The sequence below is a fragment of the Homalodisca vitripennis genome, chromosome 6 (genome assembly GCF_021130785.1).
Source record: "Homalodisca vitripennis isolate AUS2020 chromosome 6, UT_GWSS_2.1, whole genome shotgun sequence".
Lineage (NCBI taxonomy): Eukaryota > Metazoa > Arthropoda > Insecta > Hemiptera > Cicadellidae > Homalodisca > Homalodisca vitripennis.
In genome coordinates this window covers 35,673,826-35,745,914 of record NC_060212.1, presented here as the reverse complement: position 1 = coordinate 35,745,914, position 72,089 = coordinate 35,673,826, and the positions used below count along the sequence as shown (strand labels likewise).

At 32.7% G+C, this 72,089-nt stretch overlaps 2 protein-coding genes across 2 annotated transcripts; one reads left to right on the top strand and one right to left on the bottom strand.

The window, feature by feature from the left end:
• Positions 1-5,692: 5,692 nt before the first annotated feature.
• On the bottom strand, positions 5,693-31,523 carry LOC124364279 (carboxypeptidase Q-like). Its single transcript, XM_046819625.1, is given in 8 exon segments — positions 5,693-6,074; positions 9,847-10,029; positions 12,817-12,953; positions 13,731-13,834; positions 22,619-22,768; positions 22,771-22,870; positions 30,717-30,867; positions 31,045-31,523. Coding segments are annotated over 8 exon segments (1,488 nt in total). The 5' UTR covers positions 31,443-31,523; the 3' UTR covers positions 5,693-5,809.
• Positions 31,524-42,253: 10,730 nt separating this feature from the next.
• Positions 42,254-66,748, top strand: LOC124364278 (protein Mo25). Its single transcript, XM_046819624.1, has 9 exons — positions 42,254-42,513; positions 46,575-46,686; positions 52,734-52,901; positions 53,110-53,228; positions 55,164-55,332; positions 56,211-56,375; positions 59,543-59,647; positions 63,276-63,464; positions 65,477-66,748. Exons 2-8 carry the CDS (start codon positions 46,585-46,587, stop codon positions 63,456-63,458), a joined length of 1,011 nt encoding a protein of 336 aa, XP_046675580.1. The 5' UTR covers positions 42,254-42,513; positions 46,575-46,584; the 3' UTR covers positions 63,459-63,464; positions 65,477-66,748.
• The last annotated feature ends 5,341 nt before the right edge of the window (positions 66,749-72,089 follow it).

The window sequence follows — 72,089 nt, the reverse complement described above, 5'->3', positions numbered from 1 at the left end:
AATAATATTAGAGAACATAGTGAGATGGTTAATCATTTTAATGAATCTTATTTAAAGACTGTAGAACAATTGAATATAAAAAGCTCTCCGGTAAAAGTAGTGGGAAAATTACAAAAAGTTAACAGTACGTCTTTTCGTTTTAAACCTATTCAAGCGAAAGAAATTCATAAATTAATATCAACGTTGCCTAACAAGTGGTCTACTGGCTGGGACAAAATTCCCTCAATAATTGTTAAAGACTGTAAGGAATATCTTGTGAAGCCAATAACAAATTTGGTTAATCAATCATTAGGAACAGGTGTTTTTCCAGACAAGCTTAAATATTCAGTAATGAAACCCATTTACAAAAAAAGGTGTGTGAAAACTCAAGTCAAAAACTATCATCTGGTTTCATTGTTACCAGTGTTTTCCAAGCTATATGAGAAAGTAGTAAACCATCAATTATACAAATACCTAGAAAAAATAGTCTGATTACTGGATGTCAACATGGCTTTAGAAAAAATTACTCAACTGACACGTCACTTACCAACCTTGCAGAGAAAGTTTACAATGCTTTGGATGGATCACAGTCTACAGTGGCAATGTGCTGTGATTTATCAAAGGCATTTGATTGTGTAGATCATGATATCTTAATGAAGAAATTAGAATTATATGGAGTGGAGGGCACATCTTTAAATTGGTTTAAGTAGTATATTACAGGGAGAAAACAAAAAAACAACTTTAGTATCAGACTATAAAAAGTATCATTCAGAGTATGAAAATGTAGTGTCAGGAGTTCCGCAAGGATCTATTTTAGGACCATTACTATTTACATTGTATACAAATGATCTACCACAAGACATAGAAACAAAATTAGTCTTATATGCTGATGACATCACAGCTATAACCAAGGAGAAAAACTTACATGTAATGAAATTATTAGTAGAACAAACTATAGTTAAATTAGAAGAGTGGTTTAAAGTTAATGGAATGATTCTGAATACTACAAAAACAAATATTATTCACTTCAAAAACAGATAGCAAAGAGAAGAAATTTTTACAGTCACAATAGATAAAGAACAAATAAATAGCTGCAAAAATGTAAAACTATTGGGAGTTTGTTTTGATGAGCATATGCCATGGACAGGACAAATACAAAACTTATGTAAAGAACTCAATTATATTTGTTTCAATATGAGCTGTGTTACACACATCACAAGTATAAAAACAAAGATGACCCTATACTATAACTATTTTTACTCAATTATGAAGTTTGGAATTACATTGTGGGGCTCAGTAGAAATAGCAGAAAAAGTGTTAAAAATCCAAAAAATGATTATAAGAATAATGACATTCTCATCCAGAAGAAGTTCTTGTAAAGAAAAATTTAAGAAACTGAAGATTCTTACTGTCCCTTGTGTGTACATGTATGAAGTACTGAGTCAAGTTCATCAAAATTTGAACTGGTTTTCTAAAGAAAAAACTATTCATCAACACAATACTAGAAATACCAATTTGTTAATATATCCTGTACACACCACAGCCATATTTGAAGAAAGTTTTTATTATATGGGTATTAAACTTTACAACAAATTGCCTAACAATTTCAAACAAATGCCACAAGTTGAATTCTTAGATATAATAAAAGGTATGTTTGTCGAAAAGGCTTACTACAAGATTTCCGAATTTCTAAATGACAAAAACATAATAATCTAGTTATGAAGATTAAGTGTTTTCTCCTAAGAAACTTAATTTAATATAATAAAAAACTCAATCATTAATCTCCATTTTGTTATTTAAATATATTGTTACCAATTTTATTGTTTGATTTGTTACTGGTTTTATTAATTTTACTGTTTTACTAATTTATTGTTTTATTTGTTAATTGTTTAACTGATTTTATTGTTTTATTTGTTAATTCGTTTAATGAATGATTGTTATTACATTATGGTGTACTAGCTGTTTCCCGCGGCTTCGCACGCGTCTCTTAAGCTTTGCCCGTATATTTCTTTGCCTTCAAATAGTGTTTGGATATTTTAATATACGTAACTACTGTGTTGTAATTGCAGTTTATAATGTGCAGGCGCTTTGATAACTTTTATATCTTGCAGTACAGCCTGGTGGTTAGTTACATCAATGGGCATTGCGTATAAACCTTCTACATAGAAAAATACAAATTTTCATAGTGATCGGTCCAATAGTTTCTGAGTCTATAAAGGACAAACACACAAACATTCATTTTTATATATTATGATTGCAGAAACAGTTTAAACAAAATTTGTCGTTTCTCTTAAGCTTACTCTATGCTTTAAAACTATAAGTGTAAAGAAATTTATATATATAAATATATTTTTTGTCGCATTATATATGTTTACAAAGAACAGCTGATTAAAAATTTGAAAAGACTCTTTCACTTAAAAACATATGTTTGCTGCAATGCATTTCTTACGGGTATTTCTGTAACCAGTGGGGCGGAATCCTGAATCGGGAAAGGGATAAAAAGTATCCTATAACCTTCTACAGATCAAGACGAACAAATTAAAAAAAAAATTAGGCGAATCCGTCCAGCCGTTTGTGAGTGATGCTGTTACACACGAACAGTTTCATTTTTATATATTAGACTACAATTTTAATGTTATCTGACTCAGGAATGTTTTACAAAATAAATGTTTGACATAGGTTTTAATACTGTTAATTAGTTTATAGTTAATTTATTCATAGCTGAAAATGTTAATTCTGTTATTTATATTAGAGCTTATTTATTTGTTAGCAAATCATTTTAGCTAGAATCTTGTTCTTGTTAAATCTATTACTACTAACGATGGGAGACCGAAAAAAGGGAAATTTCCGACTATGTCATCTGTCTTACCAGCATAGATGTAATAGCATCTTAATATCTTGTAAGATGTAATATGACAATAAACATTCATTCATTCAGAAATGCGTATGGGTGTTTGAAGATAGACCATCCCCACAACCCACAATTGCCAAAAACAAAAATCGTGAAAGAAAGTAATGTACGCTGTTTTTTCAGGAGTACAGGACTGGTGAAGGCTATTAAGTTGGAGTGGCAGAGGACATTTCATAGTACGTTGGTACACTGATCAATACTTGTCCAAAGTTTTGCAGGACTTTAATATTAAAGGTTTAATTTGGCACCACATCTCTGCCATTTGTCACACGTCTGCAAAAATGTTTTTGTGTGAAAATGCATCAAAACTTTGGAGCACCCCCCTTAATCACCTGATCTTCCTATGTGCGACTTCTGGTTATTCTTCAATGTGGAGAAACATTTGTGCAGTCGTCCTTTTTCTTCGGAAGCCGAACTTGATGATGAGATTCGTACATATTTAGAATCCATTTCAAAAACAGAATGGTTGCAAGCTTTCAACGAGTTTAAAATTTTAAAGTGTATTGACACTGGAGGGAATTAGTTTGATCATGCTTAATGTTTGGTAAGTCTTATACAAAAATTCTTCATACATCTCAAAACTTTTAGAGTGACCTTCATAAAATGTAAGAAATAAACGAATATAATTTCCATTAAAGCAGAAGCTCATTACATATAAGACACACTGAACTTTAAGACGATTTAAATTTGATTTTTAACTTTAAAAACAGTTGCTCTACATGTTAATAAAAGTGCTGGGAACATGTCAGTTTGTTGCATACGGTCAAGGCAATTTCTCTTTTATAACACAGCACAGAGCCGGTTTGTAAAGAGTCAGAAGTTTGAATCAAACACCTCTATCTTCGCTCTTCATTATCTTTTCTGTTAACTTCAAATTTGTGTTTATGTCCAATACAAATCAGCTATCTAGGATCAAAATTATAACATTTCATTATTATATGTATATTTTTTACGATAGATGATTTGGAGATGTAAGATAATTGTTGTGTTACAAAAAAGACACCTTGATCCACATTCTAGAGAATATCCATGTGTCTTGGTGTGTGTTTAGTAATTGGCTTTTCCGTGTCAGTTATAGACTTTACAAACAATTTATAGTTGTGATTTTTAAAACTGGCGTGTCATAGAGCTTTGATACGATTTGTTAACTTAATTTATTGAGGTTGTTTATTAATTTATTAAATATCATTAAGCTCATAAATTCATTTGTCATTTACAAACAACTTCCCAAGATACTTGTATGGATTAAAAATATTACTTAATTTTTTCATCTTATCCTTGTTTTTCACACTCTATATAGTTCATTTCAAGAAATTTGGACAATATTAAAACACTGTATTTAACTGTTAAAAGTTGAATACTATATTTAGTATTTATAATACTTAATGATATAGGCTTTGTTGAGCTATCTAAACCTGTTAGATTAGAATAAATTTCCTATAAATAAGTTATATAACATTCTAATACATTGTTTATTTGCAAAATCTTTTATTTTATTATATTATATGCATTTAATGTCTTTGACCCCTTGGCTGCTGTATTACCAATGTAATTCTGACATTTAATTGCACAGGTTTTCGCAGAACATTCCCCAAAGACTGATAGCCTAATTTTCAAACTATAAAATTGTTATTATATCCACTAATAGTTAAATTTAATACTGTATAAAGTTTTCAAGATCTAAATTAATAGTTAAACATCTAATTTTCTTTCTTTCTTTATTTTTTTAATTTTTCTAGTTTTTATGGTGGTTATTATTAGTTTAAAGATCAATTTTTAAGAAGTCTAGTTAAAAAGTCAATTGCACTTAGAGGGGTAACCCAAGGCTCTGTTTTGGGACTCTTTTTATTTTTAGTATTTATGAATGATTTTAGTATAAATGTACCATGTATCCAATTTTATATGGGGATAATACAAGCTTGTTATATTATAACATTGATAACATGTGATGAAATTCAAATAACCTGATAATGTTGTTACTTTAGTTACCCTACAAATTGAGCATCATTTGTTGAAAGTTCAATACATACAAAATTGTATGACACTTTTAAATCAACTCTCACATTATATAGCATCATCTGTTGAAGTTCAGTTACAAATCTGAAGGCATAATACAATTAGTTTAAGATTCAAGATCTTTATTGTTCTTTAAACACATTCAACAGTGCAATAGACTTTCTCAAGTTACTAAAATATTCTAAACTACAACTAATAATTCAGATTCTACAAACTCAATCCAGCCTATCAGTAAATATATAGATCTATATAATTAATAACAACAATAACCAAACAACCAACAGATCTATAGAAATTAACAATAATAACTAATTACCTATTAATATATTTAACATGGATAAAATTTTAAAACTCAACAATATCAAGACTGAATAAATACATTGAGAGACAAAATAAAAATAATTAATTTTGTGGTACCACAATTTAAGAATTCATCCACACAATAAAATATATTAACTATTAACCAGCACTTTAAAATGTTTAATATTCCGAGTTCTTGTTACAGTGTGATGAAGATTGAATAATACAATGTTATAGTTGTTTAAGATTGGTTGTGACATCTGTTGTATATTGCATACAACAAAAGAAAATTAATTTTTATAACAAATGTTATTCTAGAATACATATTAGACGTTTTTGTTTGATTTAGATAATCCCGTATAAAATAACATATTTTATTGTACGTAAATGAGTGTTTACAAAAATATCCTGATTTCTATTGTTTTTTAATCACCAATCACACATATACAGACAACCCTGGACAAAAGGTATTAATCAACAAATTTGTAGTAAGATAAAACACTTTAATTAAATATTTCAAAATCTCTATGTACAAAAATAGATTCATAACAAAGAATACTATCAACACGGACTAATACAGGTATATAGATCTTCTTTGGCATGTCATGTCTTGGTTCCTGCAGGTTTGGGCAAGTCAACGCTGATATCTGCCAGAATGTAGGCAGTGGCTGCCCACAATGCTGTATTCTTGTCAAGATCGTCAGGACTCAACACAGTCATCGTGTCGCCATTGGAGTGGTGGAACCAGAAGTACCGGCCGTTGTCGTTCAGGTTGCTCAGTAGAGGAACCTCATTCGCCCACACTGTTATGTCTGAGCCCACATCAGAACTGTTCTTGAACTGTGTGGCATTTATCGGCTCCATAAGCCTGAAAATGGTCAACAAAGATATTTAATCTGCACAATATTATACAGTCAGTTTCTCAGTTGTTGTTCAGGTTGCTCAGTAGAGGAACCTCATTCGTCCACACTGTTATGTCTGAGCCCACATCAGAACTGTTCTTGAACTGTGTGGCATTTATCGGCTCCATAAGCCTGAAAATGGTCAACAAAGATGTTTAATCTGCACAATATTATACAGTCAGTTTCTCAGTTGTCGTTCTGGTTGCTCAGTAGAGGAACCTCATTCACCCACACGGTTATGTCTGAGCCCACATCAGAACTGTTCTTGAACTGTGTGGCATTTATCGGCTCCATAAGCCTGAAAATGGTCAACAAAGATGTTTAATCTGCACAATATTATACAGTCAGTTTCTCAGTTGTCGTTCTGGTTGCTCAGTAGAGGAACCTCATTCGCCCACACTGTTATGTCTGAGCCCACATCAGAACTGTTCTTGAACTGTGTGGCATTTATCGGCTCCATAAGCCTGAAAATGGTCAACAAAGATATTTAATCTGCACAATATTATACAGTCCAGTTTCTCAGTTGTTGTTCAGGTTGCTCAGTAGAGGAACCTCATTCGTCCACACTGTTATGTCTGAGCCCACATCAGAACTGTTCTTGAACTGTGTGGCATTTATCGGCTCCATAAGCCTGAAAATGGTCAACAAAGATGTTTAATCTGCACAATATTATACAGTCAGTTTCTCAGTTGTCGTTCTGGTTGCTCAGTAGAGGAACCTCATTCACCCACACGGTTATGTCTGAGCCCACATCAGAACTGTTCTTGAACTGTGTGGCATTTATCGGCTCCATAAGCCTGAAAATGGTCAACAAAGATGTTTAATCTGCACAATATTATACAGTCAGTTTCTCAGTTGTCGTTCTGGTTGCTCAGTAGAGGAACCTCATTCGCCCACACTGTTATGTCTGAGCCCACATCAGAACTGTTCTTGAACTGTGTGGCATTTATCGGCTCCATAAGCCTGAAAATGGTCAACAAAGATGTTTAATCTGCACAATATTATACAGTCAGTTTCTCAGTTGTCGTTCTGGTTGCTCAGTAGAGGAACCTCATTCACCCACACGGTTATGTCTGAGCCCACATCAGAACTGTTCTTGAACTGTGTGGCATTTATCGGCTCCATAAGCCTGAAAATGGTCAACAAAGATGTTTAATCTGCACAATATTATACAGTCAGTTTCTCAGTTGTCGTTCTGGTTGCTCAGTAGAGGAACCTCATTCGCCCACACTGTTATGTCTGAGCCCACATCAGAACTGTTCTTGAACTGTGTGGCATTTATCGGCTCCATAAGCCTGAAAATGGTCAACAAAGATGTTTAATCTGCACAATATTATACAGTCAGTTTCTCAGTTGTCGTTCTGGTTGCTCAGTAGAGGAACCTCATTCACCCACACTGTTATGTCTGAGCCCACATCAGAACTGTTCTTGAACTGTGTGGCATTTATCGGCTCCATAAGCCTGAAAATGGTCAACAAAGATGTTTAATCTGCACAACATTATACAGTCAGTTTCTCAGTTGTTGTTCAGGTTGCTCAGTAGAGGAACCTCATTCGCCCACACTGTTATGTCTGAGCCCACATCAGAACTGTTCTTGAACTGTGTGGCATTTATCGGCTCCATCTGCCTGAAAATGGTTAACAAAGATGTTTAATCTGCACAATATTATACAGTCAGTTTCTCAGTTGTTGTTCAGGTTGCTCAGTAGAGGAACCTCATTCACCCACACGGTTATGTCTGAGCCCACATCAGAAATGTTCTTGAACTGTGTGGCATTTATCAGCTCCATCTGCCTGAAAATGGTTTAGAAAAATGTTTCATCTGCACAACATTAAACAGCTGAAATCAGGTTATCTAGTAAAGTAGCTTGAAGAAATTCCCTTACCATCCCATGCAAAAAATATTTACCATATCCTAATACCAATAAAATTGATGGTTTTAAAAAGTTAGTTTTATTTATAAATAAAGTAAGTGCCAAAATATGGTCACAAATACAGATCAAAATCCAATAGTAAGTTTCAAAAGCTGATATTTACTTGGACTAAGTTACAAGTATATCAGTCAAAGTTAATATAATGATAGACCTGTATGTGCAGTATATTGGAGTTTTTTTATTTAAAGACATGGCTCCAGATAGTTCCAGAAGGTGTACAAAACTTGTCTTGCATTTTCTGAATACTCAAAGTATTATCAAAATTTGACTATTACAAGAGTGTCTAGTATTGAGTGACCTTTAAATAAAAAAATCTGTGACTTTTTTGACAACCATTACAAAAGTAATGTATAAAAAGCAACATCTTTATAAAATAATATTTTGAGGCATATTTTGTTAGTTAAACTAGGAAATATATGCATAGATTGAAGAAACCTTTTTTACAACAATAATCTTAACCTACTGTGTTTATAATGTTCAGTAGCCCAAGCAATTTTAATACATAGCATTTTAATACTAGTAAAAAATCAATACAATTTTGATTGGCAAAATCAAGAGAAATTAAAACCAAAAGAAAAATATTATTGACAAAGAATTACAATTAGTTAATTTGGTAATCTATCTACGCTTTTTTATACACAAAGTACATGTTTTAGCGATCGGTATACTGCTGATCAGCTGCAGCCTGCAAGTATATGAAGAAGACCTGGGGGCGATGCGTGTCATATATACAGAACTGCAAGAAAAATATTAACAAAACTAGAATTATTTCTTAATTAGGATATTTACAGATTATCATACAAAAGTACCTACAACAATAAACATGTTTTAGCGATTGGTAACTCGCGTGTAAATACACATGTGGCGATCCACGAACGTAAATCTAAGAAATACTAACTACTAGCAAAATATTATTTCAAAACTCAGACAATTTATTAAAAAGATTACTATTTACGAACTTTTAAACAACATACAACAACATTAATGTTTTTTCCCAGGAAATGAGGAGTACTCTCTATCAATATTTACTTCAAGAGAGTTTATTTATAGTCAAAAATTCTGAAGATGATATCCACGCCCACAAGCAGGAGACCTAAAGCACCACCTGCCTCTATTATGATTTCTACACAACAATAACTTTTATAAATTTCATTACTAACCACAAATAATCCAAAAGGATCAAATGATTTTGGACATTACACATCGTTGTTTATTACAAAAATAGAAAACATTTTCAAGAATTTGAATCAATCCTCTTCTTCAGGTTTCAAAAACTTGAGACAAAAGGTTAAGGAATCGTAAAAATTATAAATCTTATTTTCAATATTTTCCACACTGACAAAATGTTACAAGTTTCACCAGCTAAACAATGGTAAAACAGTGCAAATTGTTTACTTAAATAATTTTATAAAACATTGTCGTAAACCCATTTTTATCATACGGTTTTAAAATGTTGTAATAACGTTAACAAATTTCTTTAATTTAAAAAATAAAATAAAATTTGTGTATGATAAATTGTTTAAAGCTTTAAATAGAACAAAAATTAAACATATTTTTATTATTAGACTTATTTTTAAATGTTTTTTTTTATCAGTCAATTTTACAATAGCTGTATTGAATACAGTACTAAAAAAAATAATATTCTATTAGAATATTAACTTAGTTACGACATTATCCACAAAATATTGGAAACGACCGTGGTGTTTCGACCCTGGTTCTTTCTCCAAAGTAACACTACAAGGTACTTGCCTTTCCCTAATGATCAATTGACAGATGACTCTGATTGCTTCCGATGTTCTACTTACTTGAGTATCTCTTTGATGATACATCCTCCCTCGTCAGAGCCCATGTACTCCAGGCCGAAAGGCGTGAATGTTCCCTCATCTGACTCCATCATCGCTATAAAGTTGTCGGTCTCATTGGCGTGCGCAATCTTGTACGCTTCAGCTCCAATGAGTCCGACTTCTTCTGCCGTCCACAGCACCGCCCTAAACAACATGTCTAGGGGTAATATTACTTTTTTGGGGTAATAAGTTTTGTTTACAGTGGCAATTTTGAAAATTTTAAGACTTTTCTAAGTTATGAATTTTTAAGTAGATTTTATATAGATATAAACAAACCACTTAAGAATAAATACTTTAACTTAGTTCTTTGGCCAGCTCGTTATGCATTTCTTACAAATATGGTGGTCATTTAAATTATTTTTAAATTCACAACTTTATTATTTATTAACCTATAGAAAAAATAGAGTTCTGGAATGCTTATAACATTTCCTAAACCTTTTTGCAGTAAACAACTTTTTGTATCTCAAAACAGTTTTTATAGAGTACATATAACCTCATGAAAATTTTTCAATCACCAAGAACTGGTGAAAAGATGCTGAAACAAGTTCAAACTTGGTAAAAAATTGATCTTGATAAATATCTTGCTGCCATTCATTTGGGAGCTTGGTACGCCATTTCATTCAAGAACAACAGCCATTAAAAATTTTTCGAATTCACATTTCTGTTATTTAGGGACTTCAGAAAAATAAAAAAGAGTTTTTGAATGCATATAACTTAGGTATGTTTACACTTTTTGTAATCAACAATTTTGTTTTACAAGGGCATCCAGAAAGTAGATTACGTTTTGATATAAGCAAAAAACAAAGCACAAGAAAAAATTTTATAAGGAAATTTCAGCATTATAAAATTCTGCTGCCTGACACTTCAACCAGGTAGTTGCACCCTCCCGCAGTTCACGTTGACATCAAATCGCTGCACCTCGCAAGCCAGGTCTTCATTGCTGGAAACAGGTAGTAGTTGCTGGGTGCAAGGTTCGGACTGTAAGGCAGATGTGGAATACCTCCCACTTTTAGGACTTCTCGAGTCTGATTTGACGTGTGGTTGGGTGTTGTCATGAAAAAAATACATTTTCGAACTTAACTTTCCTCTGCGCTTGTATTGCTCTTCTTAACTTTTGTAAGTTTTCACAATACATCACAGAATTTATGGATATGTCATGTTCTATCAACGGTCTTCTTTAATATTCTCATCGACTTTAGAGACGATTTCATTGGTCACAATGCTTGGCCGCTCACTTCGTTCGTCGTCATGCATATTAGTTCATCTATTTAAAAATCTAATGCACCACTGACGCACTCCACTTTCAGTAATTACATAGTTCCCATAAACTTCACAGAGTTGGCGATAAATCTCAATTTGTTTATCGTGCTTAGCCAACAAAAACCATAATCCCAACCTCACTTCAGAACTCACGGGATTTTCAATTACGTCACACATTTTAAACTGCTATTGTAAAAGAAAAGGAGTGACAGTAGTATCTCACAAGCAGAGCTGGATAACCAATGAAGGGAAAACGTCCTGACATCAAAATGGCCATGATAGTTCTACCCATAGCGGCTACAGAGCAAAAAACATTTTATTTATTATAGCTTAAACAACTATACTAGCAATTATGGTTGGCTCTACACACTTTGCTGTTTTAAATAGACAAGTTGAATACAAAGATTCGCTTGCAGCATATTATGGATTTCCCCATATGTCTTATGCTATGGGGATCCAGTAATTCTTGATTTGAGAAATATGCACATTTTTAAACTGCAGAAGAAGGCAATAAGAATAATCTGAGATCTTTTGCCCAGCGCCTCCTGCAGAAACTTCTTCCAGCTCAATAACTTGCTGACTTTTCCTTTAATATATATTTAAGAAAATAAATTCTCATATTTTCCAAAATCTTAACATTATTTCCTATCTTTGACGAAACACTGAAAATTGACTATTCCATGTTAGCAACCTTTCTTTTTACAGAAACACATAACTTACAACAATATCAAGCTTTAAAATGCCCTGATGCCAATTTTGAGTTAAAGATTGACATGGCTGGTGTTGAGACAGTAATTGAAATCCTCTCTGCTGTATTGGGAATACATTGGCAACCTCTTTATACAGATATCATTTATTCTGTAGAAAACAGTTGACAATATTTAATTTGATTTGTTTAATCTATTGTTAATCCGTATAGAATTAAATAATAAGTTAGCTCTCTTTACTGTTGTATTTGTAACAAATAAATTCCTTTATGTTTAATTTATTGTGTTTTCCTTGTATTTCTGGTTTATTCAGATAAATGAGGTCATACTGTACTAATGTATTATGGACTTTTTAAATAATCAGAGATTAGATAATAATTCAATGTTCACTATTTTAGTTTATTTTAACATTATTAATGAATGCTGTATTAATATAATTTGTGAATAATTAATATAATCCTGTGAACAATTTTTTTGCCAAATAACACATTTGAATCTAAATGTGTCTTTCAGGAACTGACTGAACACAATGTACCTGATTTCAAACTAATTCAAATCCTCAAAACTAAACCAACAAACTTTCCTTTAAACCATACAAATTTACAAGGAACTGTTTCATTCTTCAACAAAACTGAACTCTCCCAAATTACTGAAAAAATAATATGAACTTTAGAAAAGGCATTACTGTTACATCATAGTGTTGATTACTAAGCTTTCTGACTTAAGGTCTTCACACCAATGATCGTAAAGTGTCCAATGACTATTACTTAAGTCTTAAAAAGTATTCAACCAATTGTCATGTAATTCCATAAAAATTTCTCTAACAGTAGCGAGTTACATTTAAATACATTTTTATTCGTGGAATTAACCAATTAAAAAAATTGATGACAAAATGTAACTATAAAATTACATAACGTTTTAGCATGATACATTTAATGAAACAGTCACTATTCACAACACAGACCTGATGGTGCGACGAGGTTTCAATCCCAAACTCTTTAGCAGTGCCAGAGCGCCCCAGGATATAAAAGCACCACCTCCGTCATCCATAGCTCCCTGGCCCACATCCCAACTGTCCAGGTGGCCTGATACCACCACCACCTTGTCAACAAAGATTCTTTATTAGTCCCAAACTCTTGAGCAGTGCCAGAGCGCCCCAGGATATGAAAGCTCCACCTCCGTCATCCATAGCTCCCTGGCCCACATCCCAACTGTCCAGATGGCCGGATACACCACCACCTTGTCAACATAGATTCTTTATTAATCCCGAACTCTTGAGAAGTGCCAGAGCGCCCCAGGATATGAAAGCTCCACCTCCGTCATCCATAGCTGCCTTGCCCACATCCCAACTGTCCAGATGGCTGGATACCACCACCACCTTGTAACAACATAGATTCTTTATTAATCCCAAACTCTTCAGAAGTGCCAGAGTGCCCCAAGATATAAAAGCTCCAACTTTGTCATCCATAGCTCCCTGACCCACATCGCAACTGTCCAGAAGGCAGATACTACCACCACCTTATCAACACAGATTTTATTAGTCAGAAACTCAAAATTATTCTCAATTATAATCAAATAATGAATCACATCCACATGGTATTCGAGTATGTCTTGAAAAATTCTCACAAAAGGAGAGACAACAACACTTGTCTGTTGACCACAAATATATAGAACTCAACATATACTAAAATAGAGATTTAGTATAACCACACGTTTTTAGCAATAGCCTCTTAGACCAGAATGTGGGGTTAGGTGTCACCAGACACCAGTGTGCAGGTCAAAGAGATAAATGTATTTTTATCTTTAAACACTCATAAGTTTAATTTTTCATTATTCTAGTGTTATTCTAGTTTTACTTCTACACAATCATAGAGATACCTTCTCTGGGTGGGTTGTGCCTTGCAGTTCGGCCACTGTGTTACGAGAGGTTGTGTTGGCTAATGTCTGAGCCTCCATGTAAAGAGAGATTCTCAGTGGATCACCTGTAAGCAACACACCAACAGATGAATTAAACTAGTAAACTTATTTATTTCAATAACACTTTTTTTATTTTCTCCTCAATACATAGTATCTGAGACAGAGCATTTGATGATCCAAAATATTATATTTGGCTTATAGTGAGAGTATAATTTGGAACTCACTCCTCACCCATCCCAAGTAAAAAATAGTAGTTCTTACAATATTTTCATCAATATGACTGTGTAAACCATGTGAGCTGTTATTAATGAAATGTAGGAATAGAAGGAATACGTTACGATTAATTCAATCATATTTCATCAACAGATATCATAGAACATTTATTAGTTTAAAATGGTGTAAAATACTTTTCTTGCTGGAAGAAAGTAAAATATGGTGTTCCACAGAGTTCCATTTTGGGTCCTATTCTTTTTATTATATATATAGCAAACCATCACTATTCAAAATTAACTCTTTTTGTGTGTTTAATATCACTTAGGTGATATTTTAATTATTACTTATTAATTAGGATTTAAATAATACGGCACATGTTCACAACACAATGTATTCTTCCAACCATCTTCTTAAATCTATCTTACGTGGAGCTGTGTGCCATTACAATACTGGTACACTGCCACATTCATATCAATATAGATATGTACTATATAAAATATACAACATATTACCAATATGTAACATCCTCCTTTTTTTTCTTTTTTTTTAATGATAAAACAACACAAACAGATTAAAGTTAATATAATTATGAAAATGGATGTTACCAAAAACTTTCAAACAAAAGTTATCTCTAAACAAAGTCATTCAAATGAGCAGGCTTTCTGATAGCCCGACCACATCTAGTTGTTTGGTTTTGCACTGGCCTATCAGGAACAACATTAGGTCTTTCAACAACATTTTCTATATTGTTATCATTTGGCCTACCCACATCATTTTCTACAATTAAATCATAATAATTATTTTTACCAACTTCATAATAACATTTTCTCAACATTATTCTATTTCTACGATACACTTGCCCATATTTATCTTCAACTACATAGCTTCGTGAGGGAAAGCTTAACTTTTCAATTACTTTACCACCTATCCACTCTTTACCTTTTTGAATCAAAACATTATCACCTTTCTCAAAACTACCAAGTGACTTTGATGTTCTGTCATAATATTTTTTCGATTTTTCATTTAGGCTACTTCTGTTGACATTAACTATTTTAGGCTTGAGGTCATTAGTATTTACAGGCAATTTTGACTTTAACACTCTATTCAAAAACAATTGTGCAGGACTGACATTCACATTATTAAGAGCAGTATTTCTGTAATCTAAAAGTAACAACTCAATATCCTTACCACTATCCTTGGCCCGTCTCAAAAGATTTTTGCATATTGCAACAGCTTTTTCTGATCTACCGTTACTTCTAGGATAAAATGGACTACTTGTCACAGTCATGAAATTGTACTCATTGGCAAAAGATTTGAACACTTGAGAATATAGGGAACATTGTCTGAAACAAAGCGTTCTGGCACACCAAACTGAGAAAAAATATTTTTCAAAACTCTAATAACACTTTTGGCTGACTTATCATACAATTTTCTCAATTCTACCCAGTTAGAATAAGCATCAGTAACTACCAAATAATTTTGACCACCATACTCTAGTATGTCACTATATACAAATTGCCACGGCCTACTAGCCGTTTCGTGAGACATTAATGGTTCTTTTACGTTTGCAAACCTATATTTTTCACATATCTGACAGCTCAAAACTAGGTTTTCAATGTCTCCATTTATGTTAGGCCAATACAGAATTTGCCTTGCTCTGGCTTTACATTTAACTACACCAAGGTGAGATTCATGTACTAAATTTAGCATACTTTGTCGCAAAACAGAAGGAACGATGATTTTGTTGCGAAAAAATAACAAACCATCTTCATATGATATTTCATCTTTAACTTTATGATAAGTTTTCATTTCATTACTCAAACTTTTATATGAAGGCCATCCTTCATGTATGTATTTAACAATACCTTTCAAAACACTATCATTCTCAGTAGCACTTTTAAATTCTAGTTTTTTACTTTCAGACATACTTAACTGATTTTTTAGGCTATGAACCATAACAGATTTTTCAAGTTCACTATTCAAATAACTTTCATTATTTTCATTCATTTTACATGAAACTTTTCTAGACAATAAATCTGCTAAAATATTAGATTTTCCAGGTAAGTATTTAACTTCAATATTATACTTAAGTAGATTAAGTTTAAACTTTTGTAACCTATTAGAAACCTTATGCATGTTTTTTGAAACAATTGAAACCAAAGGCTTATGATCAGTATATACAGTAACCTTTTGACCATAAATAAATTTATAATACTTTGACAGGGCAAAACACATAGCTGCCATCTCCTTATCTATTATGGGATACCTTATTTCTATATCGGTTAACGCTTTAGAAGCAAATGCTATCGGATACCCTTGTTGAAGGAGACATGCTCCAAACCCAAAATTAGATGAATCAACAAAAATTTCACACTCTTTCTTAGGATCAAAGATTTTAAGCGATGTTGCCTCAGCAATCTTAGACTTAAGTTTTTTGAACGCTTCTGAATGATCTTTAGTCCACAAAAAATCAACATCTTTTTTTAGCAATTGCCTTAAGGGCTCAGTTAACTGACTCATGTTATGTACAAACTTAGATAAGTAGTTAGTTACACCTAACACACTTTGCAATTCTTTTTTACTTTCCGGCTCTTCTAACGCAACAATACTTTAGACACGTTCAGGCTCTGGAGTTACGCCTTCTTTAGAAAATATCATACCAAGATATTTGACACTGCTTACTTTATACTGTAATTTTTTAGCATTGAACTTAACATTATTTTTTAACGCTCTTTCCATTACATGTTTTAAAACTTCATTATGTTCTTTTTCTGATTCAGTTGCAATTATGAAGTCATCAAAATAAATTCCTACATTAGGAATATCACCAAACATTTGTACATTATATTTTTGAAAGATTTCCGGACTTACTCTTAACCCAAAAGGTAGTTTGTTGTACTTATATTTACCAAAAGGAGTTATGAAAGTTGTTAACAAGCTACTTTCATGATCTAATTCAATTTGATGAAACCCATCTTTCATATCAAGTACAGTAAAACAAGACTTTCCTCTCAACAATAGTTCTAACTCATCTGCAGAGGGAATTGGATAAGGATCCAATTTTACACAATCATTAAGCTGAGCAGGATCCAAACATATACGTAAGGATTTATCTGGTTTCTCTACTATTACAATGTTATTAACCCAATCAGTCGGATAGTCTACAGGTTCAATTATTTTCTTTTCTTTTAGCCTATCAAGGACCTCTTTTAGTTTAGGTTTGACTGATTCAGGAATTCTTCTAACAGAATTTATTACAGATTTAGAATTTTCTTTTAACTCTAGAGTCAATTTTTTAGGGAACTTTCCTACTCCAGTAAAGACATTTTTATGTTTATTTACAAAACTTTCTTTAGTATCTGAAGCTAGACCTACTTGCAAATTATTAACTCTTTTAATCAAAATTCAACTTTACGCAAGCAATTAAACCAAGTATTGGGACACTTTCGGTTTTTACTACTACATATTTTATCCTGTATTTTTTACCATCAATCTCCGAGTCAAGAACAATATTTCCTAAACAACTTAACTCTTGATTGTCATAGCTTAGAATTCTACTATTATTAGGCTCAAGTCTTACCTTAGGTAACTTCAACTGATTCAACACATGTAATGGTAACACATTGCACTGCGCACCACTATCAAGCTTAAAACTCACATTTTGATCATTTATTTTCACATTTTGCATCCACGACAACACTTCCACTTTCTTCTCAAGACTGTTTACCTCTCTGGACACATCTGCTTTGGACTGGACCTCCCTGGACACCTCAGCTTTGGACTGGACCTCCCTGGACACCTCTTCTTTGAACTGGACCTCCCTGGATACATCTTCTTGGAATAAGGCGCCTATGAAAATATCTTCCATGTCTTCTCGCTCCATCGTAGCTTCATGAACGGTTTTCTTAAGTTTTGGTTTATTTTTATTTGCTCCATAACAACCAATGGCATAATGGTTCTTAAGTCCACATTTCCTACAAGTTTTTCCATACGCAGGACAATTAGCCCTAGTATGCTCAGTTCCACATTTTAGACACTTATACGTTTGTCCTTTATTAAAATCTTGACGAGCTCCTTGACCTCTTGATTGGTCGCTTAGTTTTTGGTTTGGACTAAAATTATTGTTTTTAGGCCTATCATTAGTGAAATACTTAGGTCTTATATAACCTTTCTTCTTGATTGCATGCAAGCCTACGCTATCTGCAGTACCTAGGCCTACCTTGCCTTGAATCACCTGTGCTTGCTGCCTACTCAGTTCAGCAGCTCGACACTGATTCAACGCCAAAGTTTCTCGCTCCAAACAAAGTTAAATCGCTTTCTCTAAGTAGAGCTTCCTGTAACTGTTTGTCGCTAATACCAACCACTACCCTATCTCTTATTAGACTGTCTTCGTCTTCTTTAAAATCGCAAGGTTTGGCTAGAGCTTTCAATGACGTAACGTAATGATCTATAAGTTCATTTTCTTGTTGTATTCTACTAAAAAATTTATACCTACAGTACACAACATTCTTCTTAGGATTGAAGTATGCATCATAGAGTTTGATCACTTTTTTGAAAGTATCTGCTTCGTCTTGTTTAAATGTATTATAAATTTCCATACCTTCATCCCCTATGCAATGTAAAAGCATTGCTACTTTAACCTTGTCTTCTTTTCCATCATTGCCTGATGCAAGGAGGAAATTTACAAACTTTTGTTTAAACAGAGCCCAATTGTTTGCTACGTTTTCATCAATCACTAACCCTCGAGGTTGTTTAAAATCCATTTTTAGGTTATAATTTCAATCTATTAACATTACTTAAAAACAAGGTTATCGCGATTATTACTTCACGACACTACTTTTACAGTATTCACACCTGACACCATGTTTAATATCACTTAGGTGATATTTTAATTATTACTTATTAATTAGGATTTAAAAAATATGGCACATGTTCACAACACAATGTATTCTTCCAACCATCTTCTTCTATCTATCTTACGTGGAGCTGTGTGCCATTACAATACTGGTACACTGCCACATTCATATCAATATAGATATGTACTATATAAAATATACAACATATTACCAATATGTAACATTGTGGATGATACTACTGCTTTAGTTATAACAAATAAAATCTGTGTTACACACTTTGACTGACATAAAATTTATTTGTGCAAAAAACAAAAGAACCAGAAAGAATAGATGTATTCCATCTAAGACAAGCTTGAACAGTTTCAAAAGTCTTCTACAGCATTTAACAGACAAATAAAATAGTGTCAACATAGTAAATCAATGGTTCATCACTATAATTGGTCTGTCACGAGTACATAACTGTCAATTGCAACTACTGGAGTTAAAAAGAATTTAGCGAGTTTTATTAAGCTGACAGATAATGTAGTCCATTAAATGATTACAAGTGTCATAATCTTTATCCATATAAAAATGAACTTTTAAGAAAGATAATACAGTAAATTTGTTTGGAAATGTATTTTAAAATTCATGGGAATCCAAACAATGTCTTAACCCTCTTTTCAGAACTATTTGTTGGTGTACAAATAGCAAACTGTAATTAATGTCTGGTAAGTAAAGGGAATTTTGTGGCGAGTTCACTTCCGGTAGATTTATACCTTTCAGTTGAACGCACACTAGGTATAACAAAAATCGATGTGCTATTTAAATCTGGGCAATCTTATGGATGTCCAGGAGTGGCACATCACTGATCACAAATGTCAAGACATTGGGGTGCAAGGGTAGATCTATATAGGTCTAGTCTACAGCAAGAGATGACTGCTGGTGTCGGTGGGGCTCCCTAGGTGTTAAATGCTGTTACTAGTCTAGGCATAAGGGTGTGCCACCTCCCGCCTGCTTTCACTGGAGAGGCTGGTACAGAGCTGGCCTCCCCTTCTTCCAAGGAGACATGACAGATTAATGGCCAAAGTCCTTCATCATGGATCTTGATAGGGGGCGACCCCTACCCTCAACCTTACCCAACCACAATATCCTGTCACTCTGGGAAACAGTGCAAAGGTCTTTTTAGAACTTGGTGCAATTTCTTAGCTTCTTGCCCTGAGAGAACAAAGTAAAGGGACAAAGTTTTTACTACATTATGAACTGTGATCATTTTGTGGTTGTATTCCTTTCACCAATGCAGTATACTAAACCCAACAACTGTTGACCACCACATTTGCAACGTGTATCTCCTTGATAACTAACATTGTTATTTAAAACCTACTTTTCATACAAACAAACAATTAAAATTGTCTTATGGTAAGGTAGGGAGAGGAAACATGACATGGTATATTTTGTTTTGTTTCGTTATTGTGTCTGTAGTCTGTTCTCATCCTTGTTGAAAATTTGGTTTAATTTGAAAATTAAAAGTTCTAAATAAGTTTTTAAACAGTGAAGGATACATATTACTTAAACAGAATGTTTTTTTGTTAAGGATTGTAGTTTTATTTGTACAAAATTGAAACAAAAATGAACATTTCTTTCTAGCTCTGTGATAGTAAAGTTTATCACTTTTTGGATCAAAACATAATGGCGAATTTTACTGCATAATAGATTTGATATTTGTACTGTCATTGCTAATTTATGATGTGTTCATGTAAAGTAATATCGTTATAGACATGAAGAAAAAATTATAATTCATTGCCAGAGGAAAGAAATGTTTCATAATTATGCTCCATTTTGTTTTATTGTCTGAGCGTTAGCAAAGCCTATCTATCACCCAGGTGGGCTGGCAAAAATTCTCTGTCTGTCCGCACATTCTTACGACACAAACTGACCTATAAACTGGAAATTTTGCATTAAGTTTAATTTCTGTATATGCAACATCGAGCTCGATGATGGTACATGTCCTTCCATGGAATTCGGTTGAGCGTTTGTGAACATTATCTTACATTGGTTTCACGGTTAATCATGATAATAACAAGAAAATCGAAAACAAACAGATTTGTCAACAAACAGAACAATCGTATGACATTCAGTGAAACAGAATCAGAATCAGAAATTTATTGTCACATAACGTTACATAATTGTAGTAGATAAGATCTACAATGAACAGGTAACTCGTCAATATAGTTTAAAATATACTAATCCTAATTTAAAAAAGTTATAAACATAATTAACAATTCATTGATAAATAATCAATATCAATCGCACAAACAGTGATCCAGTAAGTATATAAAACATTAAATTCTAACGGTACAGGTACAGGTTATAATTCATATTAAAATTAAATAAAGATAGATGTAGCTATTATTACACTAAAATAAAATAATTTACAAAACATAAAACACATTTAAAAATAATTAGTGATAAAATAAATACAGTGGAATTAATATATATATATATATATATATATATATATATATATATATACATCGAAATGTTTTCATATGTTTGGGGGTAATTTAATTAATGAAGGTTGCATCATTTAGAAAATCAGTTTCTGAATAATGTTCTTTCTCTATTAAAATATGTTTTAATTTTATAGAGAATTTTTCTGGAGGCAAAGAGGATAAAGATATTGGAATTTTATTGTAAAATTTGAGTCCTTTGTAATAAGGGGACATTTCAAATAATTTAGTTCTGTGGATTGGGCATGTAAGTCTGTCTCTCTGTCTTGTATTATAATCATGATCTTTTGTGGTGATATTATTAAGTAAGTTTTTATGGGTATACATTAAGACCTCATATATATAAAGTGACGGAATGGTCAATAAATTAAGCTGTTTAAATATAGACCTACAGGATGATCTAAAATTCAATTTTGTTATGATTCTCAAAGCTCTTTTTTGTAATTTAAAAATATAAATTGCTTTGAAGGAAGAACCCCATGCCAATATACTGTATTTCATGTGAGGAAAAAAATAACCATAATACACTGTCATCGTCACTTGAAAACTCACAATATTTTGTAAAACTTTTAAGGCAAAACACGCAGAGTTCAGCTTATTTTCTAATTTTTCAATATGATGTTTCCAATTAATATTTTCGTCAATGTATTATCCTAAAAACTTTACTGTATTAGAAACACCAACCGATTCATCATTGAAATTCACGGTCAGTGAATTGGTTGGTAGGACTTTTGATACATTCTATCGGGTCCTTCAATACTCAGTTGTTTTGGTTTTTTTCTATGTATACAAGATAGAGTTCAATGATGGTGCATGTCTCTCCATGTGATTTGGCTGAGCATTTCCAAAGAATCATCACCCAGAATATCATAAGAACTAATTGAGCTATAAACTTGAAATTTGCATGTAACTTCAGCAAAGCTTGTTACACGAAATGTAGTCTAGCGTACTCCTACCTTGTAGATAAAAATATAATAATATGCATAATAAAAAGCAACAAGCTATAAATTATCTGAAATTAAATAAAATTTGTGTATTTTGGAATTTTTTGTGCTGAATTTTATTGGAATAGTCCCCACCCAAAAAAGAAAACTGTTTTTACAAATTAAAAATAATATTTATTTGAATAAAAAACATAGACTTTCATCAAAATAATACTATACAAAAATGTATAACTAAATCCTAGAATATTTTATTATTTTTATAAAATGCCCTTGTAGTAAAATCAAGAAACATGGACTTTTACTACAAGCATCTGATCTGGTTGAACTATGCCAATAACCAACAAACTGACCTCTTTTACTCATGCGGAGAAGCATCTGAGCATCCTCCACAGTCAGTGCAGCCGCCGGTATCTTGGTGACATTGTCACTGTAGCTCATCATGCCCGTGTGAGGGGAGTAGATTGAGAATGGTGTCACCGAGCGGATCAGGGCTGCCAACCCCCCACTCGTGCAACCTCTACTGCCGCTCGACTACGATACACCACTGTCTTCCCATAGCTGCCCAACCAGTCTTCAGCGATCACCACGATCTTACCTTTAGCCTGCAAATTAATAGTTTTATTAAATGGAAAATATTTTCAAAATGAGAAAGTTTCTTTTAATGTTAAAGTACTCGACATCCAGTATTGAAAATTTCATGGGGATTATAAGTTTTAAATTAGAGAGGTCCTGGGCAGTGAACTTGAATATACATACATACATATATATATATATATATATATATATATATATATATATATATATATATATATATATGTATATATATATATATAGGTTTCTAATAAAATACTTCAAGAACCATGGTGAATAGAATATGCTAAATATTCCTACATTAATAATAATATTAAATATACATGTTTTTCACACTGAAGATAAGACCTGATGGACAGGTAAGTTATGTCTAGTTTCATACCAATTCGTGTACTGTATTATTTATTTCCATTACAGTCAGTGTCCTTTGCTTAAAATTTGTTTTTGACAATGAAAGGATTGTAAAGGAAACAGGATTTTGATTTTGTGAAGGAAACACTATGTTGTTACAAATTTTTTTGTAGCATTGAACAATGGCAAATGTCCGGAAAAATCCAGTTTCCTTCACAATCAGTGTAACTGTAAAAGTGCATGTAAAATATCATAGAGATAACCTTGGAACTGAGCAAAAATAATTCTTTAGTCTATTACAGCAGTTTATGAAGCAACAGACATATCTTTTTCATGTTTTTTTAGCATTGTATAAAAGTAGTTATTATAAACTAAAACATAAACTATACAAGAATTTAGAACTTTGAAAATTTGTATAAGTTGAGAGATCAATCATGGACAGGTTTAAGATCTAATATCGCACTAATGTACCACCAAGAACTTGCACCTTGGACTGCAATTTGTCATCTTCCTTATAATTCTATACTAAGAACTGTTTATAAATTAATAAAGTCATAATAACAAGTTTTGGACCACTATAAAATAATAACTAACTAAATATAGATAATTTGAATTAATAAAATGTTTTAAAGTACATTAATAATTAGATCAAAATCAAAATATTTTGGAAAATATTATCCACCACATAATTTTACAATATGCAACACTGCAGGGTTTGATGTTGATGCTGGAGTGAAAAACAACTCCATAAAAGGTAATATCGACTCAGATTAAAATCCGATGTAGGGGAAGTAGATGCAAGTGAAAGACAAAAGTAGTGGAAGTAAGGGAGAGGGATGAAATGAAATGAAAAATGTCTTTATTGAATACAACGAAAAAGCATACTCAATTGGCAAGGTTAGGACTATTAAGTTGCTTTAAAGTTACTTAGGACTATAAAGTTGCTTAGGACTATGGCTCGTTGCTTTAAAATCACCTCTCTTACACCTAACCATAAATAAATAAACTGTACTATTAGTGTAAAACAAGAGCCACAATATAGTCTACATTACCATTTTACATTCAAAAATGATAATCTATATTTATATAAAATAATAAAATTAAAAGAAGGTTCTTTATGAAAATAAAAATAAATAAATAAAATAGAACTTACAAAGAAATTAACAGACATTCACCCATCACCATTCATACAAAAGCCATCGTCCCATACCCTATGCCACGATATCGTCAACCCGACGAGGCCCGAAACAGATAGTCCTTAAGCACCCACCGAAACCGCTCTCAACTACGAATACCTCTGATATGATCCGGGAGATTATTCCTGAGTCGACAAGCGGAGACTGTGAATGATTTACTGTAAATAGAAGATCTATGAACAGGAATAGACAACAAAGAGGCTCCATGTCGAGTATTCCAATTGCTTGTTTCAGAAATGAAAGAAAAACGTTCAGACAAATAAGAAGGGGAATAATCATTATATAAAATAGAATGTAACATGCTAAGAATGTGGAACTGACACAGTAAATTCAACTTTAACAGATGTAACTGATTGATGAAGGGTGTTATATGGTTATATCGTCTAAGGTTGAAGATAAAACGAGCACGATAATTTTGAGCACGTTGTAATCTGTCCGAAAGCTCATTTAGGGATGAGTTTAGTTGAGAATCTGTTCTGCTGTGGAATGCAAGCAAGGCATTCGGTCAAATTGCACACCGCGTGAACCAAAAAATCTATTTTTTTTTTAAAGAGTACAGTTAATAATAGTGACGAATAACAGGTCTAACTGTACAAAATTACAATTATTTACTTGATGCACTATATGCTGGATCGACACATATTAAATCCACCTGAAAATCATCTGTTTATCAATGACAAAGCATGGGACCTGTTTTGTCCAGTCAGCTTCCCGCTGCTTCCTCAAATGTTAACCTTCTTACCAACATGATATGATAAGCTTATCTGTTTTTATTTTATTTTATTGTTTTGTGTTCATGTGTAATTTTTAACAATGAAGCCCCTAGTATATTGACCTGTTTTGACACAAAGTAATGTTGAAACACATGTAGCCACACTACAAAACTTGCAATGCATGACAGAGGCAACTAGTAAATTACTATTTATATATTTTATTTTGACATTATTTTATTTTTTGTCTTTATTACATAACTTTATCCAAGAAGTATCCCTCATCTTAGTGAGTGCCCCAGCCAAGCTGTAATAATTCATTTAGTATAGATAATTTAATTACACATTACGTCTTATACAATTTAATTTTACTGTCACACAAGTAAAATTAACAATGTCAACCATAGCTAAAACAAAGTTAAATACAATAATCAAGCTATACAAATATAAACAATAAACCTTTCAATTTCAATTCAAATTCAATTATGTTTCTTTAAACCATTTACCATTCATACAACTCATTGTGTTCTATAGAACAATTGTTTGAAAGGAATATTATAATCTTTCAATTCTTTCAATTTGATAAGGTTATACTTTTACATTTTCAAGCACTAGAAACTTTTGTTTAACTTACAAGTTTAGCTTGCATGTTACATTTTGTGTGTGCATATAAAATCATGGTTATGGTTACATGAAATAAATTAAGATAACAAGATCATCATTAACTAACTTATTGTTCCTTTAAGACAAACTTTTCCTTTTTCTGAAATCAGGATTTTTTTGTGGTTAAACCTGATCAGATAATTATTTTTACTGTCTTTCCTTCTGATTAAACACACCCTAATTCAATCATGCACCCGTGCATACACAATTGTAATGGCCTCAAAAATTGAATTCGGATTGTGGCTGATAAAATAATATTCCTAAATAATTAAAGTAAAAAAGTGGGTTTTCAAGGAAATGTCCTTCGATAAACATGTCTATTTTACTTAAACACCAGCTAGCACCAAACGTGACTCAATATTTAAAAACTGGGATTTTGTTAAAGCGTATCTTAAAATAGGTTATTAAAAATAACCATGTGCTACCTTCAAGTATTTGAATTACATTTTCTTTGATGACTTCCAAAACTGCCAAAACTAAATCCCTATAAAAACTTTAGTCCAAAAGTAAATAAAAGATTGAATTCTAATTTTGGGTAAATGCTACAGAAACTCTAAAACAGAGACATACCGGTCTGACTTTTAAGAAAAACCAGATATGATTTTTAAAATATCTCCATTCAACATTTAATTTTTTTACTCCTAATATTCAAGACTGATCATGGTCACTAACCAGTTTCTTGATCAAATCCACATAAAATTTGTTGTTGTCTAAAAACAAATTATTTCTTTGACAATAAAAATTTCCAATAAAAAAGCCAACAATTTCCATCAAATTATCGAAGAGATTTGATAAAATTGCAATAAAAAAACTATATCAAAATGTTTTATAGTACCTCAAAAAAAAAAAAAAAAAGAAAAAAAAAAAAAAAAAAAAAAAAAAAAAAAAAAAAAAAAAAAAAAAAAAACTATCTGGAATAGCCTGCCGCAGGAAATGAGTAAATATTCTGCAGTAAGCAACAATGTAAATTTAACTTATGTGTAATTCATATTGTACAGTTTTATAACAATCCTAATAAACTTAAATATTATCAAACTATTATTTTATTTAACCTTAAACCTATAAAATGTTTATATTATTCCTCATCATAGGGAATTTAATCAGCTTTACAACAATGCACCAAAAGTTAAATGTAAACACCATTGTTTTGTTAATTGTAAACATTTTATAAAAGTGTGAAAGTGTTATCCCGCTGTACAATGGTTGCATTAGTTAATCTGGGAGAGGGCTAAAAATGGCACAAACCACATCTATACATAAACTTTATGTAAAAAAAAACGTTAATTTTTGTTGTACATAAAAATACAATAAAAACCATGAGGAGTCGAACGAAATCTCAACCTTCTTTAACGCTGTTACAATGTAGATACAGTGAAATACAATATACAGTGTTTGCGTTATATTATTGCACTATTTATTTGTTAACGAGATACTGCAATACATATATCACTACTGTAGTGATAAGTGAAATGTTTGTTTTTGATCAAACAGCTGGCATTGAATGAAGAAACAGGAAACAGCTGTGATAAAGCAGGAAACCGATTACTCCACTCATCCACCCATTAAATGTAGCTTTATAATGCTGATGTTTTATGTAAACTTAAATTTTAAAATTAATGAACAATCTTTAATCATAACTTTTAGTGCTATTTTGACAATTATTTTGTAACATAAAAACGCTTAGATGCAATATTGTTTTTGTTTTTTTACTTCTGACTTCAGTTATATACAAACCTATTTAGATAGTACTCAGAATTAATAAATTTATTGTCGATAAAAATGTTTACAATAGAAATTAAATACAGCAAAACTAACCTAGTACAATTTGGTTTACACGTGAATGTGCACCTCAAAAGTCTAGACAGGGATACAAAAGCGAATACCAACAAAAGCAAGGTCTTTGAATGCAGAAAATTTACGCATACTAAATTATTTTCTTCAAAAAGAAAACTGGGATATAGTGACATCAAGTTGTGATGTCAATAAGCAATATTCTAGTTTTGTTGAAATATTAAATTATGACCTTGATATTTGTTGCCCAATAAACAAAATAAAAAAAATAAGAAACAGATTAAAGACAAAACTCCTTGGATAACTAAAGAAATTACTAAGACAAAAAATATTTTAATTTTCCTCGAATCGCTTTGGGTTTGAAATCATAATAATTTTGCAATTAAAAATCTTTTGAAAATGCAAAAGCAAAAATATTAAAGTCTGCTAAGAAAAACAAAACAAGAATATATGACAAATAAAAATTTTGAATTAAAAAAACTTAAATACTGCTACATGGAAAATCATAAACAGAGATTTAGGAAGAAATACAAAAAAATAGAGCTAACATTTCACCAAGAAATAATGTTAATTTGACAACTGATCCCAATGTTATTGTCAGTCAGTTTAATGAATATTTTAAAGGCATCCCTGACCAATAAAATTGGCTATTACTTTTAATAACCTGAATTACTCGTTCAAGGTTCAAAGAATTGAAAGCAGCATGTTTCTTTACCCAACCTTTGAAAAAGAGATTCTTAAAATAATAAAGAACTTGAGGAATAGTTTTGCAGTTGGTTGGGACTGCATAAGTATTAATTTATTAAAGAATATTTCAAATACTATAGCAGGACCTCTGTCATCTATAATTAATACAAGTTTTGAATCAGGAATCTTCACAGATAGTCTTAAAATTTCTAAAATTCTGCATATTTTTAAAAACAAGGGAAACTGCTCAGAAATTATTAAATATAGACCAGTTGCATTCTTACTGTTATTTCTAATGTTTTTGAGAAAACCATTTGTAATAGGTTAATTGATTTTTTAGAAGCTAAGCGCATACTTTTTGTAAATCAACATGGATTCACAAGGGGAAAATCCACTTTTTCAACCATAATCAAATTTCTTAATGAAATAATGAAAGGAATAATAAATGGTGATTATATTTGTGGTGTGTTTCTGGATTTATAAAAAGCTTTTGACTTGTAAATATAAATATTTTGCTTGATAGATTAGAAAACTATGGAATAAGAGGGAAACCTCATGATTCACTGAAATCGTACTTAGTCTGTCAGAAATAATTTGTTAGTATAAAAAATGATCAAAAATGAAGTCACATCTAAAGAGCAGACATTAAGTGGGGTGTGCCCCAGGGTTCCGTTCTTGGTCCATTGCTATTTTTAATATGTATTAATAACATTGGAAATGTAAGTAATCCTAACCAGACAATTGGATATGCAGATGACACATCTATACTATATAAACACAAAACTTTGGAGGATTTAGAAATCATAGCAAATATACAAATTAATAATAGAGTGCAATACTTTAATGAAAACTTTTTAACAGTAAATGAAAATAAATCAACATCTGTAAATTTTACTTCAAATAAAAAATCTTCCTTTGAAATTCAAATAGCAGTTGACAATTAAGTAATACCAATGATTCTAAAAAATTTCTCGGGATTGATTATCGACAAAAATTTAAATTGGAATGACCATATAACTACTCTTTGATTAAAGTTATCTAAAGCAATATTTATGATTAGAAAACTGTCTGAATTCTGCAATGTAAAAGCTCTTAAAATGGTATAGTATACATTTTTTTACTCTCAATTGGTTTATGGTATTGAAATATGAGGAAATACATTTAAAAAGAACATCAATAAAATGTTATTAATGCAAAAAGAAAGGAGTTTGTTATATTTCTGGTATTGGCTATAAGAATTCATGTAAACAAAAATTTCAAGAACTTCATATTATGACAGTCCCTTGTTTAGTTGTGTATAAACTGTTGCTTTATATGGCTACGTCAAACGATTTAACATATCAAAACACCCACCAATATAATACAAGGGGTGCAAACAATGTTTTAACCAAAAAACTGACTTCCAAACAATATTCATTAGCAACATTATCTTTTGGGTCAAAATTATGGAATGCACTACCAAATAGATTAAGATCACTGCCATTTGGTATTTTCAAAAAACAAATAGAATTTTTTCCTTTTGGAACACCCATTTTATGAAGTGGATGAGTTTTTTGGGATTTATCATGAATTAAAAAATTATTGTTGACTTTAGAAAATTCTTTTAGCTGTGTTGTAATTAGTTTCTAGTTAATTAACTGATTTGTTTTAATTGATTGTTTATTTATTTAATGTATTGCTTCTTTTAAAGATCTGGACGAACTAAAGGATTGCATTGCTCTCAACATTGAAGTTTACAATGATGTGTTTTCAATGTGAAAATGTATGACAAATTGCCATGTAATCTTAACCAGTAATAAATGAGTATAATTGAAAAACTACAGTAATTTTACCTTTATTTTATTTTTTTTTAAAAATTTTTATTTCCAACGGATCAACCATTACAAAAGCGAGCACAATAATTTATAATTATAGTAATAAGTTAGCAACAATGACTAACACAAAACTAAAAAACTAAATCCAGGCAATAAGGCACTTATGGGTATGGCCCCTTATTAAACTTATCTTGCTGTTTAAGTACAGTTATGACTTTGATTTTTTATTTAGAAGAACTTTGTCCTGTTCAAAAATTTCACAGCTGGAAACACTCTCACAACATAACTGTCAGCAACAGTTTGGTAACTAACCCCTTACACCCAAACTGGGGCTATTAGCCGTGGAAGATCAGTTGTACAATTAGTTGTAACCTACAACAGTTCCGTCAGGTACTGCTGTATTTGCAGCCTATTAGCCATACACAACTGGTGTTGGCAATGTTGTACAACAATGTTGGTGCCTGCACGTGCCGTGGGCTTGAGCACTGGTTCCGTACTCTCTCTGCTCTCTCCTATTGAATATACAGGGGAAAAGGTAAAAAGGAGAACCTTGAACACTACTGTAGAAATCTGAAGGATAAGGATTTGGAAAATATAACATGAACTCCTTCTTTCTCAGCACAAGTTAGTTGACACTATGTGTACCTCATCAGCACGGTTCTGCAACTCTGTGAAGGACTGGACGACAAGTACGTCAGCCTCCAGATGCGTCCCGTTCGTACCAACACTGTACCCCAGGCCAGTGATGGTGAGGTTCTGCACACGTGGGGAGATGAGGACGCATGACTCGTTGCCTCTGGAACAGTAGTTATTCAAATTTATCATTCTTTTTAAAACTACAAAAGAGAAACAAAATTTTCGTATTTATACAATGAATGTATACAAATAAGCACAAGTTAGAATAAATATATTATTTAAATCGTTATTAAAAAAATTAATTATAAAATAAATGCTAAAAGGTTTCTCAACTAACCTGACCCAATGGGGTACCGAAACGTTTTCTCCATGTACATTATCAAGGCCGTAATTTCTGGCCAATTTTAAAACATAATCAATAGAATTCTCCAGATTTTCTGATCCGGCAGGTCTGTTACCGAATTTGTCAACGAAGGTGGCGAGTTCCCGGTAGGTCGTGTTTTTAAAAGTTCCCGTCAATGTTAACGCAAAAATGTTACTTACAGTCTCTCGATAAGAGGCAATTTCTGCAGATAAATCACTGCTGACGTAACCGATGCATGAGAGATCGACCGTGTATGAGCTCAGCACATCGTCTCTGTGTAGACTGTACATTACTGGGAACCCGACGAGCACTCCGACCCCCGTCAGGATCAACAGTTTCATCAGATAGTCCTTTAAAATCTCGGCTATCATCCTCACAAAGCTGGTTTTGCACTGATGTAAATCTTGGATAAATCACCACAGCACAATCATCACAGCAGGGTCTTGAACATCACAATGTCTCTCAATACATATTCAAACCACTTGATTCTGGGAGTAAGATAAAGTAGATTATTGTATTTAATAAAACACAGTTATCAATTAATTGAATTCTTATCAGTAGTTGAACTAGTATTCATCAATCAATGATTATGGATTAAAATTTAATTATAAACAATCAAGTAGATGTAGTAATTTTTATATGGATCAAGTATTGGGTTGATAGTGAGCTCCATTAATCCAAGTACTTAAAATTAAGATTTTGAGGTTTAAATGTGTTAAAATTACATTTTCTGTAGCAGCTGATGTCTACATATAATCACATTATGTCACGCTCTTTGACGTAATGCGAAGCAATCTTGTAAAAGCATTCAGGTCAAGTTGATTAAGACCTTTGGACTGATAACAAGACATTTTTAAAAACTATTCAAAATTCTTTAGTTTGACATTTGCCTCACTCCTTTGGGTAATAAGAGATGACAATGACTGGCATTAGAACCACAAATATAGAAAAATTTAATACAACCAAGACTGTATTTTTCCAGGACACTCCTCCTAATTTCTAAAAAGTGGGAGTAGTAACAAGTGGATATAACTAAACCGGATATAATTGAACTAAAAATTACCTCCTCGCTGACTGCCAACATGGTTTTCTAACAGGTAAATCTACAGCTGCAGCTCTAACAGACAGGTGGAATTTATTATTGATCACATCAAGTAACGTAAATACACCACTAGTGTTTGCCTTGACTACTCAAAAGCGTTCGATTGCCTTAGCCATTCTTGACAAGTTAGAGGTATTAGAAATCCAGGAAACCGCTAAAACTGGTTTGAAAGCTACCTCAAAGGATGGATCCAACTGGTAAAGCTTAGTTATGTGGAAAATGGTGTTACTCAAACAGTAGAGTCAAAATTACATTCGACTTTCCAAGAGGAGTACCACTAGGATCAGTATTTTTACTCTTGATATTATTACTCTGTATAAATGACTTCCCTGACTACATCAGAGATAAAAGCTCAGTGGTAATGTTTTCAGATAACACAACCCTTTTGCTGAAAGGAGACACAACAGAAGACTTAAGTATCAGTGCCTACACTGCTCTAAACGTAACGTACGACTACTACCTAGCAAATAACTTGGTAGCAAATTCTTCTAAAACGAAACAGATCAACTCAGTAAAAGAGGTGAACAAATTCCGGCCCTACTTGACATTGACCTTATGCAAGAAACTTAACTCTGCTCTCTATGTAATAAGAAGAATAAAATGTATCATCAATATACAAGCAGCAAAAATAGCATACTTCGCTCTGTTCGAGACATACTTGAGATATGGTTTAGTAGTCTGGGGTGGCACATTCAATACCAACTTAAATCGTATACTTACTATACAGAAGTCTGCTATAAGATCATTAGCAAACCTAAAAGCACAAGAGGCTTGCAGAGAAGAATTTAAAAGCATCAAAATTGAAACAGTAATCTCAATTTACAAACAGGCAGTAATTCTCTATGTCGATAAATTAGGACTCCCATTGCAAAACACAGGACGGTTCTTAATAAAAAAGACCATCATTCATCGGGGCTAAACTCTAAAACTATTTCCCTGCTGACTTCATTCTACTGACAGGTGAAGTGTTGAAACACAGATTGAACTCCTGGTTGACAGTTAACCTAGTCTACTCAATCGAAGAGTTTGTAGACAAAATTAGACAGTTGACTTAACTAAAGCAGACAACATGATCACAATACATATTTTTGAAATATTGTATATTGTATAATTACAACATATTTAACACAATTCTCTGTACTTGATGTTCATAAATAAAGCATTATTCTATTCTACAGCCTACTATAGAAAGGTTACAATTGTAAGAGGTTTACTAAGTTCAACTGCATTTGACCCAAAGTTGAAATATAATTCTTTATTAGTTTGGAATCCCAATACAAATTTTGCCAAATGGAAATTGGATTTTGCCAAGATGCAGAATTCAAAATCTTGAGATAAGAAGACAAAGATTGCACAATATTTAATTCAGTGTAATTACATATAAAACCATTATACAGGGTGTAAAAAAAGTCCCATGCGGGTTTGATAATTCCTGAACAATTACAGGTAAACCACTAAAACTTGGCACATCATTACTGCACCTATAAATCTACTTTTTGAAGTAACTAAATTTTTTTATCATGTCAAGGAAATGACCTGCAAGGAGTCAGAAGAAAATCTTAAATTAGAGGATAGGTCGAGTAATACATAAAATTAAAGGTCTCTATTAATAGAGTACAATGCCACAAATTCGACCTGAAAAGGTTCACTCTTTAAAAAATTACGCTGGTGTAAAGTTTGTAACATTTAAATGTAGGTCCTGTTCTAGGTGGTATAATACTCTTGTCTAACAATTTTAAAATTATGTACATCTTGAGCTATGCTTACGTTAGATTTTCCCCCCCCACTCCTTATACAACATCCTCCATTGGATGTGAAGTCACTAACTAAATTAAAAACTATTTCTTTAGTCCAGTATTCATTTATTAAGTTTAACTTTCACAACTTCGGCCAAGACAATAATATTAAACCATCTAGAACAGGAATTACACCCTGTATAATAAAAATACACTTTTAATGTTAAAGAATCAAGATTCATTTCATTACTAGGTGTATTAATAGAAATAGGTAAGTAGGAGTATATTGTAACCAATTTACACCCTGTATAATAAACATACACGTTTAATGTTACAGAATCAAGATTCATTTCATTACTTGGTGTATTAATAGAAATAGGTAAATAGGAGTATATTGTAACCAATTTACACCCTGTATAATAAAAATACACGTTTAATGTTAAAGAATCAAGATTCATTTCATTACTAGGTGTATTAATAGAAATAGGTAAGTAGGAGTATATTGTAACCAATTTACACCCTGTATAATAAACATACACGTTTAATGTTAAAGAATCAAGATTCATTTCATTACTAGGTGTATTAATAGAAATAGGTAAGTAGGAGTATATTGTAAAAAATTTACACCCTGTATAATAAAAATACACTTTTAATGTTACAGAATCAAGATTCATTTCATTACTAGGTGTATTAATAGAAATAGGTAAGTAGGAGTATATTGTAACCAATTTACACCCTGTATAATAAACATACACGTTTAATGTTACAGAATCAAGATTCATTTCATTACTAGGTGTATTAATAGAAATAGGTAAGTAGGAGTATATTGTAACCAATTTACACCCTGTATAATAAACATACACGTTTAATGTTACAGAATCAAGATTCATTTCATTACTAGGTGTATTAATAGAAATAGGTAAGTAGGAGTATATTGTAACCAATTTACACCCTGTATAATAAACATACACGTTTAATGTTAAAGAATCAAGATTCATTTCATTACTAGGTGTATTAATAGAAATAGGTAAGTAGGAGTATATTGTAACCAATTTACACCCTGTATAATAAACATACACGTTTAATGTTAAAGAATCAAGATTCATTTCATTACTTGGTATATTAATAGAAATAGGTAAATAGGAGTATATTGTAACCAAATCTTGAAAAGCTAGTTTGTAGTGATTACAAAACACATTTCACTGTAGACACTCTCAGTTACCAAGTAGTATTGATAGAGTTAAATAAGTAGGAGTGTATTTTAACCAAATCTTGAAAGGCTAGTTTGTAGTGATTACAAAACACATTTTTCACTGTAGACACTCTCAGTTACCAAGTAGTCAGATAATGTACACCTTAGCAAATACATTATACAGTATGGAATTGTAACATGACATTTTCTCAACAGTACATTTTCTTCTGACTTTTTCTTTACTACTACCTCACTCTTTGAACTAAATGTTGAATAAAAAAATAATTTCATCACCAAAACTTTTTAATCTTTAAGTAAATTTCTTTAAAATAATTTTTTTTGGTTAAAGACAAAGTGAAGGAGTTTTATTTGCTAAAAGATAAATTTTACAGGTGTGGTTTATAAGGCAGATAGCGAGGTCTGCTCATTTCTAACATGTTTTACAAAATAAAACACACTCCAATTTTAATAACCGTTATGAACCTCTTACCTATTCCATTGCGGTACAGAGACATTTTCTCCATGTACATTGTCAAGTTGATAGCTTTCCAATAACTTCAGCATGTAGTCAATAGAGTTTTCTAAATTCTCTGAACCTGATAACCTGTTACCAAATCTATCCACAAAAGTGGCCAGCTCGTTGTTAACGCGATAACGGAAACTCCCCGACAAGACAGAACTGACTATCCGGTTTACAGTCGACTTATATCCGCTCACTTCCGACTGTAAATCACTACTCAGAATTGTGTTGCACAGTAAATCTAAGGGTGCATTGTTGCTATTCTCCTTATTTGAAGTTTTGTCCCTAAATACAAAAAACCACACTGCACCCCCGACAACAACTAACGCAGCGACCATCACAATAAACTTTAGACACATTTTCCGTTTTGAAAGCTACTTTACCAAAATCCACTTATAAATTTATCACAAAATGAATTGGTCACAGGATATTGTTTCACTACTATACTGACCCAACTAAGTACTTAAAAAATAATAATAATGATTAAGGTAATTATGTAAGGCGGAGATTTAAAAAGAGCGCACAATTTCTACACACTCTATAAAGACCAGGCCTGTCTAACAGTATCTGTTGTCTGTTGAACTAAAAATCATGATAAACGAATTGACAAACACTTTCAAGATAAATAATGACAGTAATAGCCTACTTAACAACCAGTATTAACTTAATTTTCATGGTAGCTAATAAAAAAGGGTGTTAAGCCCACAATTAAGATAATCTTAAGTACAGTGCCTCTGACATGACAAATAAAAGTAAATATTTTAAAACCATTATTTAGATAACCTAAGTACCCTGAGAAGTTAAGTGAAAGCTTCCAATGAAAATATGTATCTAATTGTTTCAGAGAAAATTTTGCACTATCTTTATTTAGACAATACAAAAAATGGCAATTGTAAATTTTTAAAACTTATTTCTTTTATTCAAGTTTGGTTTCATATATTTATAAAATTACATACCGGTACTTTGATACATTTTTCACTTTTATAAACTCGAGTATAAAAGTAGAATAATCCCAAGATACTTATGTATAAAAAACTAATGAGTTCTTTTGACGTATGTAAATACAAATATGTATTTATAAAGAAACATAAATATTAATGAGTTTTATATATATATTTTTTATAGTACCTATAGTAATAGTAATAACTATTTTTTTCTTGTGAAAACATAATTTAAGTACATAAACATCAAAAATAGGTCCAAACTTTTTCAACTTGTAAATTCCACTAAATAAGATGTTTTTACATTTTAGTAATGTATTTCACTGTTTTTAAACTACGTTAGTACTAGTTTGTATGTATAGATTGAGAGATAATCTGAGTTCCCCCAATAAATTTTAATTATCGGTTTTATATTAAATTGGTATAATAATTTTAGTTTAATGTCCTCATTTCTTCTCTTGCTACCTTAACAGGAAAAGAAAATTTAAACCAATGTAAGAAAGTGTCAACAAACTTCATATTTTATGTGGCCATTGCTTTCAAGGATAATGTCATATGATGGACTAGGGCCTACACCAATTTTTACTATTTATGTCATAAAATGTTCAAATAAAAAAATGACATGTACCGTATTTGTTTATAAAAGAGTATTTACGACCAACACTCCCCTAATACTCACCTTATACTGTTCCTTGTGACTTTTTATGTTCATCAAAATCAAACATTACCTAAAAAGATGTTTATTTGTAGATGTAATCGAATCACAACAAAATGTGATGCATCATCTCAAGGTTCCGTAAAACGACTCCTAAACTTGCTTCGAGCAATGGAAACAGCACTTGGCAAAGTGTGTAACATCAGTAGGGAACTACTTTGAAGGATTATAAGTCTCAAAGCCCTATGTCAAACCATTCTTTTTAGCTAATCTGGATATTGTGTGAATATACCATGTGTGTACACCTTAATATGGCATTCAGTCATAGAAAGATCTCTGTTAAGTAGCAGTGTTACTACTCTTATAACAAGAAATCTTTTTATTTAAAAATAATTGTATTTATAATAACTCTAATGGATAAGTTTGCAAACTACCATAAACTTGTTATAAATATTGTGCAAACTTAGTGTACATACTGATTGAGAGAGATAAGGGTGTATGACTGCAAACAACTTTCTTGATCTCAAAACAAGGATAACATTTTGTTTTGTCTAGACTATGTAACCTGATATTTCTACACTATGAATTAAAGTTATCTCGTATGGTTCCATGTCTATATTTTCTCAAAGACATGAACTCTGGAAAACTACAAGCTTTAATCTATCTAAAATTCATGTGAATATTTAATTTTTTAATCTAATTATCTAACTTTATTTCTTTTGTATCGTTACTTAATAAAAATACATGTGAACAATAAGTTTAATACTGATTACTTGACTCATGCATAGTTCTTGTCTCATTACTTTATTACAGTTTAAATATTAATAATCTTAGTTCGCGTGTTTTAGTGGTCTGATATGGAATTGTAGTATTGGACTCACCAAAATTAAATATTCACATGAACTTTAAATAGATTTAATCTTGTAGCTTTCCAAAGTTAACATCTTCGAGAAAATATAACACATGAAAACTTATGAGATAACTTTACTTTATTGTGTAGAAATATCAGGTTACTTAGTCTTAACAAAACAAAATGTTATACAGTACTTGTGTTGAGTTCAAGAGAGTTGTTTGCAGTCATACCCGCCTTATCTCGCTATATCAGTATGTACACAAAATTGTCACAATGTTTATAACAAGTTTATGGGAGTTTGCAAACTTATCTATTAGTGCTATTATTAATACAATTATTTTACATAAAAATATTTCTTGTTATAAGAGTAATAGCGCTACTACTTAACAGAGATCTTTCTATGATTGAATGTCATATTAAGGATATATACACACATGATATATTAACACAATATTCAGATCAGCTTTACTAAAAAAGAATGATTTGACACATGGCTTTGAGACTTGTAATCTTTCAAAGTAGTTCCCTCCTGATGCCACACACTTATCCAAGTGCTGTTTCCATTGCTCAAAGCAAGTTTAGAAGTTGCTTTACAGAACCTCGAGTGATGCATCACATTTTGTTATATCAAGAAATAAAAATCCTTTCAGCTGATGTTTGACGTGTTTAATGTTTTGACCATATATCAAACAAATGGCAAAAATTGGTGTAGGCCCTAGCCCACCGCATAAATTACCCATGAAAACAATAGCTACAAAAAATATGAAGAATTTTTTGACACTTTATTATATTCATTTAACTTCTCTTATCCCGTTAAGGTTGCAAGAGAAGAAATGAGGTCATAAAACTAAAATATATACCAATTTTGATTATGTCCCAATCTAGACAGTACAAACTCTGTCCCTACCTATCACTTGTTATTATGCGATGTAAGTAGGTTTAGATTAGGTTATTATAAATATGCTATTATATATTTGTGAGCGCTCACATGATTTGAGCTTGAATTTGAGTACTATCTCCAGGAATGTTTTTCTCTTTTTGCCAGAAGAGTGTATTTTCCAACATCAAACCAGTGTGGGCTTTGGTGCCACCCTGCATTTCTGATGAAAAAAGAAAATCATCCCTTGAGATAGTATCTAAATTTAAGCTCAGATCACGTAGTGCTCGTTAACACTATACATTTATAGTAGGTACACATGTATTTACAAACTTGTACAGCATATAACAAATAGTAGATGAGGACAGAGTGGCCTCTTTGTTGACATAATTTCCTTTTGCAGGCAAAATTATCGATCATCATGACATGTAATTTTTACAGTAAGTCAAGTATGTTCATACTAATAATGTAGTTTTTTTTTGGTCCCCAGTAAGAAAAACTCATCCAAAAATAGTGACCTCCGGATAATATCAACGTACAATAGATTGGTTCAGGGGGATGAGTGCAATAAGGTAATAATGTCAAAAAAATAATTTGCCTCTTTGGCTGTTAATTTCATATTTACTGCATATTTTTTTATCAAAATATGCAATTGCATTAAAAATTGTGTTCAAATATTGAAAATCTAACAAAATTACAAAAGACTAAATAGGCTAATAAGTCTTTCTTCACACTTACCTTACCCAATGTGGTGTTGATACATTTTCACCATGCACATTATCGAGGTTGTAAGAGTGCAACAAATCGAGCATATAATCAATAGCGTTTTCTAGATTTTTGGTGCCAGCGATTCTATTGCCAAATTTATCAACAAAGAATGCAAGATCATTCCAGACTTTTCCCTTAAATTTGCCTTCTTGTTCAGTAGATATTCTTATTATCTCCTTTACAATAGTAGAATAATTTGCGATTTCACGTTTCAAACTAGGGCTGACATTGCACACATCTGTAGCTGGTTTACATTCTGGTTTATTACAGTAAATTGCAACAACTCCAAAGAATATTAAAACACAAACTATTGTGGAAGTCGAACTACTCAAAGTGTAACTAGAAACCATAGTTACTTATGATTTTAACAATTATTAGAAATGAAAAAAATGTCTAATATGCAATGATTATTTTTAATTTCCAACAATCCTACGATAGTTATCTCCAGGATATAGAACTTATTTTTTATTTACCGTTTAAAAGAACTAAAACCACATTTATGATACCATCATAGGTCTGGTAGATAATCTAATTTAGAAAATCCGGAAAACTTGAGAGAATCAAATAACCTAGTTCCAATGGTACAGATAGATAACAAACTATCAATATCTATCAATGGAATCAACTCTAAATGTGTTGGACTAATACAGTAACAAAACTGTCCACCCACTGTTAACAATCTATTGACACGATACCTAGATAATAACAATCAAACAACAATAATCCTACACAACTACTGAACTGAACTATGGAGTTCATTTGTTTACCAACACCTACGACTGAGATTTTCCATACAACAAATAAATAGTCAAATTATCTTTCAAAAATTTCCATATGATTCTGTTCTTTTCCCTCGCGACAACTTTAACAGTCCTTTTCCCTCATAAACATTCAAATTTACCTCTTCAGGTGTCTAAATACTAGAATTAGTGTCTTCATACATTTATGAATTTTTATTTACATAGAAAGCTAAAACAATACTTTAAAGAATTTAAACCTATCTTTATTCATTTATTCAGAATGTTAAAAAACATAATGTAGAAAAATATAACTTCCAACAAATGTCAATTGCAGGAAGTATACATAGTCTCAAATAGTTCTTCTTTAGCAGGACTACTAAAAGCAAGTTGGTCCTGCCTAATACTAGTAAGTTGAACACTCTCTCTCTCTCTCTCTCTCTCTCTCTCTCTCTCTCTCTCTCTCCTCTCTCTCTCTCTCTCTCTCTCTCTCTCTCTCTCTCTCTCTCTCTCTCTCTCACACACACACACACACACACACACACACACACACACACACACACACACACATGAATTATCGGTGTCGCGCCCTCTATCACGGCACAAAATCTTTAAATACTCCTTGCTAGAATTTAATGTTTCCATCTATTCACTTGTCATTCCCTCATCCTCATCAGCATTTATTGACACAGGTTAAATGTGAGAAAGCACCTAATCGTCCTATATTCGCCTTTCAAAATAGAAAGCTTATTCATACATTCATTCATCATCCTATCCTCCTAACGTAGTACTTTCTACTGGAAATATGAAGTTGTGTCCAGCTGGCCGTTATTGACGTCGGATGTAACACAACTAGCCTTTGGGAAGACGAAAAAATAAATGTTGGAGGGTAGTTGGGTTTGATTTTAGGTAAAGTTTAGTTACATTTGGTAAAAACTGATCTCGTTTTAAATGTAGGGCAGTTTAAACTTTATAAAAACTACGCATGTTATCTGGATAGAATGTAAAAACTTTCTTTACTGCTAAAATGTTTAGTACTCCAAGGCGAAAAAATAAATTTGGTAACCTAATAGTTTGCACTTGAAAATTACATTTATTTTATACAACATTGCTTGTATTGGGACGTCTAGTTTTTCTATATCACCATTCAGGTTGACCCAGGAGAAAATAAATGTTTTAATCGGGTCTAAAATATTGCTCTATAAGTTTAATTTTATGTACACGAATTTACTCAATGGGTACTGTGCAATTCGTCACCTGCATGGTTTGATTTCCGACATTATAGTAGAAATAATCATCTGCAGTACAGCGTAAACGGAATTTTGTATAACGATCCCTATAATTATTAATGTTAAATTAATAGAAACCTCAAAACTTTGACCCACATAAATTCAAAGTTGTTTTAATAATTGTCAATAATCTTTCAGCCTAGAAAAATAATTTGATTTTCTAAAAAATGTCATCTGTATTTTTCTTACTAATGCCTGTTTGAGCCTTGCCCAGTAGCCGAGTAAACGGTTCTTTCTCCAGGATGATGCTTGTTGAGTAAATAGTGCAATGGAAGGTTCACAATATTGGAGACGACACTGTTTCCCGACAGGGAATGATTTTTGTAAGACAGGTGAGCCTTAAACATATTTACGCTCACCAATCAGTCATAATACTTTCCTATAGCTATGAAAAATATTAAAAATATAATTTTTTATTTCAAGAAATTTCACTTGGGTGTGAAATACATATAAGATATGCTATGTATTTCTTTATTAACAAGGCAGTGTTTCTTACTTCAAGTTCAGAAAAAACGAAGGCTGTGCACTTTTTGGAGTCAAGGGAATGGTGTATGTGTTGTGTCAGTTTTAATATCATATTTTAGCTGTTTTATTATTACTGAAGCAGTTTTACGTAGTGGTGATTATTTTTTAAGCCATCATCAACGTTTTAGTTGTAAAATCAATACACCCATTCGTTTAATTCAAGACTAATTAATGTGTCTGCTTGCCTATGTCCCTGCGTTGTAGGCTATAACGTATCTATCCAACATTTCTTGAAGAATATTGACAGGTAGATTCCATTCTTATTTAATAATCAACTCCAACCCAGTTTTGGTGTTGAATTTTAGACTATTATTTCTTGTCACAATGTTAATAAAATATTTAATTTCTTTTCCATACAATGGATTGATGTGGTACTTGCATAATCACTAGGGAATTATAATCTGTCTTAGCTTTAGGCTAATGATATTTGATTGTATTTAGTTTTGCTGGAGAACCTAATTAAAGCAGTTAGTCTAATTGTAATTGATGTCCCAAAATGTCATAAAACAAAATCAAATTGGTAGTTTATATTAATATAAATATTTTGGGGGTCACTGTCTTATTGATAAGTTGTCCTAGATCTAAGAACTTTTCACAACCTAGGATAAGTTTAAGTTTTATAGCAAACGTTTTCTCTAGGTAGATCCTGCGCCCACTGGAAAGAAAATATCAATTGATGCAGTCACTAAATTGATTGACGAAATTATAACATTAAAGGCCGACCTGGCAAATCACGAATTTGATGTTATCAACGTATTCTGCTCATCCTTATGAACAAAAAATATATATGGTTTTAGGGGGTGCAAATGACAAATAACATGATTTTAGAGGGTATATACATAAATAATAAGTTCTTAATGTTCTGTTTGTGTGCTGCGTCTGGATATCTGTATGTATTATCTGCGGGTGGGACTGATAGCGTATCTGTTATCTGAACGCTCCGGGGCAGATGTCAGTGCTTCACTAGATATCATGTACTGTAGTTTGGATCGAGTGAGTGCGTGACGATCATGGATCAACCATCCACTAGTTCGACCAATCGTAGTGAATTGGAATGTCAGAGTGTTTTTTCGGGCATGTTAAGAGTTTACGTTTTGACCGAAACGAGATTATTTAGTTTCTGTACATTCTGTGGAACACACTAATGGTAAGTGTTCTCTATTAATGTCCATTTACAAGGTCTGTATAAAAAGTATCCAACCGCCGACCAGTAGGCGGCCGCGGCGTAACCGACCAGCTCGAACCGGTTATTGGAGGGAAGGGGCGAGCCTACTCCTTCCCATATTAGGCATTGAATACGATCCCGTCACTCAGTGAGTCACAGCGCTCTGTTCCATACAGTACTGCCGTGTGTGTGCGTCGTATTTCAATATGAATGAACATGTTGAGCAGCGCATTTGCATTAAATTTTGCCAAAAACTTGGCCATTCAGCATCAGGGACGATTACTATGATACAGAAAGTTTATGGTGACATGTCTATGGGCGATACACAAATAAAAGAGTGGTTTAGGCGGTTTAAAAATGGCTGCATATCAGTGGAGAGTGATGACCAATCTGGCAGGCCTTCAACGGCCAGAAACGCTGAAAATGTTGAATGTGTTCGTGCAGCAATTAATGAAAACCGTCGACAAAATCGTCAGTTTGTAACATTTTACACGAAGATTTAAAAATGAACCATGTTTCGGCAAAATTTATTCCTCGGCTGCTGACAGAAGACCAAAAGAACTGTCGACTTGAAATCGCACAGGACAATCTGGATTTGATAAAAAGTGACCCAGGGCTATTTAAAAAAATTATTACTGGTGATGAGTCAAGGGTTTATCATGGCTACGACCCTGAAACAAAGGCACAGTGGAAAACTCGGGAAGAGCAATGGCCGATAAAAGCAAGACAAAGTCGAAGCAATGTCAAGACAATGCTGACAGTTTTTTTTGACCAGGACGGCTTTGTTCATCACGAATATGCTCCAAGTGGCCAGACAGTAAATAAGGAGTATTATCTTGAGGTCCTAAGGTGGCTACGAGATGCAGTGCGAAGGAAACGACCTGAACTGTGGACAAGCAGTGACTGGATCCTGCACCACGACAACACGCCAGCTCATTCCTCAAATCTTCAGCGTTTTTTGGTCAAATATGACAACCAACTACGACAGCCTCCCTACAGTACTGACATAGCTCCTTGTGACTTCTGGCTACTTCCTAAATTAAAAATTCCTTTGAAAGGAAAAAGATTTTACGATGTTGAACAAATAAAACAAAATGCGACGAACCTGTTAGCCATTCCGCAAAATGAATTTAAGGAGTATTTCTGGAAGTGGGAGGAGCGTTGGAATAGGGTAGTGGCTTGTGGAGGGGAGTACTTTGAAGGGGACCAGATTGCCGTTGCCGCAGAGTAACGTCAGTTCATGCCAGATGGTAATGTCGGATACTTTGGACACACCTTGTATATATGTATTCATATTAAGTTTTTTACACGGTACATAATTGCCTTTCCATTACAATTTGTATCATATAAAAGAATAAGGTGAGGATATGACAGTAGTATTATAGCCATGAAATGAAATGATGCAAATTTCTTTGAAAAAGTGAGGTTTTTTGTAGGGTTTGTTAATTATTTGATAAAAAGTTAAAGTTGATTTTAGATGAAAGTTTTTTTGGTTGTATTGATGCGATATTGTTCTCCAGAAAATCATGTATCACATGGAAAATTCATGCACCACTTACTTTTGACTAGCAGTGCTGGGCTGCAGTCTGGTCCTGGCCTTGAGTCATAATAAAAAAAGTATACACCAGCACACATACCAGTAGTTTCGCCTATTGTAATCTATGTCTAGTGTAGGGTGTTTCCGGTGCTGGTATTTGTTTAGAGCTTAATACGTTCATTGCTAAAAAACCCCTATATAGAGTTCCATTAATGCTGAAATTTATTAAATATATTTTTACTTACTTTAGGTGGAAATATGATATAAATATATGAAAATTACTCATTAGTCACAAAAATTATCACGCTCTACCATTTTGGGAATGGTATTACCCCTAGGGGCTAGCTCTTAGGGATAATCTTCCTTGCCAGCTGGTAACTCTAGTTACCGCTCGCACTAGGGAACGCCCTTTTATGGCAGGGGGAATATGCCAAATGAATACTTCATAGCTAAGTAAACTTTATTTTATTCGTTTTAGACAAACATAAACAATATTTATACGTAAATGTATAAACCAAAACAAATGTAAAAGTTTATAAAAATATGAAAAAGTGTACTCAAGTGCGTACTTGTTGGGTGCCTTAACAATTCCCTCTAAAAAAGCTATCCACAAGCAATGTGAAAAAACTAATTGGAGATTTTTCATCTAGCAAAGGAACTAAAAATCTTTCCTGTCTAGTAAAGGGAATATCTTTCATTCCAATCCGGTTGTGAGAACTCCATTGGAGTGGGTTGGTCTCGTAATCACGATCCTCAACTTCCGTGTCTGTCTGGTACTCTATATCGTCCATTTTGTCATCCTCATCATCTGAACTCAATATTACTGGCTCTGTTGTACGCCTAGAACTTGGTTATTGTACACCACTTGGTCCCGGGGAAAGATCAATGGTGTTACACAATCACTTACTCCTATAAAAACTTAAAAAATCATTAAAAATAATGAAAAAGTCTTATGTGAAAACAAAATGCATAACAACGTGGGAAAAGTACATCCCAAGGAGTGAGAAATACGGCATTGTGATACCTCGAGTGCTGGCCGCACACTGACCTCATTTCGGAACAGAGTCTGTGGTAACCATAGTTACCTCCCGCTCATATCGCAGCGTAGCAGCGGAAACCAGAGTTACCGCCCGCAGCAAACGTGTTAAGAATACAGAATTTTATGACTAGAATTGACCAATGTACAATAATAAATTTGCAGTTGTCACATAATAACAATATAATAATAACCCCATAACATATAATATAAAACATCTAAAACACAAGAGAAAAATCCAAAGTGATGCTGAAAATAAAACTTAAAATAAGTTGTCTTAAAAACTTCGAAGTGAACAAGTAACAACCTCCAGTACTCCTCTCAGTAACTTATCCTCCAGGACTATGTGGTGTCCCACAACAGTTTCAATTTTGTTATTTATCAGTCACTGATAAGCAGGGAGATGTGTTTTTGGGAACTCTCCTCTAGCCTTTGCCCTCTTCTAATCCTTCAGAGTTCTCTCAACTCTTAGAATTATTTCATGGTACAGTTCAATTTAGAAGGTGTTGTGTAAACTTGCTGTACTTCTAGCATTTCAAATCAGTACTGATTTGCCATGGTTTCTTCTAGCTAATTGAAAATGCCTCTTTTTGGAAAATCGACCAAGAGCCCTGCAGAGGTGGTGAAGGCTCTGAAAGAGGCTGTGAATGCTCTAGAAAGAGGGGACAAAAAGGCTGAAAAAGTAAGTACCTGAATTTATTTTTGAGATCAGTTAATTGTCTAACAATTGAATTTGAATTATCAGTTTTGGTATTCTTTGGGTTTTGAGAGGGTTGGTTTATCACTATAGTTGTAAAATTGAGTTTCAAGAGTATCGAAGCTCCTTACACCATTGGAATAACTAGGACTTGGCTTTGGGGGGGAGGGGGATGCTAGTGATTGAAGAGCACATTTCACCAGGAGGTATGGAATAAATCTATTTAATTACATTAGATAAGTCTAATTTAAAGTAACACTATTAACTGCTATATTTAAAACAAGTTAGATTATTAGGTTGCTGTTATATGAATATTGACTGGCTATTATATGAATAATACCAGACCAAATCATGTGGCTGGTCTGAGTGGTTTAGAGGATGGGTCTCTAAACTGGCTCAGTAATTTGGATTTAGCTTTGTGACGGGAGATTTTAATATTATTTTTAATTTATGACTCAAGAACTTTGTTCTTACGTACTTTTTAATAATTGTAATTTTTAATTTATTTATTTATGGATAGCTGCCTTTGTCCCCCATACGATATATATATATATATATATATATATATATATATATATATATATATATATATATATATATATGAATATTATTTAGTTTTTAAGATCTGAGGGGGAGTTCTATCCCTTAATTCCCCACCTTAGTACACAATTAATGTTTTGTTTCATTACTGACCTCAACATGCTGAAGTATGCATCCAGATACTGGTTATGTGGGGAAACTCCTGAAGATTGAATGCTGAGTCAGGTGTCGGTTACGTTGTTTGACCTTGTACTGTTCTCGTTGTTAGCCACATTTCCACCACATATAGTCCTGTATAATATTTGTTTCCTTTGTAATTAGTTTTCTTTTATTTTAAATTGGGGCCGTTCAAGTATTACGTAAGCACTAGGGGGGGGGGGGGGGCGCGGGTCTTTGCTTTGCTTATTTTGGATGACATGGGGGTAGGGGAGTTCTAGATGATGATTACGTCATCGGTGTAGTTATTTTCTTTTTTACACGAATGGCAACCCACACATTGTCTTTGCTTGAAAACGAAACGCATTTTCGGGGATTCCTGCAAGTAATACATACGTTTAGGTGAACCAGTGCACGGTAATTCCCTTACTCGCTGTTCTAAACGCGAGTAAGGGAATTACCGCCGCGCTGTTCACTTGTCTAAATTTCCTCTATCAGTGTATTGTTTTGTTTGGATGCTATAGCGAGTAGACGTATTATTGTAAGCATAGTAAAGCAAGTTAACATTTGTATTACCATTCATTCCATTAGCCAAAGTTTAATGTTTAAATAAGATGTCGTTTCAAATAGACAAATCCAAGTTTATAACCAAAAATTGTTTAAAAGTTTTAAAAAATCTCATACAAGTACGAAAGTACAAAATGTACAAAAGTTAGTTAACGAAGTGGTGGCGAAATTACAAATTACAAGCAAAATCCGACAAGGAACTAGATATTATTGTATCTAAGAGAATCGAAGAAGAATTGCAAGCGGGCGACTAAGAATAAATCCAATCTACTATATTTTTTTTCTAAGGTGAGTGACGAAATCATTTTAGGTACCTATGGTACCTAAAAATTAGAATATTAGTACTAGAAATATTAGAAATCGCCCAAAAAGTTTCTCTTTGCTAATTAGAAAATATTATGGCCTATCTTAAAGTATAGAGGTAATATTCATTATATAGATTTATTTCTTATAATTGATTCCCGTCAATTTGGTCACAAAAAATACAGGATGTTAGTTTTATACATATATATAATATACTTATATACCTACAGAAAACTATACTCTATTCAAATAGGTATTTAACAGAATGTAAACAATCTTTTATATGTCTTTTTATTGAATTATGTGGTTTAAAAATTGTAAACTCTGTAAAATCTGTTGTAATTCATTTAAAAACTCAACAAATATTAAAATTGCTTTTTCTGTAAGTACATAAAGGTGCGTACAGACATCGCGAGGCGTTGCACCGCGAATGGTTCGTACGTATACATGTGCCGTAGCATGCCTCAGGTTTATGTATGCGAGACGAACCATTCGTGGCGCAAGCCTCGCGATGTCTGTACGCACCTTTACAAAAAATCTGATTTTATAATTGCATATTTCAATAAAAAGACATATCAAGATTGTTTACATTCTTTTAAATACCTACTTGAATAGAGTATAACACCCTGTATTTTGTGACCGGAAAACGAATTGCTCGTTTAACCAGATATTAGATTTAAAGCCATAGGGTTTTGTATTTACCATATATATTGCCATATACGTTGTATTTATGTAGCTTAATAAGAGAATCTTTTAGCAGAACCCATAGACAGTTTTTATTTTTAATGCAACCTGTAAACCTGCAGAAAAAACACAAAATTACACAGCCAGCTTCAAATATTAAAAAACAGGAAGAAGATAAAATAAAAAAAAACCGTAATGAATCACAACAGCAATGGCGAAATTAATAAAAATACAGATAAACAGAGACCAAAAACCTTCTCAGTAAGCTATGAAAAATAAGATTGCTCTACTCGAAAAAAATCTGAATGCTTTGTATTCTGCCAGAGATACTATGCCAAGCCGTGCTAAAGTTTGATAAACAGATCATTAAGTTGCACGAGGAAATAAAAACAGCAAAACAGTCTTTAAACAGGAAGGTTCAAAACGCAGTTGCCCAGAAGAAACACAAGGGATGGTATGAAAAAGAAAGTTAGAAGATATTTGTCATGAAAATCCAGAAATGAAAAAAAGACTATCTCTGAGGGATTCAGTGGGAACGTCCTAATCTTGAAAGCAATTCAACCTTTACTATTGAAAACAATCGCGGATATAGCTTTATTTGGGAATGCAGCAGATGATAGAAGACGAAACGGAATCAATTCGCAGCGTAAAAAACTCTTGATGAACTCACACAAGAATTACGTAAAATGGGATTTGACATTAGTCGCAGATAGGGACATATCTTCGTTTGATTCCCCCAGAAAATCTAATTCTGCAGAGGGACGAAGACATGTATCGACAGTCCCTGTTAAGCTCATTCGGGCTCAAACTGATCACCACAAGAGCCACTTAAATAGCAAGTTCGCTGAAACATCAATCCATTATTTAGAGAACATAGCATCCATACTAGGACCAGATCAAGTATTTTTCATATCTCAAGATGATAAAGCTCGAGTCCCTATTGGCGTAACTGCGGCAAAATAAGCAACGCACCTCTTCTAATGCACATGGAATATAGAATCAAATTGCCCTGATCACGATTGGGTAATCGCTGAGCGTCATAAATTAATACCATCTGTTTATGCTGGTATCAAAATCACTTCCAATATGCTAGGACAACTGCAAGCCGTTTGGATATTCTGGACCAACATACATCGCTAATTCGAAGTGGAAAGCATATGTTCATCTACTGCTAATACTCATGCTCAGGATTTCGAGAAGACGCTTCTCGAACTTGAAGAGTTTCGACCATTAGCTAAAACTGACCATGGACTAGTAAAACCAATGGTAATCATGACGGTTGATGGAGGGCCAGATGAAAATCCGCGTTATCAAAAAGTCATAGGTTTGCTATACAACACTTTAAGCGACATAATCACGATGCATTGTTTTTAGCTACCAATGCTCCCGGAAGAAGTGCGTATAACAAGAGTAGAGCGCAGAATCGCTCCTCTTAATCGGGAAAAACGGGCTGGTTTAATATTGCCTCATGACCATTTTGGGTCTCATTTGGATGAACGTGGCATTTACAATTGATGATGAACATTTAGAAAGATCTAATTTCGAATTTGCAGGAAATATGTATTAGCTGAAGTATGGAGTTCAATGGAAATTGATGGCTATAATGTTAATGCAAAATATGTTGGGGCAGGTGAACAAGATCTTCCTGATTTTCCAGACATTAAATGGTATTCAAAACATGCGCGTGAAAGCCAATACTTGCTCCAAATTGTAAAATGTAAGAAATACAGAATTGCTGTCGTCCAAGAAGTGGCCTATTTTAGATTACTAGACAACAGGTTTCTTCCACCACCTGTAAAAGTAAAACAAACAGTTTGATGACTTGGTGTTTAGATGAAGGAGGGCAATGTCTTAATCTTCCAGTCAATTTTAGCTCTACGCTTAAGTGCTTCACTCAAAGATTTCCTGCAAATGCCATACGATTATTTTTGTGTCCGACGGTACAATTGAGGCTGTCAAGGTCGAACATGCAAAACGTGTGTGGTCTTTATCATGCTTCCGTCAAGTCACTAAATTCGTCACATCGAAAAGATTCATAAGAAAGTAAACACGCACACTGATAGGAAAGTTAGACCTGTAAGAGTCGCTGCTCGTCGGTTGTGGCGTGCTAATGAACTGATGTGCATTTTTCAAATTTAGAGCACCATGATGTGGCTCTATGACCAATTTGTTGAATGGCTCGATGATAATGACGTAGACATTCCAAAATCGGATGAAAGCGAGCAGACTCACAACACTGAGCAGCAATTGAAGCAATCCAATGTCATCGAAAACTTATAATCATGGATTCGGGTATCATGGACTGAAGACTGTTAATTTGAATTTAATATATGCACCAAAAATTTAAAATAAAGTTTGTTATGTTAGTAAGATATAATATTTTTGTCCTTTACTCTATGTTGAATACCGTTTCAGTAAAATATAATCTCTATCCTAAATCTATTTTCTTATTTTTTCAAATTATAATTATAACGTTATAAAATTAAAAAAAAACAAATACATTAATTGACAAATGTTTACGTAAGCATGGGGGGGAGGGGGTAAGAGCTTTGCTTACTTTTGCGGACAAAGGGGGATGAGGGGGGTAAATAATTGCAATAAATCTGCTTACGTAATACTTGAACGGCCCCATTCTAGTTATTTTGCTTGACAAATCTGTGTGATTTTGTAAAGGTTCTATAACGTTGCAATTATTTACAATTAATTGCTATATTTTTGTTTGTAAATTTTATGTTTTCATGAATGTATACTGTTAGAATTGTGAGTTCTGAAAAAACTTGCTTTACTGCGTCCGTATATTTCAAATGAAATATTGTTTTAAGCGCTTTTTGTTGTTGCAGAATTCTGTCTCATGATTTATTTTGTTGTGGCTCCATAAATAGGCTATATACTGTAAGCTATATCGGAACGGATTAAAGTATAGTAAATAGCCTTCAAAGTATCAATATTACATAATTTTACCATTTGCCTTAGAGTGTAAAGGCCTTTGAATTATTGCAGGATTCACATGTTCCTTTTGTGGTAAATTTTCATCAACGACCAAGCCAGCAAACGTGTATCCTAGACTTGATTCAATGTCTCATCTTCTACAAACATTGTGGGAGTAAATTTATTTCTCACCTGTTTAGTTGAAAAAACAAAACAATTAATTAATAAATGATTCATTTTAAGTTAATGGTTTCCACTGTTTCTTTCTAAATCTTTAATATATGATCAACCACTTGTAATCTTTTGTGGATGGCACTTCAAATGGTTTTTTTTCAGTTTTGCCAGAAACAATAACACTTCTGCATCTGTCATCTCCATAGATCGGTACAGAACTTTTTTACCAGTGATTTCATTGATTTTACCTCTATATTAATTTTTGCTAAACTCTTCAAAAGAGGTTTCAAACCAATATTATAAAGATAATCTTAAACATTGTTTAGAGTACGTTTTTAATTTACAACATTTTGACGTTTAATAACTGAAGATTCAGCGTACAAGGTTTTGTTAATAGATCCCACTATTTATAAAAGTCCATAAAGAACTTTCCTTTTAAACATTTAATTGCAGCTAGCTACCTTTGAAGAAACTAAGATATAAAAATATATTTTACACAAACGTACTCTATTTGGATTATTTATTAAAAATTTTCGAAAAAGAAATGTTTATCACAAAGAATTGTATAATATCTCTCTCAATCTGTTATAGGATTTTTATCTTACAAACTGCTCAATAAATCGTCTGTTGGTAAGAAATGCAGTAATGTACACTCGTGTTCTAATGAAAGTGTTCTCCAGGCTCAGGAAGATGTCAGCAAGAACCTGGTGCTGATCAAGAACATGCTGTATGGCACCAACGACGCAGAACCGCAGACTGACATCATCGTGGCGCAGCTTGCACAGGAGCTATACAACAGCAATCTATTGCTCATGTTGATACAGAACCTCAGCCGGATTGATTTTGAGGTTAGTTGTTACTGTCTTATATTTAACAACTCTTCAAATTAAATTACAATCAACAATAAATATTCTCTTAAATTATATTATTTGTCTATTGTTAAATTTTTTACAGAAAGAAATGTCTGGAACACTTGTTATTTATTCATTATCTTGTCATATATAGAGAATTTTTTTTTCTTTGTACAGCTCATATCCAATGTTAAAACCTTTTTAGGGCAAGAAGGACGTGGCCCAAGTGTACAACAACATACTGCGGCGACAGATCGGTACAAGGTCGCCAACTGTTGAGTACATCTGCACCAAACCTGAGATTCTCTTCACATTGATGAACGGGTAATCCAGCTGTAACATGTTAACATGCAGCACAACATCACAGTCAACTCATGAAAGTCTAGTTTATATGAATCCATAACCGGATTCCATATTAAGCACATATGGAAAATTCATTATCATTGGCAAACATAACAAGGTTTTATTGAAAAGAAAAGTAGATTTTCCCTGTGATGTTATCTTGAAATAAGAAAACTGAAGATACATTATTAGCTTTATTTTGGTTAAAACAGCTACCATAAAAATTTTTGGAGCCCTTAACCCATTGCGGATCGTATTGTTTTGGCGCGTGGGCACCAGCGGGCACGAATTAATTTACGGTCAGCGGCCGCACGCACGAACAGCAATGGTGCGCCACAGTATCGCTCGCTATCGTATACTAGAAAATTCAGCTGTGAAGGTATTCGTTCAGATGGAACATGGGCCTGCTACGATATCCGTGATGTACGAACGATAACACGCAAGCAAGGTTCCAGGGTGGCAGGGATGATGTCTGAATCATGGTCTAAATAAAGCGGCTCGGGCGAAGCGATTACAACATCCGGGCCATTGTCTAGACTAAACCCGCCAACATGTACGTCTGCGTCTTTTTGTAGTGTCACTAACCTCAAAAGTATTATAATAACAACTGAGGAAAACACCCAATCAGAAGCGCTAAAAAGCAGAGAGTAAACTCATATGAATGATTTTTCAACTTCGACATACAACTGCGATCTGTAGGATATTTATAAAACTTTTGAAAACTCTAAACATAGACCGTTGTTAAACACTCTTAGTAGACAAGTGAAGACGATCGCCCGATCTATCAGACATTAACAGTACTATTTGGAGGGAAATTTAAAAGCAGACCGCTTTTGCGACCTGAGCTCGTCATCGTGCCGTTAGGCCCGGCCGCTGCGTGACGAGCCCAGCTCGTCAGTGATCCGCAATGGGTTAAAATGGAATGACGGCTTTATTATTCTACTCAAAGATTCTTCCACATCAGTTTTGGGAACTAATAAATAATTTGCACGTTAATTTTTCAAGTCACTGATTGACTTATGTAATTTTTTATATTGACCTAATTTTCATTTTATATTAATTTTTAGGGTGGTTTTTTATTACCTTTGGCCACACAATAAATATCATTTAAAGATTTATTTGTGTAACACTGATTGTATGGAAACTCTTTATTGGTTGGTATGAGACTTCCAAAACATTTGAAACTCCATCATTCAAAAGTTGAAATGGTTATAGGCATATGTGAACTTGGTTTGGATGCAATTTGGACTGTTGTAAATAAATAAAAAATGTTGCAACTGTTAAAATGTATTCTATTGTATTATTTTGATATTTTTTTTTATCCTCAAAACAAAAAAAGAAAACTTCTTTCAAAGATCCCATTATGGGCAATTTTATAATAAGTATATTTCTCCACAAAAATTAACTACATATATTATTAATTTCTCTAATTGCATAAAATATACATCAGCTGTGTAAGTTATAATAGAGCTATGATGTGTGTTACATTTTTAATATTTCGTTGTATTCATGGTTTATGGGTAGTAGAATACAGTTGTAGTGATTGCGAAATCCAGGTTTTACAAACCCGATGCTGAATCTTTAAACATTAATTCAAATTCTCAAATTTTGTAATACCTAATAGCTTTTTTTAAACATATAGCAAAAACAATAGAGTGTAAGGGATTTATTTGTTACAAATATAACAGTAAAAAGGGCAAATTTATTTATTATTTTGTTGTATTTGTAGTAATTATGAAGAAGTGTAAAGATATACATGGAATTGTCAATCAGATGAAATTGCTAAGAGTAAGAAGATTACTTTAAACAACATAGGTTTGTGATACAGCCAAAAAGGTGAAAAGAGTGTTGGTCATAAAAAGATTAAATAAAATCCAAATGCATATCCCACTTAACGATTGTTACATCTGTTAACAGATACGAACACCAAGAAATAGCTCTGAACTGTGGAACCATGCTACGAGAGTGTGCCAGATACGAAGCGCTAGCGAAAATTATGCTGCATTCCGAAGATTTTTTTAACTTTTTCCGATACGTTGAAGTTTCTACTTTTGACATTGCTTCTGATGCTTTCTCCACCTTCAAGGTATTGCCATATCTTAAAACTTAAAAGTAGAGTGTAACTCAATCAAATTTAAGAGATTCGTTGTAAAATCACTTTATTGAAAAACAAAAGATAGCAAGGTTTGTGTTATCTAGGTTACTTCAATTGGGTTCTCATGATGCCCAGCCTAGTATTGTGTCTGTGTGGTCTATCATTCCTTTCCTTCGTATAGGTTGCTAGCGATTTAATAAAAATTGTAAAAAAGATTGCAAATGTAAGATATTGGGATTTGTTTTGTGGCAATAGGTGGAATACAGAAGTTTTTTTTCCTATATATACATTGGTGTAAGTCATGTTTTTCGAACAGTAAGTTTTACTTTGAAGTTTGTGATTATTTCTACAGGAATTCATTTCTTGAGATTGCGTTAATAGTTTAGGATCTTGTATTCCATCGACTCTCCCCTCATTCCGTATGATAAGCATTGCACAGGCCTTTGTAATCAAGATTTGAAATATTATTTGGTAGGCCTATTCCTAGTAACAAAAAGAATTAAAATCAAAATTTTGTAAGAGGAATTGGAATTGATTACTTTTATAATGTGCTGCAAGAAATCTTTGGGAAAGAAATGAACAGACCTATCTCAGGTCTCACTTTAATTTTGCAACAATAATGACATTGAAACCTTTAAATTACAATCCTCCATACTTGAGTAAGAGGGATTGTATAGAGTAGGCAGAGCAGGGGTATGTTTACAAAATTGGAAGGTTAATCCTCTTTGGCGTTACACAGATACATTTATATATAATCTAGTTGTAATATTTTCCTTGCTTACTGAACACGAAAATTGTAAGGACGTTCTAGTGGCTATTCTAGAACCAAATTGAGGAGAAAGTGTAACCCAAAGTGTCTGTTGGTGCAGGAACTGTTGACGAGGCACAAGTTGCTGTGTGCTGAGTTCCTGGAGCTGAACTACGACAAGGTGTTCTCGCACTACCAGCGGCTGCTCAACTCGGAGAACTACGTCACTCGTAGACAGTCGCTCAAACTGCTCGGGGAGCTGCTGCTCGACAGGCACAACTTCACGGTCAGTAACACTCACTACTCTATCATTGAAAACAAGATCCATACATTATATTCCATATTACAGTCAATATTTTACTAACTTGTTTCATCAATCTTCAATAAAGTAATAAAAGAAACTCTTTTGCAGTATTACTTATTATCACTTCAATATTATTAAAATACATTGTAGAAGCTTCATGTGTATTTGATTTTAATTATTAATTAATTAAAAAATCAAACACTCCAATAATTACATTTTATTTTTGTTGGGGCCTTTCACTTTCAATGAAAGCATCATCAGACTCACATTACTAATTATTTAACTATTGAAGTTTTTTTTTTTTTAATTATTAATAATTGTATACAATAGTATTGTCAATATTTTATACCAATACCAAAATAGACAGCAGATGATAATTAATTATGTGCGGTTATTATTTTACATATTTAAAAAATGAATGTTTGATACACAAAAACTAATGATAATTATAATTGGTTAATTTTCACGATTTTAGTTGTTGGTTGCTATCCTTATATGGCATTAATTACTTAAATAAAAATAAACACCTTTTCTGAAAAATTCAATTTTTATTTACTTCTATTTAATAGAGTTTCAGAGTTCATGTTTCTTAACCCGTCAAATTACTATGACGTGCTTCTGGTGCTACTGGGCTGAATTGATTGGACCACTCCGTCATAGGAAAACAATATTATTTTTATTATTTCAGCAATTAGAACAAAAGATTGGGCCACTCCATCGCAGGAAAACACAATATTATTTTTATTATTTTAGCAATTAGAACAAAACTGTTAAATGTTATACATCATTATGTTAAATTCTCTATATTATGGTGGTATTTGAAAATGATTAAGCCTATAAGGTAAACTAGATCTAAATGAATACTCATTTGAACAAGAAATGTTTGTATTATAATATTAAAATATGACTACATGTCTTGTATAAAGAACTGTAACAACAATGTAACATGTTAGTAAACAGTACCTGCAGGAGGTTATAAATAGGCCTAATAATTCTAAAAGATAGCAAAATAGGTTGGAAGGAATTTTGGTTAAAAACGGCTGAATTACCGTCAATGAAAAGATTGAAGAAATATTTCATATATTACTCCTAGATAGCATCAGTAGGCACAAAAGAAGGCAGTTCCTTCAAGTTTAGGGTTGAGGATGTGCAACTTGATTCTCATCAATTTAACAAGATGAGTGTCTCTCAGGTGTGAAATGAAGTGGTTTTTAATAAACAGGTATTTTGGAAAACGCAGACTCACGAATATGTTGAGCCAAACATTGCGCACAGTTGAACTGCTAATTTTTTTAATCCATGGTATTTTTCAGGGCTTACATACTTAATCCAAAACTGGTTACAAGCAAGGTCTTTCGGGACTTGAGCAAAATTTTCCCTTAAAACGATGTCTCCTTGAAATTAAATAATCTCCATTTGCAAGGCAGCTTTGCTTGAGTGAAAAATTGCACTGCTTCACTCTTCCATTCATTATTGGCTTTTAAAGAGAGCAGTTGCTTAGAACTCTTACAGCATTTCTAATTTTCCCAAAATCAGAAAATTTAGTTTCAAACTCAACTTTTAAGTTTTTTAAAAAGTTAACTAAATGGTTCAATATAATAGTAGATTTGGGGTTAGGGAAGAGCAAACCGTTCAACAGTGATATCCTCACACGAGATAACAATTTTGTTTAAAAAACTAACATCTTACAGAAGTTCAAACAAACATTCCGTGCCCTTGTAGGTTCAAGTTTAGTAGATCAAATGTTTGAATGTCTATTATAAAAAAAAATTGTGGCTACATTTAGTTCTGCGACAAGTACAAAGCCTAAGTAGTCACTTGCAATATCTTTTTACCTTCACATTTAGACTGAAACACTTGTTTATCTTAAATTATTGAAAAAAACACTAAAACGAACCAAACTCTTGTTCAACCACCGAACATTAGTACTAAGAAGCAAATCATTCAAATACGTGTTTTCTTCAAGAGGGGTTTGAACTCACAATGGCGTAGTAAAGACTTTGAACGTATGAAATTGATGATTTTAATTAAAACTTGCATTTTACACTCTTGAGCACTTAATTTGGAGCTCAAAATAATTTTGATGAATTACGCAATCGTAGAATAGTACATTTTCATTAAATCTTGAATTGCTTAATATTCAAACAAAACAAACCTTTGCTTGTCCCAGCCATTGCCCAAGATCCATCTGTTGTTACCAGTATTTTTTTTTCAAATCTAAATCTTCATTATCAAAAACTTTGTGCAAAGTATTCTCCACGATTATGACCTTCCATTCGTATGATAGTTGAAAAGTTCTTCAACGAACTGCTCTTTAGCGTTGTCAAAAAAAATCTCACAAAAAGTACTAGCTGGGTCATTAGTGATATATGTGATTTACATAACAGAACATAAATTTTGGTTTACTGTGACATAACATTTGTTGTGTTTGTATGTAAAGCAATGTTTTATATTGACCTATCAAAAAACCATGATATTTTTGACAATTTGATATATTGTTGTATATGTTAGTATAAAATGTACATCTTATATATTTTTAAACAGTGTTTTAAGTTGTTTTATATATAATAAATTGTGTGTCAACTATTTAAAAAAAATGTTTTTAATGTTGATACAAAAACAGGATTGGTTGGTACTTGTGGTTTGATTTGCACTAAAATTGCTCAGCAACCACTAGTTTTTGCTAATTACTTTTTTGTTTTGGGCGGTAATATTTTTTTTAGATTAATACCAAATTCTACACACTTTGGCAAAAATATTTATAAAATAAGTGTGCCCTTGCATAAAGCATGTGCATTTTATAACTATTTAGAAAAACGCTTGCAGTTTGGTCAAAATAGGCTTTGGCCAATATAGATATTACTACATGGAAAGTTGGAGGGTTAAATAATTTAATAATAATTTATCTGTGTCAGTTATTTGAGACAAATGGACTGTTCCCATGCAACGTTTAACCAAGAACAATGATGGTGGTATATAAGAGTGTAGTTTAAGATACAGGATATTAAACATTGAGTTAAAGAGGTGTATTAACAACAGACATGAATTAACAATTTCAGATGTGAGTGTTACATCGATAAGTGCTGATATCACTAATCTGTTTAATTGTTCAATAGAAACAAGGTGTGATTACTTGGCTTTATTTTCAGGTGATGACAAAGTATATTTCAAACCCCGACAATCTCAAGCTGATGATGAACATGCTTAAAGAAAAGTCAAGAAATATTCAGTTTGAAGCATTTCATGTGTTCAAGGTAAACAGATTTAAGGAACTTCTGTGTTTGCTATTTTGATCCTCGGTATCTTCATTAAAATCTTTCTGCCTTTTCTGTATACAAATTTGACCATGGCCTAAAAATGGAAATCTGGAATATGAATTGAAATTAGAAGGCTATAAGATTAAAAATTGCGTTTAGGACAAAAATTACAAAAACTTTTTGCTGTTAATTTTTTAATATATTCTGTGCAACATTACATTTTGGTACCGCATAATTTACTATTTTAAGATTACCTAATACAGCTGTTGCAAAATACATATCTCTAATTTAATATTCCAAATTTGCGAATAATTCTAAATTCTAACTTACCCTATTTATTTACTTGTATTGACGATCCTTTCAATCAGTTATGTTTATCAAAATATAATGATGTGTAAATATAAACTGCAATAAACTGCTGACTCAATATTCCGATTTGATACTCGCGTAATAAACTAATAGAAATCGTCATGCTACTGTATTATATGCAGTTACTTTTTGGTGTTACTGTAAGGTACACAGTGACTTGTTGGTGCTAAGCACTTACTTCACTTTCAAGAGATCTGTTGGCGTCTCTTCACTTCCAAGAGATCTGTTGGCATATCTTCCCTTATTTCAATTCCGTGAGTGGGCAATTTGTTTGGCGTATTCCCTCTTCAATAATCTTCCTAAAAATAACATACACAAATGTTACGTTAATTAGGCTGTTACAGGTTAAAAAAAGATATAATAGCTACCTAAAACAAACTTCACAATAATTAGTTTAACCCATTCATGACTGAATAAATTACTATAATTTTTGGACTACAGAACTGGATATTTCCCATGCTTTCGTGTAAGAACAGGTGCACTTTGCATAACACTTACTGTATAACATGCTATGAATATTATAAATGTATCTTAGTTATTCCTTGTTATTGTATGAACACAAAATGTTAGTTTTTTTAAATATACATATATTTACACAATTTACAAATTTTTATTATACTTCTTTAGAAGATGGTTTGAGTGTGAAATACCTCAAAACATGTTTCCAGATGAAGTGGAACATGACACTTTTTACATTCGTACACTATTTCACTTCTTTTCCCCTGTGAGGCACAGACTTTACATTTTCTTGAGGGCCTGGCTTTGGTGGTTGGAGGTATCTTTTCAATAAAATGCCCCCAAAACTTTCCTTGAAGGCGCAGTGGTGATTCTCCACAAGCAGGAGGCCTACCAAAGGGTTACCTGAGCCCAAAATGTTTCGTCACAGAAGTGATTGAACACATCTGATTCAGTGCAGTTATCTCCTAACTGCCTCGAAATGATGGGATTTATTCCATGATTGCCGGTAAAACGCATTGTACTAACAGTATTTGGTCCAACACTCCACGCAAAATCACAAGGCCTAGCCGGTGGGTTATCGTCACTTTCATTATCACTGCTGTCATCGTTTGTACCATCAGACATTTCATTATTTTCATGTATCATGTCATCTTGTTCACTGTCACTTTCCTCATCACCACTTTCATCTAAAACAGTAACGTAAGCCGCAAAATCATCCGAATTTACGAACACATCATTCCGGTCGCAAGACGCCATCTTGACTGTTTACAAACGAATGAAAGCTGTTTTGCCAAGATGATTTGAGGCAATATCAGATGATTTTCAGCAACGAAGAAGAAGAAAAACATAGACTAGAATATTGAGAACAAAATATGCAGCAAATGTGAATGCCTCTGCGATCTATCGGCAATATATTCAACTACGTCGATGTCGTTAGACCACGCGCGAAGTGAAGGACGGAAACTGCCCGTCCAATGTCTTCAATGGGTTAAACAATAATTCGTATAATAGCTAATTTAAACAAATTATATAAGTTATGATATACTAGCTAGTTTATATAAATTATATAATAGTTGCTCTCGAATACAAAATGTAGATACCCAGAGTTTGAACATCAACCAAAAATAACTAGTAGAGCTTCAATTAAGGGAGTGACATTAAAATTTAACTTTTTTATTTTCTGTGTGTGTGTGTGTGTGTGGGCATATAAAGAAAATTAATTACAAACTATTAACTTAAAATTTTCATGCCGGTAAGAATGAAAAGATTATTGTTTCTTGGTGCTTTCAACCAAACTGCAACTTTGAACATTCATAACTTGGAAACTTTTTTATACAAAAGAGGTACAAGTGTACTATTATTTGAGTTTTTTATTTTAGAATGTTCAATTATATCAATAAAAGTTGTTATCAAATTACTGTTTTGACTTCTATTCTTGACAAGGTAGTTCAAAAAATTCAGCATTGGTCCCGTTATGGATCTATTAAAGTTATTGTCTGTGGTGTGTAATTTCGTAAACTACTATTCAAAACTTACATTTTTAACACTGGTTTAATTGAGTAGATTTTGTTAATTAACTGTGCCCAGCATCTGCTCTTTATAATGCACAAAACTGCAGATTGCTGAAGGCGATGTTGCCACAATCATTATCCTTTCATCATTTCTTAGTTGTTCTAGTGTTACATGATCTTTTAAATCTCCTTTGAAATTTGATTCAGCACTACATAACTATTATTTATTACACGATCAATTTCACTCTACAGTAATGACGGTTGAAGCACCATCACTGCAGTTGACAGACGAACACAACTTCAAATCATGCTGCTGGTTTTTTGTGTGTATTTCTGGCGTGTATTTACAGTTTGATGAAAACGTTTTGTCAAAGTAGACAAATGGATTAAGTGGATAATTACACAAGTTTATTGCCTATCAATATAAACTAAATAAGTTTCAGTAAATAAAAATCCAATTTTTTCCTTGTCACTTCAAATTTGTCGTCATCTAGGTTCCATTATATCTACAAAACAGTCAAGAGTTTCAACAAATGTTATTGATAATGATTACTCATAAATTTACCAAAACACTCACTTTTAAACAAAACCTACAGTTAGTTATTTTATGCCTTTGACTTGTGAAATTGTTATAGTGTCAATAAAACTAAGCCCTTTGGTTACCAGACTTCTTTGTGTCTGTGGAATACCGGCAGCTTTACTCAGAGATTACCGAAGAGTATTGGGACTCTATTTAGGCTGTTCTGCACTCTTTTATATTTTCTCCTGTAATTCCCTTATTTTTTGTTAGAAATTTATTATTTATTTTTTAAATTGTACATAAAAAAATTGTGTAACAGTAAACGTAACATCTGTTTATGAAAGATTTAACAAATTAAAATTAATAATAAAAAGTGAACTTCCCAATAATTAAAATATGTGTTCTTTCTTTGAGTAGGAACAACATTCTTTACAAAAATTTAAGATACAAAATGTTTAATTTAGCTAAAAACTACATATTAAACTGTACACAATCATAAATGTTACTTTAGTTGTACAATAAAAATAAAAGTTTTAGAAAACTGTGAAACAATTGTATGTTTAATTCTTAAAATTGATAATTTGTAATATACATATGTAAATTATATTATATGTAAATTTAATATTTACTATATTAAATGTATTTGGTAAATATTCGTTTTTACTGGGTATTTAGTGGCATTTTCTTCACATATCCGAATATATCCAGATGTTAGTACCCAAAGGGCTTCATCACTCCACTGAACATTTGAATTGTCATGTTACAGGTGTTTGTTGCCAATCCCAATAAACCCAAGCCAATCTTGGATATTCTGCTGAGAAATCAAGACAAACTGGTAGAATTCCTCACGCGCTTCCACACAGATCGTTCAGAAGATGAACAGTTCAACGATGAGAAGGCATACTTGATAAAACAGATAAAAGAGTTAAAACCTCTTCCAGAACACTAACACTAGGTGAGGTTGGTTTTTAACTGATATCCAATTTTTTAAATAATAAAAATTGTGTGGCTTTATTTTTAGTTTTTCAGGAAATATACCAGTTATGAAGGAAGAATTAATGATATGCATAAAAGAGGTCTCGCTAAAACGCATCTGACATATTTTCAAACTGTGATTGGAACACCATCGTAGATAACCCTTGGAGTATTTATTTTCAAAAGCCATGATTATTTTATCTAGTTCTGTCTCACTGACTGACTCACGTCTGAATTTCCCTGTTCCATTAAACAATATATCCGAAGATATTGTTTCATTCTGTATTCATTTTGGAGAATTGCATTATCCACAAGATTAATATAATAATCATTAAATAGGTTGCTTACTACTATTGGGCTTGTATAAACTTTATCTTTATCACATTGAACCGCATTTCTGTTACTAATATCTTTCTCTATTAATTAAATTCCAAGTAGTTTTTTTGAACATTTCTAGAACTAAATTGTTATTATCAAAGTAGTTTAAAATATCGTTATTATTTTTATTTTTACTTTGTTTTTGTAAATTATTTATTTAAATTATTTTTTTCTCTAGGCTCAAACCATTTACTTTGCTCTAGTTCTAACCAAGGAAAGCACAGATCAAAACAGTACCTAAAGCTGAAGTGATGGTTGAATCCACAGTTTTTGAATCTCAAATCGGATTCTAAATCTAAAAAAAACTTCGTGATTCTCAAATTACTAATCATGTTTTTTTTATACCCATGTACGATTTAAAAAAATCATCACTATTCCAATGTCTGGCATTCCTAAAACATTTGGTGGTTATTGATGATATAAAAAGTAATTAAATTAAAACTTACCACTCTATTGCAATGGGGTTTGCAAAGGTTCAGAGACATAGTTATAACAAAGTCATATTCCATGCCTTCTACATTAATTTGATGGTTAATAATATGGGCTTCTAGAAAATATGCTTTTAATTTGAAAAAATATGCGACTAAATTTGTATCACGTATTAACTTAGACTACTTTAATGTGTCTTATTCTGTACTTGATGTTCATGAATAAAGCCTACTGATTGATAGATTGATTGTAAATGGTCAAAAAAAATTTCAAATCACCTTTAGTCATGATTGAATCATAATCATAATTTATTTTATACAGAAACAGTTTTAAAGTGAAAAAAAAAATTAGCTGCTGATATCCATTTTCATAAATAAATTACAACAAAACATGTTTTAGCGATCAGTAATTTACATACTACCGGTACTGATCAGTGGTCATCCAAAAATAGAAGCAGCAGATTCACAGGAAGCACGAACATAAATATAGAGTTAACACTAACTGCAAGCAAAATATAATCTAAAAAAATTATAATTTGTTAATCAGGTTATATATTAAGGGTTTTAAAGCACAGTGTATGATAAAAAACATGTTTTTTCGTTTGGTAATTTTGTATTATGCTGATGGCTGTGTTGTCAGCGTATAAACACAGCAGACTAACGACTCTGCATAAACGTATTTATGGAAAATACTAACTACAAGCAAAATATTATTTCTGTTGTACGATAATTATTTAATCATGTTATTTATTTACGGTTTTCATAATTTTACGTACAGAATAAACACGTTTAAGCAATTGGTAATTTGTTAACTGTTGATCAGCTGATAATGATGCAGCGGATCTCCGCAGATTCAAATGTCAAATGCCGTCGATTGTTTCTCGAATCTGATAATTTGTTGAAGATTCAGTGGATTCGAGATTCGGCTTCAACCCATCACTATTTTAAACAACAAACCAATTTTCATGGTTTAGTATTATAGAGAATGTATCCAGGTTGTTTTGTTCAATTACATGTGGCTGGTCTAGTGATGTAAACCCACATTGGTATAATGTGACGGTTTACATCACTAATTACATGAAAACTTTGTAACTAAGTCTAGCGTTTAAACTAATTAAACACTAATTCCAGTTAAGTAATCTTTAATATGTTTTTCAGTGTAATAAGAATAATCTTTCTGTTTCAGGAAGTTTTCCTGCCAACTCCCGTCTTGTACAGTATTGCACATGTATAGTTAAACACGCCTCCTTCTCTATGCGGGAATGTTACTTCTTTTACAATTCCTTATGTTTACAATTTTCTTAAAAATGTCAGCTCTAAATTAGAGTAAAATCTGGCTGAAGGGTTTAGACACCTTATCAGTTGTTCATTCATCGTATTCGCATTATACATTTTAGGTATATTCTGTTAAGTTTTTATTTATTTGTTTCTTTGTTTATTTCTTCTTCCATGGTAAACCGACAGTTCAATAAACATCTACGGCCAAATTTTGTTGTATATAGTTATACCCGAATCTGTATAGCTGTTTATAGGAAGATTTAAGACTTTTGTTATTTGTAGAGGTTTTAAGAATTTCACCATGTTAGCACTATAGACTTATGTTTCAATTATAAGATAGTATGTTCCTTATAAAAGATTTAGTTTAAGTTGGTTCTCTTTCCTCTTAGAGGAAATTTTCATTTGTTTTCCAGACAGAATAGATTTTTTCTGGTGCTGAAAATGATAGCTTAAAGATCGGAAAATGTGTAAATACAATAATTTCAATATGATTCGGATCTATTCAAAAGTTCTTTTATCTACCGATTCTTGTAAATTTAAAAAAAGTATTTTATCAGCTCCATATACATATTTTTCAAACAATCTTTTTCGTGTTCTGTTAAAAAGTATGGTAACATCCTGATTATTATCAGTTTTAATAAAAATAAAAGTTGATTATTATTTTTAGTTATTTATTTTCCTGTTAATGGCTGCTTTAATGAGTTTACACCACAACAAAATAGTTAAATGAGTTCATGTCTCTTGTGTTTTTAATAGTTTCAATCCAAATCAAACAATACTGTCAAAGAGGACAAATCTGTAAATTGTTCACAAATATAGTGTTTTCCTGCTCATTAAAATTGTGTAAACTTCATAATTTTAAATATCTAACAACAGAACTCTTTATTGTTTATCTCAGATTGTCTAAAAAACTGTCCTTTCTCTCATTAATGAGGTTGAAACTCATGATCAAATTGTGTATACATTATACAAAAACTATATAAAAGCTATTTTAATACTTCTGAGTGACCTTAAACATTTCAATAGGAGTTATTTTTATCAATTTCTCAGATTTTTTATTCAAGTGATTTATAACTATTAAATATTTCTGGTAATGTATTCTTGTTTTTACTGTTTTGTATTTTTGTTGTCTGTTAAAAAATTGTTTTAACTATATTATTAAAACTTCCGTTCAGCAATATTACTGTGAGACATTTATTTTACCCATAAATCCAATTTTGTTATTAAAGTAGCGTGAAGGTTCACTACTGGTACAACCAGAACCACACATGAATAATTAGCAGATAAATGTGTGAGTCAAATAATCATTTATAGTAAGCCCTTATTTACTGTTGGATATCCAAATTTTTAGGAATGGATATTATTTTGTAACCCTTTCAGTTCCAATGTTCGTTTTTATGGACGTCTGAAAAATGTGCAAGAAGAACCAGTGTCCGTTTAACCGGACATCTATAAAATAAATTGCCAAAAAATAAAATAAGGTGAAATGTATCTAATATTGTTGTTTTTGTATTCACTGTAAATTAATCTTTCTACTCGTCCAAAAATAGTGATGGCCAGTATCATTCCCAATTGGTACTTCCTCGACATCAGATCGTCAAACTTTTTTGATGTCATCTGGTATTATGTGGGTCTTGAGCGCTTTATGGATTAAATTTTTTCTCAAGATGGAAGACTGAATTTTATTGTAGTAGTAATTCTATGATTGAAACTCCAGTCATCCATGTAAATAAATCCCGAATTTATTAAATTAACATTTTCAAAATACTTTAGTTCATTTTTAGATATGTAATCATTCTGCAAAAATGTGTGGTAGTTCAACAATCCGATTATTCAAATGGTTGAATCATTCATTCTTAATACATACAGTACAGTTGCTCGGAAATCTTATCAAAGAGTTTTGGCTTGAAGCAGCTATGTTCCTCACCCAAAGTACTGTGAGGGCGAGGTTGAGGCAACAGTCTAGAGCTGCACCCGGCACACTTGGAAAAGCCCCAGTGATAGCAATGCTATCCATCCTTTGGATGTCAGTCAGACCTGCTACCACCATCTTGGCTTCCATTATTGGCCACCAGACAACAGCCCCAAACATAAGTGCAGATCCGACCACAGAGACATAAAGCCAATACAAAATCTTCTGCTTAAGTCCCCAAAGACCCACCTATCACATGTCTGCATTGCATTAAAGACCATTTCCCTCTGGTGATTGTTATCCCTTTCTAGGTGGGGTTCCCAGCTTAGGACTTTATCAAGGATTACATCCAGGCACTTAACCTCAGTCTTTAACTCAATAGAAGAGCTTAACTCAATGGAAGAGCAATCGCGGCAGCCTTGATTGAGTTGACACTAAGACCCATCCCACCACACCAGTTCCCCACCATGTTCAGAGCAGCATTTGTCAATTTCATGACTGTTGGGTTTAACTTACCACTCACAGAATCACAATGTCATCTGTGTACACTAGCAGGTCGTCCGCAACTAGGTTCCACAGAAGAGGAGAAAGGACGCCATCCTGGGGATAGCTCCTCATAGTCCTTGCACTGATGCTTGCTCCCATAAGAGTGGTAGTAACCACAGTAAGTAAGGCCTTTATCCAGTTACATATTTGACCATCAGTACCACGTTTCGAGACCGCATTGACAATAGTCTAAATACTTGTATTGTCAAAACTACTTCGATACCAGCATTTTCTCAATCCTGCATATCAGTTGATGCATGGTTGAGTCGCGTGGGTGTAGAGGACGCTCCAAGAGTGATAACTTCCAATCAAACCTAGCAATCATCTTCTCCATGGTTTTAAGAAAAAAAAGGGCAGACATATCGGCCTGGATACCCTCCAGGATAGAAGAATGTACCTAAGGGCCAAAGAGGCCCTGCACAGCAGGAGAGAATATCTTACCACTGCTGCAAACAAACCGGTCTCACTCCATCTCCCCCAGGAGCTTTATATGGACTAAGCAAATTAATCACCCACTCAATCCTGAAGATTATTACTCAACACGCCAAACTCCATTGTGAGTGAGTGGCACGCCCCGTAGGTCTCCACAGGTGAGTGATTGATCCTTGTCATAAAAAATACAGTCTGGAAAATGTGTTCTCATCATAACTTTTAAATCTCTATGATTCAGTAATCTTAATAGCGGCGAAGCCTTACACAATCCTACACACTGTTAAGGTCAATGCAGAGTTTCTTCCACGCTAAACTCAGCCATACGAACCTTGCGATTGTACAGTGCAAGAGCTTCATGGTAGGTCTCCCAAGTACTCCAAGTTTTTTCTCTCTTGAATAAAACCTTGACTCTTCTTGAAAGAGGCCGGTTCAGAGCTCCACCAGGCTACTTTGGATCTCCTTCTGTTAATAACTGGATAACTGAGATCAAATGACCTTTCAATTCCAGAAGTCAGACTGTCGGCAGATTCGTCCTGCTTTACTGTATTGTGAATCCGTTTCCAGTTACTATCATCTGATTCTAGTTGTATATCTTTGTATTACACCCAGTCAGTCTGTATTTCTTGAAATTTCTATACTGACTTTTCAAATTCTACGTTTCTGACTTTAAAGCAGAAGCGTGACTTTAAGATGTGAGTATAATCAGAGGGAAGGCTCGTCTGACACATGCCATCCCCGTATTCGATTAACTGTACCTTCCGTCATCATGGTCACATCTAACACCTCCCTAAGCGTCCATGTGCGACATGTAGGATCATTACCCATGTTTGCGATCACTAGACTTTGGGACATTAAATACTCCAGAAGCAACTTACCTCTGCTGTTTGTGTTGATGCTACCCTACACCTCACTATGCGAGTTAGCATTACAGCTAATTATGAATTACACACCACTCCTCCCAGCGTGATTCACAAAGCAGCTATCTCTCTGGAGGGTGTGGAATCCATATCATCATATGGAAGATACGATAATGAAATCATCAGGGTTCATCCAGTGCCAGCCCCAAACAGCCTGACGGTGAAAAGATCCCTGAAACAAAATTTCAGAACAGGAATGAAGTTCACCTTATTGATTACAACAATACAAGCTCTTGCATTATTAGCATGGACGCTACCTATATGCATTATTAACATATTAATTTCCACCTCTGTCATGGAAAGCCCTGATATTTTACGCTTACAAATCCAGGGTTCCTGTATGAGGGCCATGTGAATTATTCTGCCAAAAAGCATCTACAGAACAAGCTGAAGCTGCTTTACTGTGCTGCAGATTGACTTGAAGAACCTTGATTCCCTTGATCAGTTGCCAAACCTGCTGAATCTACGTTGATGGTAGTTGAGTCTGATGAACAGGCAAAGACACCCAAAGCTAAACTGCCGGATGCAACTGCCTGCTGTAACCTTTCCAGATCAGGATCTGTTGGATCGATAACACCTTGATGCTGAACCGAGTAGTATCGGAATTGAGATATACCTATTAAAACTAAAATAAAAAATCACAATCTTTATATAATTTGAGTTTACAGGCTGTTATAGAGCGACCTGAAATACTCAATTGAGTATAAGTGTATACAATTTCAATTGAAGAAGGCAATTATAAAAAGCTTTAAGCTCATGGTATTATTAGAGCAGATGCAAATTGATTTATCAGATATGTTAGAGATATAAAACAACTGTTAGATTTAACGTAGGTGAAAACACACCTCACATAATCAAAAGCTCACAAATTGTATTAAATCAAATCAGTTATGTCTATAAATATTGGAATACCACAAGGATCTGTCTTTGACCTTATTCTTTATATACTCCTGACTAATGACTTTTCAAGACAGTCAAAGGAGATTTGTAAAATGGTAGTGTTTGCTGATGAATCAGCACTAATTATTCATTTGCAACAAAAATTAAACACCTAGAAATAACTCTTTCACATGTTTAAACATGGCAAAACAGTACGTACTGTATTCAAACGATCTGGTCCTGAATGACAAAAATCTTATTCTCATACACAGCAAATCCAAATGAGCACGAATAAGTCTTTCAGAGTTACAACAAATAAATACTGAACAATAATCTTGTGGATGCCACATGTCATATAAATCAGTTCTCTACAAAAAAAACTGTTTAGTACAGTTTCTGGACTGTATTGTGTAATAAGATGGAAACGGATTACTAACTGAAAGACAACATTCTCTTTCTACTGTTAATTATTAAACACTCACCTTAGATATTGTCTGGTAGTGTGGGCAAGTTCAACTAATCCTGCACAGTATTAAAAATACAAAAGAAACCCAAATTGGACTACAACCACAATATACCTACTGACAAGCTTTCAAGGAATTTGTGGTTCTGATAATACTTGTGTTCTACATCCTTGAAACAAATCCATAAGAGTACATGCACAGCAAAGACAGATGTAAACATGTTAAGTGAGAGAGACCGTTACAGGTATACAGTAATACACCATCCTGGAACTCTGGACTGGAGAAAATATTGTAATGCTACAGGTGTTATACAGGGTGTCAGTTAAGTCTGGAACTGGTATTCCAGGTGATGATTAATAACAAATAAGAACATACCACTTGAGTTTATTGATATTGTACTAAAAAAATCTACATTTTCACAACATTAGGGGACTGTCTCTCAGAGAATGTCTTGGAAATCTGAATACAAGCATAGGTTGAGTACATTATTGCTGTATTGTGTTCTACTAACAAAACCTTATAATTTGATGTACAACTCAATCTATGCTTGCATTTACGAGAAAAATTTTCAAGACTTCCTCTGATGTGATGAAAACCAAACAAATCATTTAAAAGTGTGGATTTTTAATGTAATATTGATTAATTCAAGTGGTATATTTTTATCTAATTGTTCAACAGCTCAGAGGCTGGTTTTTTACTTAATTGACATTTACCTTTGACTTTTACTCATGATGCAACACTGTATTCTATTTATATGTAAATAAATAATTATTACATTGTATTTTGAGTTCTCTGATTAACCGTTACTAATTTAAAGTCACTTATTATTCTGCTAACTAAAACACTTTCAAATAATTCATCATCGTAATTTTCTAGAAGTCCTTCACCAATATATTGCCTATTGTAATATGAAAGTATGTATTCACTTCCTGGGTTCACGAAACAGATTGGAAATTTTCTACCCTAACTCCATGTACTTACTTCACTTTCAAGAACCTTTTTTTTATAAATACACTTTTTCCACAAATATTTGCATAAATGTAAATAGAAACTTGCTTGTGTAATATTGTTTCCTGTTGGGCCATCAGAGAACATGTGTGGGTTAGTTAAACCCATGAAATAGAGTAAAAAAATGAAACATTATTTAATGCATTGTGTCAGCCACAGAGAAAACCCAAAATATAATGTACAAAATACATTATTGTGAACAGTTCACAAAACAACACTTTCTTTGTCAAAAATGTTTTGTATTTTTGACAAGTTGTGGCAGCTTTAAATGTGCCACTTAGAAACCAAAGGTTTATCACATCCTTGTAGGTTCATCACACAACAAGAGGCCCTCCTCTCCCCCACTTACCGTTACCAATGAAA

Bases quoted from the DNA above. Each gene is read 5' to 3' on its own strand.
- LOC124364278 (XM_046819624.1), top strand. From the start codon at position 46,585: ATGCCTCTTTTTGGAAAATCGACCAAGAGCCCTGCAGAGGTGGTGAAG. The intron at 46,687-52,733 runs GTAAGTACCTGA...AGTGTTCTCCAG, and splicing joins GGGACAAAAAGGCTGAAAAA to GCTCAGGAAGATGTCAGCAA. The intron at 56,376-59,542 runs GTCAGTAACACT...CTTTATTTTCAG, and splicing joins TCGACAGGCACAACTTCACG to GTGATGACAAAGTATATTTC.